Source organism: Taudactylus pleione, unplaced genomic scaffold (genome assembly GCF_031769625.1).
Source record: "Taudactylus pleione unplaced genomic scaffold, aTauple2 ptg001161l, whole genome shotgun sequence".
Taxonomy (NCBI): domain Eukaryota; kingdom Metazoa; phylum Chordata; class Amphibia; order Anura; family Myobatrachidae; genus Taudactylus; species Taudactylus pleione.
The window spans coordinates 1,036,239-1,108,327 of NW_028285562.1; the positions used below are offsets into that span (position 1 = coordinate 1,036,239).

At 46.7% G+C, this 72,089-nt stretch overlaps 3 protein-coding genes across 3 annotated transcripts; 2 read left to right on the forward strand and 1 right to left on the reverse strand.

The window, feature by feature from the left end:
• Positions 1 to 3,404: 3,404 nt before the first annotated feature.
• Positions 3,405 to 35,975, forward strand: LOC148453421 (tetratricopeptide repeat protein 39A-like). Its single transcript, XM_088462201.1, has 18 exons — positions 3,405 to 3,480; positions 7,822 to 7,923; positions 9,127 to 9,258; positions 18,609 to 18,664; positions 25,456 to 25,523; positions 25,795 to 25,859; positions 26,200 to 26,299; positions 27,839 to 27,904; positions 28,179 to 28,287; positions 28,531 to 28,598; positions 28,970 to 29,029; positions 29,872 to 30,033; positions 30,517 to 30,608; positions 30,698 to 30,818; positions 32,176 to 32,287; positions 32,548 to 32,662; positions 32,740 to 32,856; positions 35,119 to 35,975. Exons 1-18 carry the CDS (start codon positions 3,452 to 3,454, stop codon positions 35,237 to 35,239), a joined length of 1,695 nt encoding a protein of 564 aa, XP_088318327.1. The 5' UTR covers positions 3,405 to 3,451; the 3' UTR covers positions 35,240 to 35,975.
• Positions 35,976 to 44,608: 8,633 nt separating this feature from the next.
• GADD45GIP1 (GADD45G interacting protein 1) lies at positions 44,609 to 56,359 on the reverse strand. The gene is made up of 2 exons (XM_088462156.1): positions 55,907 to 56,359; positions 44,609 to 45,042 (listed from the first exon to the last, which is right to left on the reverse strand). The coding sequence occupies exons 1-2, from the start codon at positions 56,251 to 56,253 to the stop codon at positions 44,715 to 44,717; spliced, it is 675 nt and encodes a 224-aa protein (XP_088318282.1). The 5' UTR covers positions 56,254 to 56,359; the 3' UTR covers positions 44,609 to 44,714.
• A 157-nt stretch (positions 56,360 to 56,516) lies between these two features.
• On the forward strand, positions 56,517 to 68,736 carry DAND5 (DAN domain BMP antagonist family member 5). Its single transcript, XM_088462176.1, has 3 exons — positions 56,517 to 56,601; positions 64,989 to 65,583; positions 67,739 to 68,736. Exons 2-3 carry the CDS (start codon positions 65,191 to 65,193, stop codon positions 68,015 to 68,017), a joined length of 672 nt encoding a protein of 223 aa, XP_088318302.1. The 5' UTR covers positions 56,517 to 56,601; positions 64,989 to 65,190; the 3' UTR covers positions 68,018 to 68,736.
• Positions 68,737 to 72,089: the final 3,353 nt, after the last annotated feature.

Here is a 72,089-nt window from a genome sequence, read left to right on the forward strand (position 1 = left end):
ATATATCATGCCGTTTCCAAAAATCTTTTCATGCGAGGCCAGTACTGATACCATTGGAACCCCTGTACTTCCCAGCACGGACTATGGCCCTCATTCAGACCCACTCGCGAGCGGCTGTCCGCTCGCAAGTGGGTCGATGGTCCCCACTGCGCATGCGCACGACGGAGGGAGCTCCGTCGTGCGCATGCGCGAGACCCGACGAGCGAAGGACTTTCCTTCACTCAGAGTGTCTCATCAAAGGGGGCGTGCTGTCGATGGTGACTGACAGCACGCCCCCTTTGGTGGGCGTGCTGGGGGCGTGCCTGCCAGACGTAGGCGTTCCCAAGGGAACGCCTACCGTCTGAAGCCAGCCCCACTGACATCACTAGTGATGTCAGTGGGAGTGATTTTGGCTCTGATAGAGCCAAAATCACTCCTGGCCTTGCGGTTGAAAAACCCAACCGCAGGCTTTTGCTCGCAGTTTCGATGGTCGCGATGGTCAAGACCATCGCGACCATCATCCTGCACGCTCGTATATGCTGTGGGTGGTGACCCACAGCTATACGAGCGTCCAGGAGGACGCTCCATATTAATGGAGGTGGGCCCTGATTCAGAGCGAGCGCTCTGTTCAGAGCGTCCGGCTCTGAATCAGGGCCTATATACACAATAAAGGCTATAAACATTTTATACTAACCTTTTTTCCCTTTACAGGTAATATTATTAAGCCTCATTTTTTAATTTATATCCAATTCTTTTAATATTAATATTTATTTATTTTTTATTATTATTTTATTTGGTCTAATTTATAATCCTTTACATTTCCCATCATTTACCTGATGATGATGATTATCTGTTTAGTCGACATCGACTTTCGGACACTTTATGGATCAGTGAACGCCACGCTTCTCTTTCTCTGACCGCTTCCTTCAGGTCATTTATGGGCATGTTCGTGTCGGCCTTTATTGTGTCCAGCCAACGAGTTCTTTGGCATCCTCTTCTTCTGGACCAGCTGACGAATCCAAGCATTAGTGCTGCTACTAGGGAATTAGCCCGCATGACATGTCCAAAATACGAGAGTCGTTGTTTGCCTTCTAATGATATTTTTGGTTTGACCCGCTCTAGGACTGCCTTGTTCCTATTCATTGCTGTCCATGGTATGCGCAGCATTCGCCTCCAGCACCACAATTCAAAAGCGTTGATTCTCTTGCGATCTGCCTTCTTGAGTGTCCAGGTTTCGCATGCATACATAAAGATCGGAAAAACGATTGCATTGACCAACCGTGCTTTTGTTGCGCTGCTGATATGATTTACCTAGTTTTTTACAATGCCTTCATTTTTATTTCACACCAATACAAGCGCCCCTTTTTATATTATTATTTTTTTAAGTGCGTCCTGACACAGTGCCAGTTCTCCATCTCTGCATCCAGAAGAGATAATTCCTATAACATTGTGTTTGTGTGCCAGGGTGCCTGACCCAAGATGCAGTAATAGAAAAGCATTTGGCCGTGGGCAATTAGTGGGGAAATAGTGAGTGGGGTTATGGCTTAAGAGACATAGGGCCGTATTCAATTTGGAGCGAAAAGCCATTCTCAGCTAAACTATTCCCCGTATTCAATTTGTCCGACTTTTCGCCAGTGCGAAAAGTCAATGCATCAGACCTGGCGAAAAAGTATTACCTATGAATAGATGGCGAAAAAAAATGCAGAATTGAGGTCATGGGTTCGATTCCCACCACTGCTCTACCTGTGCGGAGTTTGTATATTCTCCCTGTGCTTGCGTGGGTTTCCTCCGGGTACTCTGGTTTCCTCCTACACTCCAAAAATATACTGGTAGGTTAATTGGCTCCCAACACAAATTAACCCTAGTGTGTATGTGTGTGTGCATGTGGTAGGGAATATAGATTGTAAGCTCCACTGGGGCAGGGACTGATGTGAATGGACAAATATTCTCTGTAAAGCGTTGCGGAATATGTGTGCACTATATAAATAACTGGTAATAAATAAATAATAAATAAACCCTTGGACAGGCCCCCAAAGGTAATCTGTGTCAAAACATTTTTAAAAAGTACCTTAGGACACCCCAAAAAAGTACTTTCGTTTTGGGGGCGAAAAAAAAAACAAAGTTGGGGGACAAACTTCTACTCTAGCGAAATAGACTCTGGGGGGGTCCCCAAGTATGCCCCAGGTGTTTTTTGATTGCAGGTAGTTGCGGCAGGTGGATTTTTCACGTTTTTTAAAACTTCATATTAGCAACTTTAAAATATGCTTGCACCCACTTTCATGTACCCCAAATTTGATCGAACCACTTATTTTGCAAAAAAAGAACTTCCTAAATGCTATTCTTCACCACCTTCTAAAAAACGCAAAACAGCACCTATTGAGACAATTTAAAGACCCCACATACCTTTAACATAGCTATTCGGGGGTACCCATAGTGAACGCCCATGTCAAAGTATCTTTTGGGGGTGTCAGGCTGATTTCCCCAAAAATGACAGGACTTTTCGCTGGATCCCGTTTTCGGCAATTTGAAATTGAATAAGGGGAATCGCGGGGACGAGCGTGATACTTTATTGCTGCCAAAACTTTCGATGATGGTGAAAAGTCCGGCAATGGGCTTATCGCTCCAAATTGAATATGCCCCTTAGGGCTCCATTACTAACGATACATAACCCTTTTAGAGATCAGTACAGGGGTTATGCCACCTTTCTGCATTTAATACACCACCTTTCAGGGGATACCTGCACATATTAATAATCCACGAAATGTATTATGGAGGGATCGCAGCAGATGTCTCCGATAGCTCAATTTCCCACAACAGTCACAGGCCCCATGTGGAGGATGGATACTGTTAAGATTTACCAAGCTCCGGAGATTGGCCCCCACAGAATATGCCACCTGAAAATGGCGTTGTGCTATTGTAGCCTATGGCCTACACTTTGCAATGTGATCATGGGGGCTAGTAGCGCGCCCAGATTGAATTGAGTTTCTGATTATTGATAAATGGGCCCCATAGAGAGAGCTGTATACACATTACATCCATCCCTGTATGTTATAGGGGGAGATGTACTAAGCTCTGGAAAGTGATACATTGAAAAGTGATAACTACCAGCCAATCAGCTCCTGTCATGTTACAGGCTGTTTAAAAAATTAGTTAGGAGCTAATTGGCTAGTAGTTATTACTTTCCAGAGCTTAATACACACATACACACATTGCTATAGAGAGAGCTGAGAGCTCCACGTTGCGGTGTCCTGGCAGCACTGCTGCCCGGCCACGCTACACACAGCAACCCATAAACTAATAGCCAACCTGAAGGAGTGAAATGGGCGGAGCTACCAGGCAATGCGCGTTCACGTCGCAGTGGGCGGGGTCTCGGGGGGTAACTCGTGGGTAGGGGCGTGGACTTTTATCGCTCCTCCCCAGTACAGGTGTCAGTGGGCGGGGACTCGCAGTCGGTGCAGGAGCCAGGAGCAGCATGAGCCGGGTGACGGATCCTCGGGACAGGTAATATATACATATATATATATATTGTGTGACGTGTACAGCAGCCGATCGGAACTCCCATATGGCTGTATTATCCTACTCACTTACCTGGACGATAACAGCTTGTGGATAGTGTAACACCCACCTGTGGCAGGTAGAAGCAACCTGCGACACCCAGAAGCAGCATCACCCACCACCCACCTGTGTCACACAGAAGCTGCATCACCCACCTGTGTCAGCCAGAAACCGAAGACTCCAACCTGGGTCTGGCAAAAGCCGCACACTGACCAGCATTAGAGAGAATATTCCACAACCTGCGCTAGGCAGAAGCAGCAGACTCCCCACCTGCATCAGGCAGAAGCTGCAGACCCCGTCACCTATGTCAGGCAGAAGCCGCAGACTTCCTCCACCTGCGTCAGGCAGAAGCCGCAGACCCCCCCTTCCACCTGCGTCAGGAAGAAGCCGCAGATCACCTACGTGAATCAGGCTGAAGCCGCAGACCCCTCACATGCGCCAGGCAGAAGCCGCATACCCTCCACCTGCGTCGGGCAGAAGCCGCAGACCCCCCCACCTGCGTGGGGCAGAAGCCGCAGGCCCCCCCCACCTGCGTCGGGCAGAAGCCGCAGGCCCCCCCCACCTGCGTCGGGCAGAAGCCGCAGGCCCCCCCCACCTGCGTCGGGCAGAAGCCGCAGGCCCCCCCCACCTGCGTCGGGCAGAAGCCGCAGGCCCCCCCCACCTGCGTCGGGCAGAAGCCGCAGGCCCCCCCCACCTGCGTCGGGCAGAAGCCGCAGACCCCCCCCACCTGCGTCGGGCAGAAGCCGCAGACCCCCCCCACCTGCGTCGGGCAGAAGCCGCAGACCCCCCCCACCTGCGTCGGGCAGAAGCCGCAGGCCCCCCCCACCTGCGTCGGGCAGAAGCCGCAGGCCCCCCCACCTGCGTCGGGCAGAAGCCGCAGGCCCCCCCCACCTGCGTCGGGCAGAAGCCGCAGGCCCCCCCCACCTGCGTCGGGCAGAAGCCGCAGACCCCCCCCCCCACCTGCGTCGGGCAGAAGCCGCAGACCCCCCCCACCTGCATCGGGCAGAAGCCGCAGACCCCCCCCACCTGCGTCGGGCAGATCTTGCCTACAGCAGGCAAGATCTGCCAATCTCGTACACGACACACTGGAAATCGTTAAGGATGCACGATAGATCGTTGGTCAGATTGGACACTTTTTGGCACCATATCGTGTCCTGGAGTTCAGGGGAGCTAACGGAGAGAGAGCAAGGGAAATCATTCACGATATCGCATCATGAGCACAATCATCTAGTCTATAGTGTGTAGGCACCATTAGAATTTGTCCTAATGTAGGGGTGACCATAAAACCACACACCCCATGTGTAAGGGGGCTATTTGTGGTTATTTCCTATGTTACTTCCTCTTCTATTACTCCTAAAGCTACCAAACTGTTTATTTTTCCTGCTTCTCCACTCTCATAACAGCCTGTTCCATTCACAGATAAACTGTGTAGATGGCAATTAACTCCCACACCCAGAACGTTGTATGTACAAAAGGGTGACACAGTAAAGACATGTGACACAAGATTAGATTGCCCATTTAAGAGCAGTGTGGACTTACTGTAAGAGACCTAATCAATATTGTGATAAATTCCCTGAAACCTATTGTTCCTGTAAAGATGGGTCTGCTACCTGAGAAAAGCTCACAATTTTAGTGTGTTTACATTGTATTGTGACCAGGGCCGTAGCTAGGGTAGTGTGGCCGGTGGAATCGCACAGGGCACCACAGGTCAGGGGGCGCTGTTTGGGCCTGTCAAATTTCTGTTTATTATCATTCTTGCTTGTAGATTCCTCTTATTTCATCCCCAGCATCTCCTGGCCTCTCCTATCTCTTCCCTGGCCCTTCCCCATGAAGCCATGGCCCATTTTTGGGTGCATTATGTCCCTTTGAAAAATGAGGGGGCACCACAGGGCACCAAAAAGTCTAGTTACGGCTCTGATTGTGACCGTGATGTGCTCCGCTATTGCCAGTAATGCAAGAGATGGGCTTGTTACTGTTTCTGCATGATTATTGGGGTCATAAGTTTTGATAAATAGACTGCAAAGAATATTTCTTTGCATACGTTACATGTAAGATGATATTTAGCAAACCCAACTCCTGTGTGCCTTATTACCCCTGTAACATCTTATTACAGTAACCCAGCTCCTGAGTGCCTTATTACCCCTGTAACATCTTATTACAGTAACCCAGCTCCTGAGTGTCTTATTACCCCTGTAACATCTTATTACAGTAACCCAGCTCCTGAGTGTCTTATTACCCCTGTAACATCTTTTTACAGTAACCCAGCTCCTGAGTGTCTTATTACCCCTGTAACATCTTATTACAGTAACCCAGCTCCTGAGTGTATTATTACTCCTGTAACATCTTATTACAGTAACCCAGCTCCTGAGTGTCTTATTACCCCTGTAACATCTTATTACAGTAACCCAGCTCCTGAGTGTTTTATTGCCCCTGTAACATCTTATTACAGTAACCCAGCTCCTGAGTGTCCTATTACCCCTGTAACATCATATTACAGTAACCCAGCTCCTGAGTGTCTTATTACCCCTGTAACATTTTATTACAGTAACCCAGCTCCTGAGTGTCCTATTACCCCTGTAACATCTTATTACAGTATCCCAGCTCCTGAATGTCCTATTACCCCTGTAACATCTTATTACAGTATCCCAGCTCCTGAGTGTCCTATTACCCATGTAACATCATATTACAGTAACCCAGCTCCTGAGTGTCTTATTACCCCTGTAACATCTTATTACAGTAACCCAGCTCCTGTGTGTCTTATTACCCCTGTAACATCTTATTACAGTAACCCAGCTCCTGAGTGTCCTATTACCCCTGTAACATCTTATTACAGTATCCCAGCTCCTGAGTGTCCTATTACCCCTGTAACATCTTATTACAGTATCCCAGCTCCTGAGTGTCCTATTACCCATGTAACATCATATTACAGTAACCCAGCTCCTGAGTGTATTATTACCCCTGTAACATCTTATTACAGTAACCCAGCTCCTGAGTGTCTTATTACCCCTGTACACATCTTATTACAGTAACCCAGCTCCTGAGTGTCTTATTACCTCTGTAACATCTTATTACAGTAACCCAGCTCCTGAGTGTCTTATTCCCCCTGTAACATCTTATTACAGTAACCCAGCTCCTGAGTGTCTTATTACCCCTGTAACGTCTTATTACAGTAACCCAGCTCCTGAGTGTCTTATTACCCCTGGAACATGTTATTATGTATAATCCATCTCCTGAGTGTCTTATTACCCCTGTAACATCTTATTACAGTAACCCAGCTCCTGAGTGTCTTATTGCCCCTGTAACATCTTATTACAGTAACCCAGCTCCTGAGCGTCTTATTACCCCTGTAACATCTTATTACAGTAACCCAGCTCCTGAGTGTCTTATTACCCCTGTAACATCTTATTACAGTAACCCAGCTCCTGAGTGTCTTATTACAGTAACCCAGCTCCTGTGAAATCTTATTTCAGAAATCTAATCTAAACTCTAAGGGCATACTTCTGCAGCCAGGTCTGCGAGTTGGAGAGTTTGGGGGCGTGTGGCTCAGATGGCATTATCGACACACCAGAGCCGTGTCCTCTGTACAATTCTGCATTTGCTGGCATTATAAAGCGAGGGCGGGCCATTGGCTGTCTGTACCGCCCACTTCACTCTGGACTTTCCAGGAGAGTAAGCAAGCATGCCTGGGGGTCTTATTACCCATGTAACAACATCTTACAGTAACTGAGCCTCTGAGTGTCTTATTACCCCAGTAACAGATTACTACAGTGACCCAGCTCCAGACTGTATTATTCCCCCTGTAATATGCTATCAGGGTAACTCGGGTCTTGAGTATCTTACAACTGAAGTTTAATGATGACCTTTCATTAATTATTTATGTTTCTCTAGCAAACATTTATAGTAGCCTGCTCCACCAATAGCAAATATTGCTGCTCCAAAGTACAGAGTGACACCCACCTCAGTCAGGGCTCCTAATGAATCACAGCGATGCAGGGGGGCAGAAGGTGTGCCATCAGGGAGTTTTCCCCTTAAATCGGATACATTTATGCAGTTAAAAAACTATAACCATTCAAATATAATAAAATATAGCAAGGTGCAATAAGGAATAATAAGTTCCAATTGTACATATGTCATAGTAGGTACAAGGCACCAAGCACTCATTTGTAGGATTGGATGTACAGTAGGATTGGCGTGTAATGGGTTTGGTAGGAGGGGAGGGGGGGAGGGGTCCCAAAATGTTTAATCATATGACTGACAATTGGTTTGGGAATGTGGTTTGTTTCATAGGTCTTACTCGGATCTGTCCCGGGATCTCAGTGACTGTATGGATGCACTTAATCTGTTTTTGGACAACCGGTTTAATGAAAGCCTGGATCTCTTGCAGCCGAGGTAAGAGACAACCCAGGAGCTTAAAGTGTGATTCCACCTTCAGCTGATCCTCTGGTTTGTGTATCACCCTCCTGCAACTTTTACAAAGAACAAAGCTTTAACCTTCAGCCATGTGTTTTGCAAAATACAGAAGAGCTGTTTATATAGTTGCTTTGGGATGTGACACAAGTCTTTCTGGATACAATAGTTTACCATTCAATAGAGTGTAGCAGAACACTGTCGTATCCAAGGGAAACGCACACAACCACTTCTGACTGATGCTATACATGCAGGACTGAGAAGCACAGAATAAGGCCAGAAAATTTAGTTTAGCAGGGTTTTTGTTTTGCTTTTATTAACTGAATCGCAATCTGATGTGAGTATTGCACTTCGCAGCTATTTTGTGGCTAGCTTTCCCTTTAATCAGTATTTAAACAAGGCAGATACATAATCTGTCGTTCAGGGCAGGAGGAAGCAGCAGTTTGCTCCATCCCACCCAGTATATCTGGTTCTTAAACTCGGGACCCCAAAAATATTACAGGTATTCATTACTCACTGACACATTTTAAAGCTAATTATTTCACTTGTGATTCTGGGCTATATTCATTATCACTAGTATGGGGACAGAAATTTAACAAGCTTGAAAATACAATATTTTCAGAGCTTGACTGTGGGAGCATTCGCCATCTTCAGATGGCGTTGGCGTCCGGACTCCTTCCTAAGGAGCCGGTGCTTTGGGCGTCTGCGTGAACTCTAGTTCACTCTAGTCCATGCAGGTGCTATAGCACTGCTGAGTCAGACTCTGCAGTGCTAAGTTTCACTGCTCCGAAAGGAGCAGGGAAGTTGCTTCAGGGAGACAGCTGATTTTAGGATCAGCTGTTTCCACACCGTAGCAATGATGAATTGCTGCGGCGTTCGCTTCGAGTTAGTATGTTAATTACCGGGGTCCACTCGGACCCTGATAATTAACATAATGAATGGACCCCTCTGTGAGGAGACCCGGGAAAGCATGCACTGTTTGGGGTCCTGAGGACCGAGTTTGAGAACCTGTGAGATAGCGGAACAGTGATGATCCTGGAAAGGGATAATTTTTAATTGGAATTATTTGAATATGTTTACTCAGAAAAAGGGTAAAAGTAAGTTCTAAAAGGACAGTAGACAGCCTTTCGGGGCAAATATTTATAATTGTATGGGGGTAACTGTTACGTCTTTCCTTACTTGCAGGGCTAAAGACAGTATGTACCATGGGCTTGTATATGGCACTATCCTGGAAATGCAGGCCATGATGACGTTTGAGCACGATGACATCATCAATGCTGGACAGATGATGAGGCAAGCACAAGAAACGTGTCAGAGGTAAGAAGCCAGAGCTCAATGTTTATAGGTATAACGCGTTCTCTCACACTTATATACAGACTCTCAAGTCCTTTCAGGGGATATGCTGGGTCTGCTGAATAAAACACCTCATTCCCAAGCACTGTACATGGCACAGAGCAGTGCAGCCTGAGGAAAACCTAAACAACTTAATCCCATCACATACAGTGCAGTGCCCAGTGTACCAACCTAATGCCCAACAAGTGCAGTGCTCAGTGTACCAACATAATGCCCAAGTGCAGTGCCCAGTGTACCAACCTAATGCCCAAAATGTGCAGTGCCCAGTGTACCAACCTAATGCCCAACATATACAGTGCAGTGCACAGTGTACAAACCTAATGCCCACCACATACAGTGCAGTGCCCAGTGTAATTACTTACTGCTCCTACATACAGGGCTACAGTGCAGTGCCCAGTGTGCCAACCTAGGGCCTGATTCAGACCCACTCGCAAGCGGCTGTCCGCTCGCATGATGGTCGATGTTGTGCACTGCGCATGCGCACGACGGCGGGAGCTCCGTCGTGCGCATGCACCAGACGCGACGAGCGAAGGACTTTCCTTCGCTCGTTGTGTCTGATCAAAGGGGGCGTGCTGTCGATGTTGATTGACAGCACGCCCCCTTTGGTGGGCGTGCCGGGGGCGTGCCTCCCTGACGGTAGGCGTTCCCAAGGGAACGCCTACCGTCAGAAGCTGGCCCACTGACATCACTAGTGATGTCAGTGGGAGTGATTTTGGCTCTAATAGAGCCAAAATCACTTCGGGCCTTGCGGTTGAAAAACCCAACCGCAGGCTCCGGCTAGCAGTGGCGATGGTCAAGACCATCGCGGCAATCAAACTGCACGCTCGTATAGGCTGTGGGAGGATGGCCCTCATTCAGAGCGTGCGCTCTGCTCAGAGCGTACGGCTCTGAATGAGGGCCCTAATGCTCAACATATACAGTTCAGTGTCCAGTGTATCAACCTAATGCCCACCACATACAGTACAGTGCCCAATGTAACAACCTAATGCCTACCACATACAGTGCAGTACTAATGCCCTCCACTAAACAATATTTTGAATAACTAGGTGCATAAATGTAAATAATTAATATTGACGGCTATGTTGAATGAATGCTGCTCCTAATAAAAATACTTGTATTAGATTGTGACAACAAATATATATAAAAAGGTGGCTTTATTCTAAACCACCACAGGGGCGCAAAAGTTATAAATTATGAAGTGCTGAGATCCTAAAAATAAAATGTACTAATAAAACAATCATACATATATAAAAATAAAACACTTCTTACTGACAATAATTTACATAACGTTCTCTATAAACATCACCAAAAAAATCCAATTGACAGAGAAAATTCCCAGTTATGTGGATAACAGAATATTCGTCACTTCTCCTATAAATGATTTATCCACCAGTAAAATAAGATGAATGATTTCTCCAGATGACACTAAAGGATTGTGTACTGTATTTATGTATTTATGGTACAGTGTCACTTCTTCACATGTCCTGCCTGACTTCCCAGATGGATTGGAAACGTGGGGTGGTTTGTCATATATTGGTAATATGTAGAATAACCCATAGAGAAGCCCCTCTCTGGTCAGGTGGAGTATTTTACAGCATTCGCAATATTCACTCCTGATGGGTACAATTGTGATAGCCAGCTGGGATTATAAGAAACCATTGCAGACACCTTAGTTACGGTTATTGGTGTGTATTGATCCTGGGACATTTTTAGGGGTGTCACTGTCTCAGCTGGTGATCCACAAGATTTTACGGTTTATGAACAGTCTAATCATAGGCGTCTTTATAATGGGTGCAAGGTGTGCGGTGCACACGGGCCCCTGGGTCCAGGCGGGCCCACACCGCACACCCTGCACCCATAGTTAATATACGTACCTCTCCGCAGATAACGATGTGCTGCTCCGCAGCGCCGGACCGGTAGATTGCCCAGTGTAATAACTTATTGCTCTATACATACAGTGCAGTGTACCAACCTAATGCCCACCACATATAGTGCATTGCCCAGTGTAATAACTTACTGCCCCTACATACAGTGCAGTGCCCAATGTAACAACCTAATGCCCACCACATATAGTGCATTGCCCAGTGTAATAACGTAATGCCCACCATATACAGTGCAATGCCCAGTGTAATAACTTACTGCTCTCTACATACAGTGCAGTGTACCAACCTAATGCCCACCACATATAGTGCATTGCCCAGTGTAATAACGTAATGCCCACCATATACAGTGCAATGCCCAGTGTAATAACTTACTGCTCTCTACATACAGTGCAGTGTACCAACCTAATGCCCGCCACATATAGTGCATTGCCTAGTGTAATAACTTACTGCCCCTACATACAGTGCAGTGACCAATGTACCAACCTAATGACCACCATATACAGTGCAGTGCCCAGTGTAGCTACCTACTGCTCCCTACATACTGTGCAGTGCCCAATGTAAAAACCTAATGCCCACCACATATAGTGCAGTGCCCAGTGTAACCTACTAACCAGTACATATAGTGCAGTGCCCAGTGTAACAACCTAATGCCCATACAGTGCCCAGCATAGCAACCTAATGACCAGCACATACAGTGCAGTGCCCAGTGTAACACTCTAGTGTTGTGTGTGCTGTCATGGACAAACTTGTTGCCTTCTGGACCTTCTATGCCCACAGCAGAAAGACAGGTGGTTCCCTCACACCAACCATTGTCCTTGCCACACCATTACAACTCTATACCCACTGGCTTTCTTACTGCATTTTGATACCCACCATGTACAAGGATCATAATCACTGCATATGTACGTATTTAGAAGTGGCATCCCCCCTAGATTAGCACAACACTTCAAGTGGAACCTGGCCAGTCCTGCTGCTGCAAGATGAAGTGGTCCCAGGCCTCTACATAAAAATAGGCCAAGCATCATAACAGCATGATGATAACCAGCCGTCCAGCTGGCCATATATTGTAAGCGTTAAAATTATATTTCTATGCACCCACCAATCAGCTCCTAACTATCACGTTACAGACTGTTGTGTTTGAAAAATTATCTCACAGCTGTATCTCTCTCCAAGCTTTATTAAATCTCTCCGTTAGGGTGACATTGGGGCTGATAGTGTATGGGGTGTACACGCCCACACAGCACTGGCCACACCTTCTCCACTTCTCACAATAGGCCCTTTGTCATTTCCAGCCACAAGCCCTTGTGTCCCCGCTCTTAGTGCATCTTTGTATCAGGCTGCACTTAATATCTATCTACTCATAGTGACTTCAGCTCTTCCAGAGACATATCACATGGTACATACATAGAATCATATATGCTATGCATAGAGGAATACATAAGTCGGGCTGCCTGGATATAACATTGGCCCTCATTCAGACCCACTCGCGAGCGGCTGTCCGCTCGCAAGTGGGTCGATGGTCACCACTGCGCATGCGCACGACGGAGGGAGCTCCGTCGTGCGCATGCGCGAGACCCGACGAGCGAAGGACTTTCCTTCGCTCGTAGTGTCTCATCAAAGGGGGCGTGCTGTCGATGGTGACTGACAGCACGCCCCCTTTGGTGGGCGTGCCGGGGGCATGCCTGCCAGACGGAGGCGTTCCCAAGGGAACGCCTACCGTCTGAAGCCGGCCCCACTGACATCACTAGTGATGTCAGTGGGAGTGATTTTGGCTCTGATAGAGCCAAAATCACTCCTGGCCTTGCGGTTGAAAAACCCAACCGCAGGCTTTTGCTCGCAGTCAAGACCATCGCGACCATCATCCTGCACGCTCGTATATGCTGTGGGTGGTGACCCACAGCTATACGAGCGTCCAGGAGGACGCTCCATATTAATGGAGGTGGGCCCTGATTCAGAGCGAGCGCTCTGGTCAGAGCGTCCGGCTCTGAATCAGGGCCATAGTCAGCACATTTTAGGACTCAACCTATTGCACCACTTTTATCTGTCACATTTACAAATGATGTAAAGTAATGAGGCCAGGTGGTTTATTTACTAAGCGGCAGCTTGCAAAAGCCACCACATTCTGGCTGTTTAAACCCGAAATTGAAAAGACTATGGGGTCTATTTATCAAACAGTGAAAAGTGTGGAGAAATGACAGTGGAGAAGTTGCCCATAGCTACCGATCAGCTTTGAAGTAGCATTTATCCAGTATAGTCTATAAAATAATAGGTAGGAGCTGATTGGTTGCTATGGGCAACTTCTCCACTGCTCAATTTCTCCACACTTTTCACTGCTTGATAAATAGACCCCATTGTCTTGCTATTAAAGGCATTGCCCTTTTAAATTTCAGGCTTAACCATGCTGCTGCTTAGTAAATAAACCCCCTAATGAATAATCTAACTCATACCACACATGGGCAGCACGGATGGAGTAATGCAGTAATTCCCAACCTCGGTCCTCAAGGCACACTAACTGTCCTGGTATTCGTGATATCCAGGCTTGAGCACAGGTGGTTAAATCAAAATAACCGAGGTACTAAGTCACCTGTGCTCCAGTATGGCTATCCTCAAAACCTGGACTGTTAGAGTGTCTTGAGGACCGTGGTTGGGAACCCCAGGAGTAATGGTTAGTATTACTGCCTCACAGCACTGAGGTAGTGGGCTTGATTCCCACTATGGCCCTAACTGTGTGAAGTTTTTATGTTTTATTTATTTAGTAACAGTTTCTTATATAGCACAATATATTCTGTTGCGCTTTACAATTGCAAACAAATAATAGAACAAAACTGGGTAATAACAGACAGATATATAGGTAGGAAGGCCCTGCTCGCAAGCTTACAATCTATAGGCAAATAGGCATTGATAAACAAGGATAGGTTCCATATATTGCATTTTGGTCCAGCCAGAATGCATAGTTTCTTGGTGGACAGCATGATCCAATCAAACAGGAATGTCGGCCAAATGTCAGGAGGATGTGAAAGAATGACAATGTGTGAGGTTATGAAGGGTATGTGGGCTGTTCTGGAATCTGATGAGCTTGCCTGAAGAGGTGAGTTTTCAGGGAACGCTTGAAGGTTTGGAGACTAGAGGAAAGTCTTATAGTGCGTGGTAGGGCATTCCACAGAGTGGGTGCAGCCTGAAAAAAGGCCTGTAACCGTGAATGGGAGCAAGTAAGGCGTGTGGATGAGAGACAGATCTTGTACTGAGCAGAGAGGTTGGGTTGGGAGATATTTTAAGATGAGTGAAGAGATGTATGTTGGTGTGGTTTGGTTAATAGCCTTATTTAAAAGTATTTTGTATTGAACACGGTAGAAAAAAGGCAGCCAATGGAGGGACTGACAGATCGGAGCATCAGACGATGAATGTTTGGCAAGGAAGATCAGCCTCGCAGCTGCATCCATAATGGATTGTAATGGCAAGAGCCTGTTTTTGGGAAGACCAGTAAGGAAACTATTGCAATAGTCAATGCGGGAAATAATGAGTGCATGGATTAGAGTTTTGCAGTGTCTTGTGTGAGATATGGTCGAATTTTGCCTATGTTTTTTAGATATACTGTATGTAACATGATTTTGAGACAGATTGAATGTGTGGAACAAAGGACAGTTCAGAGTCAAGGATGACACCTAGGCAGCGAGCTTGTGGGGTAGGGTGGATTGTCGAGTTATCAACAGTGATAGAGAGATCAGGTTGGTAACTGTTATTGGCCGGTGGAAATATAATTAATTCTGTTTCGAAATATTAAGTTTGAGTTGGCGAGATGACATCCAAGATGATATGACAGAAAGACATTCAGTGACACGGACCAATACAGATGGTGATAAATCTGGGGAGGATAGGTAGATTTGAGTATAATCTGCATACAGATGGTACTGAAATAAAAAAGAGATGATTAGTATGCCAAGAGAGGTGGTATGGATTGAGAATAGCAGAGGACAAGGCAGAGCCTTGCAGTACTCCAACTGATAGAGATAGCGAGGAGGAGGCAGAATCAGAAAAACAAACCGTAAAAGAGCAATTAGATAGGTAGGATGAAAACCAACAAAGGGCTGTGTCCTTAAGACCTAGGGATTGTAGTGTTTGTTTGAGAAGATAGTGGTCAACAGTGTCAAAGGCAGCAGAGCGATCTAGAAGAATTAGAAGCGAGTAATGGCCTCTAGCCTTGGCAGTGACCAGATCATTTACTACCTTAGTCAGTGCTGTCTCTGTGGAGTGTTGGGAATGAAAGCCGGACTGATGTGGGTCCAATAAGTTGTGTGAGTTAGTGTGTGAGCCAGGTGTAGACAAGTAGCTTGGAGGGATATGGGAGCTGGGAGATGGGATGGTAATTTGAGAGAGTGTTAGGGGCAGAATTCTTTTTTTTTTTTTCAGAATGGGAGTAATCACTGCATGCTTGAACAGTGATGGAAAGATGCCAATAGAGAGAGAGTTTACAGATTTTAGTTAGGGTTGGGATGAGCACAGGAGACAGAACTTTACTGTTTTGTGAGGGTATAGGATCAAGAGAAGAGGATGAGAAGAGTGTAGATACTTCATCTTTATTGTAGGGTCAAATGTTCTCCCCGTGCTTGCGTGGGTTTCCTCCGTGTGCTCCGGTTTCCTCCCATACTCCAAAAATAAATATACAGGTAGGTTAAATGGCTCCCAACAAAAATTACTACTAGTGTGTATGTGAGCATGTGGTAGGGAATGTAGAGTGTAAGCTCCACTGCGGCAGGGACAGATGTGAATGGTAAGATATTCTCTGTACAGCGCTGCGGAATATGTGTGCGCTATATAAATAACTGGTAATAAATAATATTAGCCAGGGCCACTCTGCAAACACACAATGGACAGCTCTGGTCCTGCCAGTAAGATCTGTATTGTTCCTTCAGCTAACGTATGCTAACATATCATGTAGATTCACCCCATTTAATAGTAGGTAGATTTACAGCAGGCATGTCCATATGTAGTGCTGCTACTCCTCTGTATCCCATCCCACACGCGTGTCTGTATGGAGCACTGCTACTCCTCTGTATCCCATCCCACACGCGTGTCTGTATGGAGCACTGCTACTCCTCTGTATCCCATCCCACACGTGTGTCTGTATGGAGCACTGCTACTCCTCTGTATCCCATCCCACACGCGTGTCTGTATGGAGCACTGCTACTCCTCTGTATCCCATCCCACATGCGTGTCTGTATGGAGCACTGCTACTCCTCTGTATCCCATCCCACACGTGTGTCTGTATGGAGCACTGCTACTCCTCTGTATCCCATCCCACACGCGTGTCTGTATGGAGCACTGCTACTCCTCTGTATCCCATCCCACACGCGTGTCTGTATGGAGCACTGCTACTCCTCTGTATACCATCCCACACGCGTGTTTGTATGGAGCACTGCTACTCCTCTGTATCCCATCCCACACGCCTGTCTGTATGGAGCACTGCTACTCCTCTGTATCCCATCCCACACGCGTGTCTGTATGGAGCACTGCTACTCCTCTGTATCCCATCCCACACGCGTGTCTGTATGGAGCACTGCTACTCCTCTGTATCCCATCCCACACACATGTTTGTATGGAGCTCTGCTACTAACCTGTGTTCCATTCCACACGCATGTCTGTATGGAGCTCTGCTACTAACCTGTGTTCCATTCCACACGCATGTCTGTATGGAGCTCTGCTACTAACCTGTGTGACATTTCACACGCATGTCTGTATGGAGCTCTGCTACTAACCTGTGTTCCATTCCACACGCATATCTGTATGGAGTGCTGTAACTCTGATGCTGTCTCTCCTGTCTGATGTCTCTCCTGTGTCACGCATGTCCATATGCAACACTACTATTCTGCTGCTACTCTCCTGTGTCCCACACACATGTCCATATGAAGCTCTGCTGCTCTCCTGTGACCCACACGCATGTCCATATGGAGCTCTGCTACTCTCCTGTGTCCCACACGCATGTCCATATGGAGGCTACTACTCTCCTGTGTTCCACACGTATGTCCATATGGAGCTCTGCTACTCTCCTGTGTCCCACACACATGTCCATATGGAGCTCTGCTACTCTCCTGTGTCCCACACACATGTCCATATGGAGTACTGCTAATCTCCTGTGTCCCACACACATGTCCATATGGAGGCCACTACTCTCCTGTGTCCCACACATATGTCCATATGGAGGCTACTCTCCTGTGTCCCACACACATGTCCATATGGAGCTCTGCTACTCTCCTCTGTCCCACACACATGTCCATATGGAGCTCTGCTACTCTCCTCTGTCCCACACACATGTCCATATGGAGTACTGCTACTCTCCTGTGTCCCACACACATGTCCATATGGAGCTCTGCTACTCTCCTGTGTCCCACACACATGTCCATATGGAGCTCTGCTACTCTCCTGTGTCCCACACACATGTCCATATGGAGTACTGCTACTCTCCTTTGTCCCACACGCATGTCCATATGGAGGCTACTACTCCTGTGTCCCACACGCATGTCCATATGGAGGCTACTACTCTCCTGTGTCCCACACGCATGTCCATATGGAGGCTACTACTCTCCTGTGTCCCACACGCATGTCCATATGGAGTCTGCTACTCTCCTGTGTCCCACACGCATGTCCATATGGAGGCTGCTACTCTCCTGTGTCCCACACGCATGTCCATATGGAGGCTACTACTCTCCTGTGTCCCACACGCATGTCCATATGGAGGCTACTACTCTCCTGTGTCCCACACGCATGTCCACATGGAGGCTACTACTCTCCCACAAGCGGTTATTTGACTTTATTCTCCATTTCTCTCTGCGTCTTTTTTCCCTATATATGTTCATTAGTTTCCTGCTCTTTATCCGTAATCTTCTCGTCTCCTCCTGTCCCTCCGGCAGCTCAGTGTAAACACACAGACAGCTGATCAATAATGGTGCCAGGACATCTGTGTTCAGGAATCCTGAGGTCTATGTACTGTACATGCTCCGGGTTGTTACATAGGTACCCGGTATAAGCAATGCTCTAGTTTTATTACACTGAGAACTTTTTGTGTCCATAGGTCACCTCTCCTGGCCTACAGACATACTGGTGACACGGCTTCTGACTAAACTGGACTCTGTTTGTGTGTTTGCCGGCTTGTGAAATTAGATTGCTAGCTCCTCAGGAGAAAGAACTGACGGGCTCTGGCACATAGTTACTAGTTTATGCCCTATTCCTCAGTCCATCCGTCAACAAAGACAAACGTAAAAACATGTATATTATTAAAATACTGATTATGCGATAGAACCCAAAGAGACGTAGGCTCAGGCTGGGCATGACCTCACCGGAGGGTCCACCTGTGGCTGCTGAGCTGTGAGATATAATGGTCTGTATTATATAATTGTACTACTTGCAAGCTGACTATTATCTGATATTCTTCCTCAGGATTAGGAAAAAGACATCCCTCATTAATAAGCCTGGAGCAGATTCCTTTACAGAAGGTGAGATTCCTGCGACACTCAGCATTTCAGCATTTGGATAAATAGAATGAAAAGTTGTTAATTTTCTAGAATTATCACATACATACACCGTAATGAGCATTTATACCTTAATAAAGCACAAATGATGTTACTATAGGTATATAGTCCAAGCGATTGCATACAGAGATTTATCATCGGACGCAGATCAGTAGATTATCGGACTCCTTAGTAATTCTATGGTCGCACAGAATGGCCTGCAGGTACTGAGATAGCGGAGCCATCTTTACTGCATACGAGATCACAGTGACAAAGCAGAGACACGCCCCGAAAATGGTCGCAACTTCCCTGCTACCACCCACAAATGGTCCTTGCCCGTCAATCACTTTGCGAATAAAACCTCACTGTGAGCGACAACGGTAATCCATCGGGACCACATGCGCAGTAATTAAAACGACCAACTGCAGAAATATCAGGTATACCACCTGGTGCGTCCTTACGCTGTAATGTCACCTGGTGCGTCCTTACACCCTGTAATACCGCCTGGTGCGTCCTTACACCCTGTAATACCGCCTGGTGCGTCCTTACACCCTGTAATACCGCCTGGTGCGTCCTTACACCCTGTAATACCGCCTGGTGCATCCTTATACGCTGTAATATCACCTGGTGTATCCTTACACGCTGTAATATCACCTAGTGCGTCCTTACATGCTGTAATATCACCTGGTGCGTCCTTACACGCTGTAATAACGTCTGGTGTCTCTATCCGCTGTAATAGTGCCTGGTGCGTCCTTACACGCTGTAATACCGCCTGGTGCATCCTTATACGCTGTAATATCACCTGGTGTATCCTTACACGCTGTAATATCACCTAGTGCGTCCTTACATGCTGTAATATCACCTGGTGCGTCCTTACATGCTGTAATATCACCTGGTGCGTCCTTACATGCTGTAATATCACTTGGTGCGTCCTTACACGCTGTAATATCACCTGGTGCGTCCTTACACGCTGTAATATCACCTAGTGCGTCTGTACACCCTGTAATACCGCCTGGTGCGTCCTTACACCCTGTAATACCGCCTGGTGCATCCTTACACGCTGTAATACCACCTGGTGCATCCTTACACGCTGTAATATCACCTGGTGCGTCCTTACACGCAGTAATATCACCTGGTGCGTCCTTACACGATGTAATATCACATGGTGCGTCCTTACACGCTGTAATATCGCCTGGTGCGTCCTTACACGCTGTAATACCGCCTGGTGCGTCCTTACACTCTGTAATACCGCCTGGTGCGTCCTTACACCCTGTAATACCGCCTGGTGCGTCCTTACACCCTGTAATACCGCCTGGTGCGTCCTTATACGCTGTAATATCGCCTGGTGCATCCTTACACGCTGTAATATCACCTGGTGCATCCTTACACGCAGTAATATCACCTGGTGCGTCCTTACACGATGTAATATCACCTGGTGCGTCCTTACACGATGTAATATCACCTGGTGCGTCCTTACACGCTGTAATATCACCTAGTACGTCTGTACACCCTGCAATAATGCCTGGTGCGTCCTTACACGCTGTAATATTACCTGGTGTGTCCTTACACGCTGTAATATCACCTAGTGCGTCCTTACACCCTGTAATACCGCCTGGTGCATCCTTACACGCTGTAATATCACCTGGTGCGTCCTTACACGCTGTAATACCACCTGGTGCGTCCTTACGCGCTGTGATACCGCCTGGTGCGTCCTTACGCGCTGTAATACCGCCTGGTGCGTCCTTACGCGCTGTAATACCGCCTGGTGCGTCCTTGCACGCTGTAATACCGCCTGGTGCGTCCTTACACGCTGTAATACCGCCTGGTGCGTCCTTACACGCTGTAATATCACCTCGTGCGTCCTTACACGCTGTAATACCGTCTGGTGCGTCTCTATCCGCTGTAATAGTGCCTGGTGCGTCCTTACACCCTGTAATACCGCCTGGTGCATCCTTACACGCTGTAATATCACCTGGTGCGTCCTTACGCTGTAATGTCACCTGGTGCGTCTGTACACCCTGTAATACCGCCTGGTGCGTCCTTACACGCTGTAATAACGTCTGGTGTCTCTATCCGCTGTAATAGTGCCTGGTGCGTCCTTACACGCTGTAATACCGCCTGGTGCATCCTTACACACTGTAATACCGCCTGGTGCATCCTTACACGCTGTAATATCACCTGGTGCGTCCTTACACGCTGTAATACCGCCTGGTGCGTCCTTACGCGCTGTGATACCGCCTGGTGCGTCCTTATGCGCTGTAATACCGCCTGGTGCGTCCTTGCACGCTGTAATACCGCCTGGTGCGTCCTTACACGCTGTAATACCGCCTGGTGCACCCTTACACGCTGTAATACCGCCTGGTGTGTCTCTACCCGCTGTAATACCGCCTGGTGCATCCTTACAGGCTGTAATACCGCGTGGTGCATCCTTACACGCTGTAATACCACCTTGGTTGTCATTACAACCTGTAATACCGCCTTCGGCTGGCGGTAATACCTACTACACCCGCGTGGTGGGACACAGGAGAGTAGCAGCGCTTTATATGGACGTGTGTGGGTCTGTTAAGCCGCCGCCCAGGAAAGCCCAAGACATCTCTGATACCGCGCACCTCATCGCAGCAGAGCCCTTGTGCGTAATCTCGGTGTAACGTCTGTGCCGGGGGAGTTTTAAGGGATTTTCATTCAAGCCCAGTAACAAAAAAATAAAACTGAACTCTGGACATCGGCCTCGTATGCGCCTCTGAATCCGGCCCCTGGTGTCATTGCTTATAATGTGTAATACCGCCACGCTGTAATACCGCCTGGTGCGCCCTTACACGCTGTAATACCGCCTGGTGCGCCCTTACACGCTGTAATACCGCCTGGTGTGTCTCTACCCGCTGTTATACCGCCTGGTGCATCCTTACACGCTGTAATACCACCTGGGTTGTCATTACAACCTGTAATACCGCCTGCGGCTGGCGGTAATACCTACTACACCCACGTGTGGGACACAGGAGAGTAGCAGCGCTTTATATGGACGTGTGTGGGTCTGTTAAGCCGCCGACCAGGAAAGCCCAAGACATCTCTGATACCGCGCACCTCATCGCAGCAGAGCCCTTGTGCGTAATCTCGGTGTAACGTCTGTGCCGGGGGAGTTTTAAGGGATTTTCATTCAAGCCCAGTAACAAAAAAATAAAACTGAACTCTGGACATCGGCCTCGTGTGCGCCTCTGAATCCGGCCCCTAGTGTCATTGCTTATAATGTGTAATACCGCCACGCTGTAATACCGCCTGGTGCGCCCTTACACGCTGTAATACCGCCTGGTGCGCCCTTACACGCTGTAATACCGCCTGGTGCGCCCTTACACGCTGTAATACCGCCTGGTGCGCCCTTACACGCTGTAATACCGCCTGGTGCGCCCTTACACGCTGTAATACCGCCTGGTGCGCCCTTACACGCTGTAATACCGCCTGGTGCTTCCTTACACGCTGTAATACCGCCTGGTGTGTGTCTACCCGCTGTTATACCGCCTGGTGCTTCCTTACACGCTGTAATACCGCCTGGTGTGCCCTTACACACTGTAATACCACCTGGTGCGCCCTTACACCCTGTAATACCGCCTGGTGCATCCTTACATGCTGTAATCCCGCCTGGTGGGTCCTTACACGCTGTAATCCCGCCTGGTGGGTCCTTACACGCTGTAATCCCGCCTGGTGGGTCCTTACCCGCTGTAATCCCGCCTGGTGGGTCCTTACCCGCTGTAATCCCGCCTGGTGGGTCCTTACCCACTGTAATCCCGCCTGGTGGGTCCTTACCCGCTGTAATCCCGCCTGGTGGGTCCTTACCCGCTGTAATCCCGCCTGGTGGGTCCTTACCCGCTGTAATCCCGCCTGGTGGGTCCTTACCCGCTGTAATCCCGCCTGGTGGGTCCTTACCCGCTGTAATCCCGCCTGGTGGGTCTTTACCCGCTGTAATCCCGCCGGGTGCGTCTTTACCCGCTGTAATACCGCCGGGTGTGTCTGTACACCCCGTAATACCGCCTGGTGTGTCTGTACACCCCGTAATACCGCCTGGTGTGTCTCTACCCGCTGTAATACCACCTGGTGCGTCCTTACACGCTGTAATACCACCTGGGTTGTCATTACAACCTGTAATACCGCCTGCGGCTGGCGGTAATACCTACTACACCCACGTGTGGGACACAGCAGAGTAGCAGCGCTTTATATGGACGTGTGTGGGTCTGTTAAGCCGCCGTCCAGGAAAGCCCAAGACATCTCTGATACCGCGCACCTCATCGCAGCAGAGCCCTTGTGCGTAATCTCGGTGTAACGTCTGTGCCGGGGGAGTTTTAAGGGATTTTCATTCAAGCCCAGTAACAAAAAATAAAACTGAACTCTGGACATCGGCCTCGTGTGCGCCTCTGAATCCGGCCCCTGGTGTCATTGCTTATAATGTGGGAGATCTGGTGTCATTGCTTATAATTAGAGATGTGCACCGCCCCCCGTGTTATGGTTTTGGATCTGGATCTACCCAGGTTTTGGATCTTGATTGGTTTTGCCAAAACCTCACCTCCGTGTTTTTTTTTCGTGTTTTGGTTTTGGATCTGGATTTTTTCTTAAAAAATCAAAAAAACAGCAAAAAATCACATAAAATGGGCCTGTTTTTGTTCCTACAGTATAATTAACCTCAATAACATTTATTTCCAGTAATTTCCAATCAGTTTTGACCACCTCACAATATTATTTGCTTCATCTAGTTAAGGCCAAAAGGTTGCATCCAGCTAGCTGGCTGACTAAGCTAAGTGACACAGTGGGCGGCACTAACATGTGGCAGTTCAGTTTCTAATTTCCAACACGGATACAGGGCCTGATTCAGAGCCGCTCGTAAGCGGCCGCTCGTTCGCTCCGAGCGATGTTCGCGCATTCATATGGGTCGTAATGCGCATGCGCCAACCAGTCATTGCGGTCGGAAATCGTGTGCTCGCAAAATAGCGAATGCCTGCTAATTTGAGTGACAGGATGAGGCGTTTGTGGGTGGTAACAGGGGAAGGTGCTTGAAAACGGGGAGTGGAGATCAGAACGCAGGCGTGCCAAACGGTCAAAACGGGCGTTTAATGGGTGTGCATAATTAACAAAGCAGCATCATCGACCACGTCACTTGGTTGTCTTTTAGCCTGAACTGCTCGCATGATTGCGGTAGGAAAATCCTACCACAAGCACTGCGAGCAGTTCATACGCCTTTCGATGTACTCGATTAATCTAATATATAGCGGAGATGACGTATAATGCGAGCGGCCAAGGGGCGGCTTTACAAAATAGCGAGCGCATGTTTCGTTCGCTCACTCAGACATAGAGGTGTCAACAGACCGCAAAGAGCGAGCGCTCTATTTAAATATCCGGCCCCTTTTTCTGAACGAGTGAGCGCAAATAGCGTACGGCTCTGAATCAGGCCGACAGTGTGTTATAGCGTGTGGGTTGGATACACCAATAGTGCACTTACTGTGACAGCAGTGTCGGCAGAGCGGGGTTGCTGACTGTGTCCACAGTACATGGAATGGCAGCGCTGCGGTGCTAACAGTGTCCTTAGTGAAGGGTACCGGTGATGTTGGCAGTGCGGGGATGACAGTGGTGTCTTTAGTGCAGGTTTGCTGGCAGTGCAGGGGTGCCAGCGGTGTCTTTAGTGCAGGTTTGCTGGCTGTGTCGGCAGTGCGGGGGTGCCAGCGGTGTCCTCATTGCAGGATTGCTGACTGCGTCGGCAGTGCAGGGGTGTTCTCAATGCAGGGTGCCGGGGGTGTCGGCAGAGCAGGGGTGCCAGCGGTGTCCTAAGTGCAGGTTTGCTGACTGCGTCGGCAGTGCAGGGGTGTTCTCAATGCAGGGTGCCGGGGGTGTCGGCAGAGCAGGGGTGCCAGCGGTGTCCTAAGTGCAGGTTTGCTGACTGTGTCGGCAGTGCAGGGGTGTTCTTAATGCAGGGTGTCGGCAGAGCGGGGGTGCCAGCGGTGTCCTCATTGCAGGTTTGCTGACTGTGTCGGCAGTGCAGGGGTGCTGGTGGTGTCCTCAGTGTGGGAGTGTCGGCAGTGTAGGGGTCGCTGACGGTGTCCTCAGTACGTTGGGCAGCAGTGCAGGAGTGTCGGTAGCGGTGGTGTCGGCTGTGGGGGATGCTGCCAGTGGGGGTGCCGTCGGTGTCAGGTGGCGGGGGATGGCGGGCGCCATCTTCTTTTCCCCGAATCCCCGAAATTCGGGTGGATTCGGATCTCTGAGATCCGAACCAGCTCATCTCTACTTATAATGTCTGAGATCTGGTGTCATTGCTTATAATAGGGGAGATCTGGTGTCATTGCTTATAATGGGGGAGATCTGGTGTCATTGCTTATAATGTGGGAGATCTGGTGTCATTGCTTATAATGTAGGAGATCTGGTGTCATTGCTTATAATGGGGGATATCTGGTGTCATTGCTTATAATGGGGGAGATCTGGTGTCATTGCTTTATAATGTGGGAGATCTGGTGTCATTGCTTTATAATGGGGGAGATCTGGTGTCATTGTTTATAATGGGGGAGATCTGGTGTCATTGTTTATAATGGGGGAGATCTGGTGTCATTGCTTATAATGAGGGAGTTCTGGTGTCATTGTCAACTTGTGGCTCACCTGCATTTGTGGAACTACAAGTTCCAGACCCTAGCAGGACATGCTGGTATTGTAGTACCAATATACTGTGTATATATATATATATATATATATATATATATGCACTTGATAGCAATGTGCTCATGCGTGATCTGTCTTTGATGTTGCAGTGGAATTACACGCCGAGGTTTGTTATGCGGAGTGTTTACTACAGAGAGCTGCTCTTATCTTCCTGCAGGTATTATTAACACTTTACTTATTTGTGTTTGGAAAAGTTCAATTAATACTGAATTGAAGAATAGTTTTATTGTATATTCACCAGCAGAATAATCTAATTTTACATGAAGACTTATGTTTGATAATGATTGCTGCGATGACTGGGGTGAAAGCCGCAGATTACATGTGTGACTGTAATGAGGATCTGTGGATTGCGTGGTCTATGTATATGAGCTTTGAGTCACTGATGAGGCAGCTGTGTACCCGAAACATCTCTTTCCTTATATACTCAGGACGAGAACATGATCAACTTTATCAAAGGCGGCATGAAGGTTCGGAGCAGCTATCTCATCTATAGGTGAGGCCTGTCTGTCTGTTTCGTGCCATATAACTACCAATTCACAATACAAATGTAATTCACCCATAAATAACACTGGCCAGCAAGACAGGTTGCCTCCTGAAATACTCTGTGTCACAGTTATCATTCTAATGCTCTGATTGGGTACAGTTTGTCCGAGCCTACTGTAAGAGTGGTTACACGCGGGCATGCGGGGGGGGGGGGGGGATGAATAATTAGTACAATACATGCTTTGGTCAAAATTATATCAAAGAAAGGACTTTTTCTTTCAGACGTTTCTATTCCTATTTCCATATGATCTAGGTAATAAAATGTAAAACTTATTTTGCTCTAATCCCAGACAGTTGAGTAATTTGATGCAATCTAATGGCTTCCAGAAGGGGGAGTGCCACGTCCACCTCCAGGGAGGCATTTCATTGGGTGTTGGAGCTTTCAACTTGGTGAGTTATCTCTGTATAATATGGGGGAGGTCTGTGTCACTGACTGTTTAGCTCTGCCCCGAACAGCAGGGGGCATATGTCATGATAATCGTTTTATAAATCCCTGTGTATTGTTTAGAATACAGCTCAGATCACACTATAATTACTCTATAATTACTTCATGGGGCTGATTCAGGGCTGCACGTAGGTCCGTTTTGTGGCTGGATATTGCGTTTTCTTTTTTTCTTTGCACTGTGCATGTATCCAAGCCAAGAATACGCAACCACGGGCGATTCAGGGATGTACACGTCTCGGCCGCACCTCCGCTAACGGTAAAGCAACTGCGCATTCACAGATAGGATAAGTGTCCTTTGGGCGTGTTGGCAGAATTGCGCCTATGCAGAGACGTGGCTGATTTCTGACCGATGTCTTACACCAGGTACAGGCTGGTGTAAATGCGCGCTGGTAGCGATGAGGGCCACATTCGCAAGCTGATGAATGGGGGCGGCCAACGATGACTATTTGTATTTATTCCTGAGTATGCCGAGCACCCGCATACAGTGCTGCAATTCTGAATCAGGCCCTATGGGGTATATTTACTAAAGTGTGGGTTTTTAGAAGTGGAGTTGTTGCCCATAGCAACCAGTCAGATTCTACAAATCCATTTATCTAGTGCAGGGGTGGGCAATAAGTAGCTCTCCAGCTGTTGTTGAACTACACATCCCAGCATGCCTTTCAATAGTTTTAGTATGGTCAAATAGTAAAACTGTGGCAGGGTATGCTGGGATTTGTAGTTCTACAACAGCTGGGGGGCTGCCTATTGTCGACCCCTAATCTAGCACCTTGAAGAAGATAATATCTAGAATCTGATTGGCTGCAATAACACCCTATATCTTTCTGGAGGCCAGAAGCCCCTCAGAAACATAGCCCTTGCCATTTTTGCACAAATAGCCCTCTGTATGTGTCTTTACACAATGTATTATTATTGAAGCATCCTCGCTGTGCACCTCTCTGCTCTTTTATGATGCTATGATGTTATCAGTTCTCTTTGCTGCCTGTGGAGTGACATCTCAAGGTAAATGGTTTCTTATCTCATTTATATTACAATATTTCAGTATTATTAGAGAATATTACTTTACTTAGTGATGCTGTTCATTCACCTGACACGAACCTCCCTTCCCCAGCCCATCGCTAGGCTAATCTGTGTCTCATTAGCTGGTAAGGTAGGGTACACGTACTTGCTAAGGTGACTGACACAACCTGTTACTATAATACCTGTTATGCCTGTAAGGGTCAGTGCACGTAACAGTAAGAGCCACAAGGCATGTTCATGGCTGTAAAACAGCTCCCTCTACTGGTGATAACGTTATACAACGTAGTACTGTAATTGCTTCTGAACCACAAAACTTTAAGAAAAGTAGGTCCTCTATAAGGATCAATGAGCCCCAGCTCCAGCACAGTTTACGTTCTCTAGTGCAGAGCGGACATGGAAGACGCCCGTGTGTATGAGAATGTGATGTAACGCCAGGTAGATTACACGCCATCCTTTCTCTCCCGCAGACGTTGTCTCTCTTCCCCCCACGGATACTGAAGCTACTGGAATTCGCTGGCTTCTCCGGAGATAAGGTCTTCTCATCCCTTTGTGTTCTTTGCTTCCTCTACTCACCCATTGTATATCTTCAAACCATGACATATGTAATATAAACACTTACACAAGGGGGTGGAATATATGTAACATATATCACAGTGATGATGGCACATTCCGTTATGGGATGGAATGGATTTCACGATAGATGGTAAAACCTCACCACGTTTCATGAGCCAATAAGAGCAGTAGATGATGTTCTCCCAAATCACTGCTTGTCCCTGTTATGCTATAACCCTCTCCTTCTCTCCATAGGAATATGGGCTGAGCCAGCTGCATGAAGGGGCCTCATCCTACAACCTGCGTTCCCTGCTGTGCACGATGCTGCTGCTTTGTTATTATACCTTCCTGAGCTTCATCCTCGGTGAGTACCCCTAGAATTGTAGGTCCCATGTCTTCTTTATGCTGGGCTGCTGGTTGTGCCGCACTGTAAAATCCTTGTGAGCTGTCTACTCTCGGTCCCTAGAGGCCAAACCGCAATACAACTATGTGTGTGTAAAGATGAATCACCTAAGAAAGATGTAGAGCACTATAGCATTCTCTAGTATATGTCACCCTGTGCTTCTGATACATACATTCTGTATCTTCTCAATGTCATTGGCTGCAGGGATTGGTGAGGAAGATGTCACAGAAGCTGATGACCTTCTTCAGCCCTATCTCAGCCGCTATCCTAAGGTGAGTAATGCTTGCCTAAGCTTGTCTGCTCATAAATGGTCATCACTAGCTCAGCTATGGTCTGTGCAGAGTCTGTGTGGTGGCATTATCCTACTAGACCAAGCCTGTTTCTTGCAGGCATATCGCACCTGGCCATGCGGCACAGTCAGTTAGCCACCAGAAATGTGACCTCTTATGCCCCACCTAACATGGCTATCTGGTTTCCAGACTGGGCCAAATGCCCAGATCTCACAGTATGGTTACTCTTATATGCAGCCAATCACCGATGGGGCATGTGACTGATTAGATGACATCGGCATTAGCATGGTCTGATTGGCATACATCCCCTCCCCATCCTCCCTTTCTAATAGATGATGTTTCCTTCTCCTCAGAGTGCCATATTTTTGTTCTTTGCTGGAAGGATCGAGGAGATTAAAGGCAACATTGATGAGGTGAGAATCTGGAGGTCCCAGCCATTCACTCTGTATCCCCTTCCAGTCCCATTATAGTGCTTCTGTAGGACCATGTTACACAACGCATGAGGACTCCAACTCTGGTTCCAGGACAAAATGTTGCTCCCTCTCCCGGGTGATGGATGCGCTCTGCGTTGTGTTCGCAGCAGGACCTGGGGGATAATCTGTTACATGGGGCTGGAAAGTGGAGTTGTAAAACTGTATGGCAGCATTAGACTGTATTGTGGCGTGGGCTTGTATGGTTTGTATTTGGCTGTTTTGCTGGCATCGCCCTGTATCAGTGGGCATTGGGGTAAAATGTGCCGGAAATAGGTATATAAAATATGCTGTACAGTTTGGTCTGATATGCGCAGTATTTATTTGCTATACTGAGTGTAGTATTTGCTAATATATTTTGTTGCAAATCTTTCTACGCTTGGTATAGTGAGTACAGGCCACAGCTACCTGCTGTTTCTCTGGCAAGTTTGTCAGCACTATGCAGGGAGTATAGGCAATATTCCTGCTACTCTATGGGGTCCGTGATGTTCGGCTGCTCACATATATGCCTATAACTGTAGGCACAACATTGCGCACAAAGAAAAACTAACGTATCAAGTCATTAGTAACCAGAACGTCCTATTGGTCAGGCCTCATGAATATTAGCCCTGCAGTGCCCCCCAGGGTTGTCTACTAGTACACTGATAGGCTGCATACTGGTACGGCCCTCAAAATGACAGCTGCCACTGTGTGCAGGTGACGGGTCCACTTTTTATTATAATGGCTGTAACCCCTCCTTGCACTTTCACCCTGCCTTAATTCTTGTGCTGTTGTCCCCCTGACAGGCCATCCGCTGGTTCGAGGTTGGTTGCTCGGCTCAGCAGTCGTGGAAGCAGTTCCACCATATGTGTTACTGGGAGCTCATGTGGTGCTTTGCCTATAAGGGGATGTGGAAGGTGGCATATTTCTATGCAGATCTCCTGAGTAAAGAAAACCGCTGGTCAAAGGTGACATCAGTGTCTCGGCTTCCTCTCTTCCAGCTAATGTTCCAGGCCCATGTCTCCTCCTCACTACAAAACATAACCCTTTGAATGTACTAATCTCTCGGTTTCTATGCGTGCTGCTATAAACTTTGCTTGTCGGCCATGTCTTTCAGTGCAGAGAGCACAACCAGAGCCTTGTAGGTAACAAATATAAACAACGTTGCCTGATTGTATAAATACATGTCTGAAGTGCACCGCAAAAGTTGTAGCAGGGTGTGTATGAACCAATAAGTGAAAGCTATTTGGTGGTGGAAAACTTTTAACTCCCTTTTATCTCTTTTTAGGCCTCTTCTCCCATCCAATGCCCTTTCCTTCAATCCCTACAGTGCTTCTCTCATTTATCAGCCATACTTCTCTCAGGTTTCCTGCAACCATAACCTTAGACACATTCATGGCCCTCCGTCTGCCGATTTAATGCTCACCCCCCCTTCTCCTTCTTTGCCCCAGGCTATGTATGTGTACATGAAAGCAGCTTTCCTCAGTATGATGCCCATTGAGGAACCTCGTCCATTCGGTGAGAGTGAGGTGGAATTGTTCAGGTACTGACTTGGCATCAGTGGGTTCCACCGGTGAGATGTGGTGTGAGGAATAGCTGTCAGAGGTGCCACTAACTATCTCTTCTCTGCAGACTTGTGCCCACCTTAAAACAGAAAATAGCTGGAAAATCTCCACCCACTGAAAAATTTGCCATCAGGAAGGCGAAGAGATATCGGGCCAAGGACCCCGTCAGTTTACCCGTTCCTGCCCTGGTGCGTGAGTACGACTTATGGAAAAGTTGCCTTTTTTTTTGTGTGTGTGCCATATTGATTAAAATGAAGCTGAAGCTGCACATTGTACACTATATTTACCTTATACACGCCATCCATATGTAACAATCACCTAGCACTGAGAACCTGGTTTTCGACTATTGTCGCTGCTTTATAGTGACCCTTATAACCTGGTCTTACTTATTAATTAGTGATCAGCATTTGTTTGAGAATAAACAACACTTTCATGTTTTGTGACATGCAGGCTGGGTGTTTCTATTTTTACAATGGTGGTTTGTTGTTATACTGTCTTTTGTGGACTATAATACACTATAAGAGTGTCACACTGTCCCTGAGGATGAGTGAGAAGTGTCTGCTGCCGTTGGGACTTATGCTCAGGAGTCCTTGAGGGAGTGAAACCACTTCTCTACATTTACTGACTAGTGTATACCCAATCCAGACAGCCGGCGGGTATTGCAAGAAACCACTGCATAATTACTAAGGGGGATGTATCAAACCTTCTGAAGAGGACATGTTCCCCCTAATAAATTGCTGCTTTGCTAATGGTAGCTTCATTATTTGCGAGGATCGCACTAGACTGCGAGAAGTCGTCCCTTTGCCTTATGCTGATTGAAGAATAAGGCAGATGCTGCATAGTTACTATACTGTGAGTTTCTTGCTTTTTCTGCCTATAGTCTGTTTCCCTTGCCTCATGATTGGTTCTTAGGTCTTCTTTCTTTAAGCAAAGGAACCAATAGAAAGTCATAGATAGCCCAATTTGGACTTAATCTCACTTCACTCTTGGTATGGGAGATTTTTATAGAAAGTCATGGACTTAAGCTGGCCACACATCTAAAGATCATCTGTCCAACCAGCCAACTAGTAGATTGGTTGGAATGAAAATCTGGTAACGTATGGGAGTAAATGATGATCAGCAATTTGCTCCTAAATGCCAGAAAACAGATGAAAATGGTCGTCAGACAAGTTTGTTAAATGTTTGATCTAAACAATTTGTTCAAACAACAGTTTTTGTCCATTTTCCGGCGTTTGGGAGCTAATTGCAGATTGTCATTTGCTTTCATACCTTACCAGATTTTCATTCCAACCAATCAACTAGTTGGCTGGTTGGACAGATAATCTTTTGATGTGTGGCCAGCTTTAGGATGTGGGACAGACATTTGCGGAAATATAGCAGCATTCAATAAGCAACTTTGGAATAACTCTCTGAAGCCACAGATCTGTTCTGAAAAAAAAAAAATGTCCCCACGTTAGAGAAAGGTAAATGGTAACAATTGTATTTGTTCTATTCTTGTCCTCATTTGTAATGTTCCTGTCCCCTGTGCTTGCTCTCTCCCCGCAGGAGATGATGTATTTGTGGAATGGGTTCTCTGTACTGGGTAAAGACGCCCAATTGACAGAAAACACCCTGAACATACTTTGTGTGTCTGAGAGCCGCCTGCTTCAAGAGCCAGGTAATTATTATCTCTCCAGCTAAGTCATCCACCATTTCCAGAATGAAGGGACATAATGATAATTTCATTAAAGCACAAACGGTGGCAAAGTGCCGTCGCAACGGCGCAGAGACGCTGGCAAATGCCCGTCATCTCGCAGATTTGTATATGCGTATAGGATTGTGCTGGCTATACTCTGAGGGTGACAACCGTATTGGGAGATAAAACGAATGCATCTATATTTATATGTAGATACTATATATAGCCGTCTCTCTTTGCAGCCAATGAGTACCAGGATGATGACCACTGCGCCGTCCTCCTCCTGAAAGGACTGTGTCTAAAACACATGGGGTGCTTGGCACAAGCTGAGCAATGCTTCACCCACATATACCAGAGGTAAGTGCCCCGTGCTAGGTCACCCATGATTGTCTGCAAGGTGAGCTTGCGCTGACTTCAAGGCTCTCTCTCCGCAGTGAGAAGAAGATAAAATTCGATCACCATTTGGTACCCAACTCACTGTTAGAGCTGAGTCTCCTGTACATGCAGCAACGCAGGGCGGAGGACGCCATCCTGCTGCTTCGACGTGCCAAGTATGTAGCTCTTCAGCAGTGATAATTGTGCCATCGGCTTTTTGGTGGCCAGCCCTAGTTTTACTGAAATGCCTGCCTCCTCTGAGCGACACGGCGAGGCCCTCCTCAGCAGTCTTCTTCAGCAGCACAGAGTTAAGATGGCAGCCTGTCATGTTGTCATGCACACTCCTGAATCCCATCCACTGTGACCAAAAGCCTCATTTATCAACGAGTTTATAACTCAAAACTAGTGATAAGTATCACTGTGTATGATAAATGGTGCTCCAGCCAATCGGCTCCCAACTGTCATTTTTCTAACAGTTGACAGCTGGGAGCTGATTGGCTGGAGCATCATTTATCATACACAGTGATATTTATCACTAGTTTTGAGTTATAAACTCGTTGATAAATGAGGCTGCAAGTGAGCTGTAGAGGATGGCTGAGGAGCCTCCACCATCCCTCACCCATAAACAAGTGGGTGAGGGATATGACTAAACTATGTAATTACTAGAATTCTGAATTATCCAGGATGTGTCTATGGTATTACTGTATCTGGCTCTGGAGTCTCAGGGATGTGTCTGTAGTATTTCTGTATCTGGCTCTGGAGTCTCCGGGATGTGTCTGTAGTATTTCTGTATCTGGCTCTGGAGTCTCCGGGATGTGCCTGTAGTATTTCTGTATCTGGCTCTGGAGTCTCCGGGATGTGTCTGTAGTATTTCTGTATCTGGCTCTGGAGTCTCCGGGATGTGTGTGTAGTATTACTGTATCTGGCTCTGGAGTCTCAGGGATGTGTCTGTAGTATTTCTGTATCTGGCTCTGGAGTCTCCGGGATGTGTCTGTAGTATTTCTGTATGTGACTCTGGAGTCTCAGGGATGTGTCTGTAGTATTACTGTATCTGGCTCTGGAGTCTCCGGGATGTGTGTGTAGTATTTCTGTATCTGGCTCTGGAGTCTCCGGGATGTGCCTGTAGTATTTCTGTAACTGGCTCTGGAGTCTCCGGGATGTGCCTGTAGTATTTCTGTATCTGGCTCTGGAGTCTCCGGGATGTGTCTGTAGTATTTCTGTATCTGGCTCTGGAATCTCCGGGATGTGTCTGTGGTATTACTGTATCTGGAGTCTCCGGGATGTGCCTGTAGTATTTCTGTATCTGACTCTGGAGTCTCCGGGATGTGTCTGTAGTATTTCTGTATGTGACTCTGGAGTCTCCGGGATGTGTCTGTAGTATTTCTGTATCTGGCTCTGGAGTCTCCGGGATGTGTCTGTAGTATTTCTGTATCTGGCTCTGGAGTCTCCGGGATGTGTGTGTAGTATTTCTGTATCTGGCTCTGGAGTCTCCGGGATGTGTCTGTAGTATTTCTGTAACTGGCTCTGGAGTCTCCGGGATGTGCCTGTAGTATTTCTGTATCTGGCTCTGGAGTCTCCGGGATGTGTCTGTAGTATTTCTGTATCTGGCTCTGGAGTCTCCGGGATGTGTCTGTAGGATTTCTGTATCTGGCTCTGGAGTCTCCGGGATGTGTCTGTAGGATTTCTGTATCTGGCTCTGGAGTCTCCGGGATGTGTCTGTAGTATTTCTGTATCTGGCTCTGGGGTACCAGGGATGTGTCTGTAGTATTTCTGTATCTGGCTCTGGAGTCTCCGGGATGTGTGTGTATTATTACTGTATCTGGCTCTGGAGTCTCCGGGATGTGTGTGTAGTATTTCTGTATCTGGCTCTGGAGTCTCCGGTATGTGTCTGTAGTATTTCTGTATCTGGCTCTGGAGTCTCCGGGATGTGTCTGTAGTATTTCTGTATGTGACTCTGGAGTCTCAGGGATGTGTCTGTAGTATTACTGTATCTGGCTCTGGAGTCTCAGGGATGTGTCTGTAGTATTACTGTATCTGGCTCTGGAGTCTCCGGGATGTGTCTGTAGTATTTCTGTATCTGGCTCTGGAATCTCCGGGATGTGTCTGTGGTATTACTGTATCTGGAGTCTCTGGGATGTGCCTGTAGTATTTCTGTATCTGACTCTGGAGTCTCCGGGATGTGTCTGTAGTATTTCTGTATGTGACTCTGGAGTCTCCGGGATGTGTCTGTAGTATTTTTGTATCTGGCTGTGGAGTCTCCGGGATGTGTCTGTAGTATTTCTGTAACTGGCTCTGGAGTCTCCGGGATGTGCCTGTAGTATTTCTGTATCTGGCTCTGGAGTCTCCGGGATGTGTCTGTAGTATTTCTGTATCTGGCTCTGGAATCGCTACCTGTAATTAAATGTCATTACCTGACTCTCTTCCTCTCTCCCCTTCAGGAACAATTACAAGAATTACTCCATGGAATCACGCACCCTCTTCAGGGTACACGCTGCTCTCTCTAAGCTCAAAGCCCCAGACTCAGAGGAAAACAGCACGGATGGCGCCAGCCTCTCCTGACCTTATTTATGTGTAACTTTTAACTTGAGACCATAGTGTGATACATTTTTGAAAACACTTAAGCTGGGGTACACACTATAGAATATATTGTACGATACATCATTCCGACGCAGATCAGAACGCTACATCGTATAGTGTGTACGTCCGATCCGTCGTTAACGGCGGTCGTTCATCGCATCTGCTGATCTGCGGTGTTACATGCAGCATGTAACATCACATTGCGCCATCATAAACCGCATCGTGCAGTGTGTACGGAGCGTGCAATGATCGTTACATCGCATCACACCATTGCTCATTGCTGGGTGTATATCGCACCACATAGTGGGTGTACCTAGCTTTACATGGGAAAACGACAGGAAGAGATGGTGTCGTAGCAGCCAATCAGATTATCTGTAATTGGTTGCTGTGGTTTACAGTACCATTTTTTTTTACAGTTACCTGTATAATAGCTTTCATAAATATTTCCTAATGATTTCAATGCACTTTATAAGCAAAGTGACCTGTATAATTACTTTTTATACCCATTAATTGGTAAGGAAGACCATTGCACACACATACAGTATATAATGAACACCAAACCACCGTCATTTCCACATTTGAGTGTACAATGTCTGAGCCATATATGTTGTAGTTTCCAATTACCCAGAATATCCCGGTGCAGTCTGATTATTGACTGCAGATATTAATTAATAGTGTTGTTGGTTGTAAACTCAATAAATTGTATAGTTTTTGGATACACTTTGTACTATATTTATTTTGTCAGCATTATTTCTGCCTACTTCCAGGCTTGTAACACAAATTTTATTGTACCTCTAGTATTAATAAAACATCTGTCCCTCCCACCACAGGGTGACACAGACAGGAGGGAGCTATGTGACATAGAGTCTGTCCCTCCCACCACAGGGTGACACAGACAGGAGGGAGCTATGTGACATGGGGTCTGTCCCTCCCACCACAGGGTGACACAGACAGGAGGAAGCTATCTGACATGGGGTCTGTCCTCTCACCACAGGGTGACACAGACAGGAGGGAGCTATGTGACATGGGGTCTGTCCCTCCCACCACAGGGTGACACAGACAGGAGGAAGCTATGTGACATGGGGTCTGTCCCTCCCACCACAGGGTGACACAGACAGGAGGAAGCTATCTGACATGGGGTCTGTCCTCTCACCACAGGGTGACACAGACAGGAGGGAGCTATGTGACATGGGGTCTGTCCTCTCACCACAGGGTGACACAGACAGGAGGGAGCTATGTGACATGGGGTCTGTCCCTCCCACCACAGGGTGACACAGACAGGAGGAAGCTATGTGACATGGGGTCTGTCCTCTCACCACAGGGTGACACAGATAGGAGGGAGATATGTGACATGGGGTTTGTCCCTCCCAGAGCCGTAACTAGACTTTTTAGTGCCCTGTGCCAGAAAGAGCATTGGCGCCCCCCTCATTTTTCAAAGGGACATAGTGCACCCAAAAAAGGGCCATGGCTTCATGGGGAAGGGCCAGGGAAGAGATAGGGGAGACCAGGAGATGCTGGGGATGAAATAAGAGGAAGCTACAAGCAAGAATGATAATAAACAGAAATTTGACAGACCCAAACAGTGCCCCCTGACCTGTGGTACCCTGTGCGATTGCACCGGCCGCACTACCCTAGCTACGGCCCTGGTCCCTCCCACCTCAGGGTGACACAGACAGGAGGGAGCTATGTGACATGGGGTCTGTCCTCTCACCACAGGGTGACACAGACAGGAAGGAGCTATGTGATATGGAGTCTGTTCCTCCCACCACAGGGTGACACAGACAGGAGAGAGCTATGTGACATGGAGTTTGTCCCTCCTACCACAGGGTGACACAGACAGGAGGGAGCTATGTGACATGGAGTCTATCCCTCCCACCACAGGGTGACACAGACAGGAGGGAGCTATGTAACATGGGGTCTGTCCCTACCACCACAGGGTGACACAGACAGGAGGGAGCTATGTAACATGGGGTCTGTCCCTCCCACCACAGGGTGACACAGACAGGAGGGAGCTATGTGACATGGGGTCTGTCCCTCCCACCACAGGGTGACACAGACAGGAGGGAGCTATGTGACATGGAGTTTGTCCCTCCTACCACAGGGTGACACAGACAGGAGTGAGCTATGTGACATGGAGTCTATCCCTCCCACCACAGGGTGACATAGACAGGAGGGAGCTATGTAACATGGGCCTCCCACCACAGGGTGACACAGACAGGAGGGAGCTATGTGACATGGAGTTTGTCCCTCCTACCACAGGGTGACACAGACAGGAGGGAGCTATGTGACATGGAGTTTGTCCCTCCTACCACAGGGTGACACAGACAGGAGTGAGCTATGTGACATGGAGTCTATCCCTCCCACCACAGGGTGACATAGACAGGAGGGAGCTATGTAACATGGGGTCTGTCCCTCCCACCACAGGGTGACACAGACAGGAGGGAGCTGTGTGACATGGAGTTTGTCCCTCCTACCACAGGGTGACACAGACAGGAGGGAGCTATGTGACATGGAGTTTGTCCCTCCTACCACAGGGTGACACAGACAGGAGGGAGCTATGTGACATGGAGTTTGTCCCTCCTACCACAGGGTGACACAGACAGGAGGGAGCTATGTAACATGGGGTCTGTCCCTCCCACCACAGGGTGACACAGACAGGAGGGAGCTATGTGACATGGGGTCTGTCCCTCCCACCACAGGGTGACACAGACAGGAGGGAGCTATGTGACATGGGGTCTGTCCCTACCACCACAGGGTGACACAGACAGGAGGGAGCTATGTGACATGGAGTCTATCCCTCCCACCACAGGGTGACACAGACAGGAGTGAGCCATGTGACAAAGTCTGTCCATCCCACAACAGGGTGACACATACATGAACAAGCCGTATATAGGATTCCAATGTTATTGGCTTCACTAGGGGGATGCAGACTGCACCAGGTATCACCATCCAAGGGGGTGACACCAAAATGCTGGCTCCTGCGGAGGAGCCGACCGTGCAAGGAGTCCAGCATTTCTGGAAGTGCTGGACACGCCCCCAGAGTGATGTAAACGGTGGCGTGCTGTGAGGTCACACCACACCCAGAAGGCCCAATCCCTTTTTGGGGAGCAATTTTGGCACCATGGGTGTCACTTACTCCAGTGCCACCACTGGCAATGTGTCTTAAGGGGTCTTGGTACATGCTATAAAAGTTTTGCCTTGAGAAATCTCATTTTCAGCGACATGTTAGACAACTGAATGCACAGACAGGGATTGTAGCAGATTGTTACAAATTGTCACAATATTTTCTTTCCAAGCATTCTGATAATATTGCAGCTACTGCAGGGAGCATATGCAGAATGAGCTGATGCTGTAAGGATAGTATTACAATCGAATAGGAGATCAACCCTTTTGACATTGATGAGCCCTCTTATAGTATCCTCATTGTCTTATATAGTAACACATATCCCGTCTGGATTGTTTAGACAAAGGGTAATGGAATTGAAACAGTATGCGTAATGAGATACAATATTACTGCATACTATCTCAGGAGTATACAGATCCTGGACTGTAAAAACTATATATATATATATATATACACACACACACACACACCATCAGAGGTAAAGACAGGATAGGAGATCCTGAATATAAAATAAAACCTGAGGTATATATAATAACAGTACAGGGCCAATAGGAGGATTAATGAATCCACTGAACGCTAATAAACGCTAAATTTAATAAGCGAAATCTTTAATAAGTGGAATAAATATCCTTACTCCTTCCATTACCTGTGTAACTCAAAGTCTAATTTTCATATATCTCCTTATATACCACATAGCGAGAATAAAACGCAGACACACAGCAGGGATAATAATTTTATTACAGTTTTCATTATATTTGTTATCACTGTATTTCTATCTTTTAACCATTATTTCGCTGGCTCTTGTCCTAAACATAAAAAGGACAGTTTTAAAGCATATCTAATAAATGTTAAGTTTTTATTATATTTAATATGATATTTTCTATGTGCGCCATGCAAAGGACATAGGGCTTCATTCAGAGGCGGCCGTACGGTCTACGACCGCCTCGATGTTTTTCCAGTGCGCATGCGCACGAGGGAGCCGACTCCTTCGTGCGCATGCGTGAGACCGACAGTGCCGGTTGTAGCGGGTCTCTTTCCAAAGGGGGCGAGCTGTCGATGTTGATTGACAGCTCACCCCGTTTGGAAGGCGGGCCGGGGGGTGGCAGCTCAAACGGAGGCGTTCCCATGGGAACGCCTGCCGTTTGGGGGAGGCCCCACTGACATCACTAGTGATGTCAGTGGAGAGGTTCCGGCTCTGACAGAGCCAGAAGCTCTCTGGGGCTTACGACAAGTGAGACCCTACCCTAGGGTCTCGTCGTAAGCCCCGATGGTCATAGACCATCGCGACCATCACCCTAGCGGTCGTTAGGCTGTGGGTTTACACCCACAGCTCTAACGACCGAAACAGAGGCGGCCGGTCAGGATGCAAGCGGCCGCCCAGTTTCTGAGCGACCGCTTGCATCCTCCGACCGCCTCTGAATGAGGGATATAATCTTTCTCTGTCCCTGCATCCTTGCTATATTACTATGTTTGTCCTTGGTAGCTCCCCTGAATGAAAATACATTTGATCTGTTATAACAAAACAGGGTTCTTTTCAATTGATATTACAGGTGTGTGCAGGTGTATGCTTTTCCTTTGTACCTATCATATGACCATTAAAAGGAAATCTATATTATTTTAGGTAATTTTTTAACATCGTTTTGTTGCCCACAGCAAAAAACCCATCAGATTCTCTCATTGTGTTGTACAGATTAGGAAGATGGAAACAGATATCAAGAAATACAAACGTGCAAATAATATTTTACTGCAAATCTGTTAATAATGGAAACATTTGCACACACAACAGATCTTCATGTTGAATGTTACAAGGTCTTCTCTCAGGTCCTAGATAGTTTTATATGAAATGGGTTTATCCACCTTCCCATGACCTATATCACCGTGTTCCTCCAGTGCTTCTCAGCCATGTATTTATATACGTCAGGGGCCCTAGTGCTTCTCAGTCATGTATTTATATACATCAGGGGCCCTAGTGCTTCTCAGCCATGTATTTATATACATCAGGGGCCCTAGTGCTTCTCAGCCATGTATTTATATACAGCAGGGGCCCTAGTGCTTCTCAGCCATGTATTTATATACAGCAGGGGCCCTAGTGCTTCTCAGCCATGTATTTATATACAGCAGGGGCCCTAGTGCTTCTCAGCCATGTATTTATATACAGCAGGGGCCCTAGTGCTTCTCAGCCATGTATTTATATACAGCAGGGGCCCTAGTGCTTCTCAGCCATGTATTTATATACATCAGGGGCCCTAGTGCTTCTCAGCCATGTATTTATATACATCAGGGGCCCTAGTGGTTCTCAGCCATGTATTTATATACATCAGGGGCCCTACTGCTTCTAAGCCATGTATGTATATAAATCAGAGTCCCCCTCAGCCATGTATTTATATACAGCAGGGGCCCTAGTGCTTCTCAGCCATGTATTTATATACAGCAGGGGCCCTAGTGCTTCTCAGCCATGTATTTATATGTATGTATATATATTTATATAAATCAGAACCTTCCAATGCTTCTCAGCCATGTATTTACAGTGCATCCGGAAAGTACGTGTAAAGAGTGTTTTTGAGATTTTTGCAAATTTAATAAAAAAAAAAAGCCTAAGAAATCACATGTACATAAGTATTCACAGCCTTTGCCATGAAGCTCAAAATTGTGGATACAAGCTTATGTATCCACATTGCTTCCTTGTGTAAAAGAGCTTTCGCCCTATCACCTCCCCTCTGTAGTGGTGGTATTCGATCTATCACCATACACCGCAGGGAGGACAGCTGATGCTTGTAACGTGCAAAGTGACAGGCAACAGGTTTCTCAGAGTCTCCCGTGTTCAAACCCAGCCTTATAGTTGAACGGTGGTTGGCAATCCGTTCTCGAAATGGGCGAATGGTTTTGCCTACATAGAGCAGTGAACACAGGCAGATAAATATATACACCACGAAATCAGATGTGCAGGTCAGTCGGTTTAATCATGATTTTTTGGCCACTATGTGGATGTGAATTTAAAAATAATCTTGACACTGTATTGGATGGAGCATTGAAACAAGGTTGGATCGCTGAGAGTGTTAGTGATTATTTACATACTGGGTTTCCAGTCTGTCCAATAGTATACACATTGCAGAAGGTACATAAATGTGTACAGAAACCCCCAGGGCGACCTATCATCTCGGCCCGGGATCCTGTGTTCCAACCACTGGCTCGTTTTTGGATACCTTCTTCCAGACGTGTGTGAGGTATATACAGAGTTATATCAAGGGGATGGGTGATTTCATTAAAGATCTTAGGGCCTGATTCAGACCCACTCGCAAGCGGCTGTCCGCTCGCAAGTGGGTCGATGTTGTGCACTGCGCATGCGCACGACGGCGGGAGCTCCGTCGTGCACATGCGCCAGACGCGACGAGCGAAGGACTTTCCTTCGCTCGTTGTGTCTGATCAAAGGGGGCGTGCTGTCTATGTTGATTGACAGCACGCCCCCTTTGGTGGGCGTGCCGGGGGCGTGCCTCCCAGACGGGGGCATTCCCAAGGGAACGCCTACCGTCAGAAGCCGGCCCACTGACAGTGGGAGTGATTTTGGCTCTGATAGAGCCAAAATCACTCCGGGCCTTGCGGTTGAAAACTCAACCGCAGGCTCCGGCTCGCAGTGGCGATGGTCAAGACCATCGCGGCCATCAAACTGCACGCTCGTATAGGCTGTGGGTGGTGACCCACAGCTATACAAGCGTCCAGGAGGACGCTCCATAATTATGGAGGACGGCCCTCATTCAGAGCGTGCGGCTCTGAATGAGGGCCTTAGATCCCTGACAGTGGACACGGATACACATCTATTGGTAACAATGGATGTGTCATCCTTGTACACTGTTATACTGCACACACAAGGCATTCAAGCTGTCAGGAATGCCTTGGAACTTTATCACCATGGTTTAACAACTATTGAGTTTTTGCTGGAACTCTTAGAATTGACACTTACATGCAATTATTTAAAATTTGGTGATCGATGCTACCTCCAGACCTCTGGTACCGCGATGGGGAGTAACATCGCTCCGGCATATGCTAACATCTGTATAAATGATTATGAGAAGCGGTATATATACCCGAGGTAGCATCGATTATTATAAACACTTTATAGATGATGTATTCCTCTTATGGCGAGGTGATGAAACTTCTGCCAAAGATATGCTTACGGTACTGAATAGTTTAGAGACACCGATTCGGTTCACTATGTTATGCAATAAATACCATATCGATTATCTAGATGTGACTGTGTTTATCACTAGTTCAGGTTATGGACACCGACTTTTCAGGAAGATCACAGATCAGAACACGCTCCTTGATTATAACAGCTACCATACGCAGCCTCTCAAGGAGAGTCTACCAATCTCACAGTTCATCAGAGTTATGCAAAATACCTCTGATGTTGATGTAATGGAAAGTCAACTATCTGAGATGCAACAGAGATTCTTAGATAGAGGATACCATCTGGTAATAATTGAAAAATGTCTCTTTAGGGCCCGCAATCTCTTTAGAGACGGTAACCCACGTAAAATCACTAATGATGAGAGGAACTTTGTGTTTCTTACGACCTTTGACACTGGAGGCCATGCCACTAGGACGGCGATCCAAAATAATTGAAAGTTGGTGAAAACTGATCCGGTATTGAGTAAAATTTTACCGAAGAAACCATTGATTGCCTATCGGAGAGGGCCGAATTTGAGGGATTTGCTGATGTGCCCCAATATGGAGATGGGAAGTGCCAAGGAAGGGTGGTTATCCACTTTAAAACAGGCTGCTTTCGATGTCTAAACTGCACTACGTGCAGGAGCATGAATACAGGAAAATTTTTCTCACATCCACATAGTGGACAAAAAAATCAGCATTTAATTCAGTCGATGTTTAATCATATGTCACTTTATCACGCCTAAAGTGTTTACTTAATACTGATAGTGGCCATTTGGCCTCTTTTTGGGTGTATTTTTGGTGTAAGGTATTTTTCTACATAAACCACAAGGAACTATCGCATATCCTGAAAACTGTGCTGCTGTTACCATAAAAATAATCCAAGGTGCAATACGAACTCAACTCCATTATCTCCCTGAGAAGGAAAGGAAGTACATTCTCTACGTCGCCATTTAGGACTGATCATTGGAGCAGCGCTATTGCTGCCAATATTGACTCTATTATATTTGGAGGATTTTGTTGTCTTTTATCATTGACTTTATTGTATTTGCTCTTATAAAACTTCCATACTGTATTTATTTACAAGAGCGCCCCTTCTCTTCTTTCTTGGTTTTTGTCTATCTTGTATCTATCTAACAGAGGTACAAAGAGAAAGGTGCTGCCACATATTATTTGATCTTTAAGTGTTTGGATTCTCATTATTACCCTAATAAGAAATAGCACATAAATTGCATTTGTTTATATATATATTATATATAATCAGTCGCCCAGGCACTTCTCAGCCATGTATTTATGTAAATCAAAGTACTCCAGTGCTTCTCAGCCACTTATTTATAAAAATCAACCCCCCCAAGGACCTCTCAGCCATGTATTTATTTATATCAGCGTCCCCAAAGTGCTTCTCAGCCATGTATTTATATACAGCAGGGGCCCTAGTGCTTCTCAGCCATGTATTTATATACGTCAGGGGCCCTAGTGCTTCTCAGCCATGTATTTATATACAGCAGGGGCCCTAGTGCTCCTCAGCCATGTATTTATATACAGCAGGGCCCTAGTGCTCCTCAGCCATGTATTTATATACAGCAGGGGCCCTAATGCTCCTCAGCCATGTATTTATATACAGCAGGGGCCCTAGTGCTTCTCAGCCATGTATTTATATACAGCAGGGGCCCTAGTGCTTCTCAGCCATGTATTTATATACAGCAGGGGCCCTAGTGCTTCTCAGCCATGTATTTATATACAGCAGGGGCCCTAGTGCTTCTCAGCCATGTATTTATATACAGCAGGGGCCCTAGTGCTTCTCAGCCATGTATTTATATACAGCAGGGGCCCTAGTGCTTCTCAGCCATGTATTTATATACAGCAGGGGCCCTAGTGCTTCTCAGCCATGTATTTATATACAGCAGGGGCCCTAGTGCTTCTCAGCCATGTATTTATATTAATGAGTTGTTTCTTGCTTTGGGACGAGTTCCACCTCTACCTTCTCTCCCCACTGGTAACAGTTGTATATAAGCACAATGGAAATAAATGCAGCATCATTATATAAAGACAAGACTGAGACACACAGAAAATAAATTATTTAATAAGTTGCAGGAAGGGGATGTACAAAACAAGTGACATGAAGGTGGAAAATCCCTTAGAATTGAAAACAACGTATGTAACAATACATCAGACAGACTGGCCGCCGACTGGGGCCGGTGGCTGCGCAGGCAGGGTATTCAGGACAGCCGCCATGGCCGCCCTTTCCTCTTCTTTTTGTTTTCTCTTACTGGCCTTCATTTTCTTTTTCTCTTGCTTCTCCAGCTCTTTCACCAGTTCCAGGAACTTGGGGCTGCGGTAGTCGACATTGGTACCGAACTTCTCACGGGCTTGAGCCAGGAGACGCTCCTTGCGGGCTTTGTCTTCTCGCTCCTTCTGCTTCGCCTCACGCTTTGCCCTCCGCCAGTCCGCCACCATTTGGGGCATCTTCGCCATGTTGGCTGCAATCAGCTTCTCCCTTGAAAAAAAAAAAATTAAATGTAATGTTAAAGGAGACAGACGTACAGTTTACATTTCTGCTGCACAATCAACGTATGAACGCCAATAAACTTTGCATGTGTTCATTAATATAGGTCTGACCAGAAGGGGAAGGCTTTGGCGTGAGGTTGTCAGATGAACATGTACTACAATAAGTAGAAATGGGTTGGGTACGGGATGCCAGTGGCCAGAATCCCCACAGGGTTTGGATACCAACACTTGTCGCTCTGTATCCTAACCCTCCCCGATGTCTGAACCGAACCTCCTCCCACCCTAGTGCCTAAACCTAACCCTCCCTCCTTAGTACCTATCCTCAATCCTACCCCTAATCTCAATATTTACCGTCAGGTGTCGGGATTACGGCGCCATCATTCTAAGCGCAACCATCCTGTCTGTCAGGATATTGACCGGATCCCGAGGAAATAACTCTCCCTGATTTTAATACCATATGAAGTAGCTGGATCATCAGTAACAATGCATGTTGTGTGTGAGCATGTGTGTATGTATATCACACACAAACAAGCACAGTTACGTTGCCCTTATAAGTGTTATAACATTAACTCCTTCTGGATGTCATTGAGTTGTACAATATGTAACCCCCCTTTACTCTCTAACAGGGACACCAGGTTACTTACTCGTCTAGTCTACTGTACCCACCCATTACCTCCCCGTAAGTGGTGTAACTCATTTTTAAATCTGTGCCTTCACCCAAGTATCCGTAGTAGATATGGGCCTACTTACCCTAATTTAAGTGTGAGACTAAGGGCCGCATTAAATTAGCAGCGAAATTGCACCCACGATAGTCGCAGATTTTTCATGTAAAAATGGAGAAAACTTTTCCCCATTTCTAAAAATGGTAAAATGTGCAAAATCCCTATTTTTGGGTAAAAATGTGGGGATTTCTTTTAGAACCCTTTGGACAGCCCCCTAATTTTCGTAAGTTGCATACTTTGGCGAAAAACGACCGCTGAAATTTCGGGCGCAATTATTTATTTTTTCCATGAAAAAATGCGTTTAACTTATTGGGTCTGGTATTTCGAAGGGCCTTTTCGCCTGCCCTAGGCTGGAAAAAAGTTTTCTCCAGTTTTTAGGCGAAAGGCGACCGCTTTTTCGCAGTCGTTGGCGAAATCGTCCGCAAAATCGTCCAATCGCGGTCGATATCGCCAACAACGGCGAAATCGACCGATTTCACCTCTAATTGAATACCGCCCTAAGTAGTAATGGATTGAATAAGTCAGGTAATTAGACTTACAATTTAAAATAGGTTATCCTATCCTTAAAACTTTTACAATATATAACAATTAATAGTTACATACATTACCATTTACATATTAGCTGAACAAGAGAATAACACAATTTATAATGCAGATTGTATTTAGAGAATAAATATTAATCTATACTTCTAAAATACAAGGACCCAGTTAATTGAGCCCATCTTTTGCAGAATACCAGTCCTTTTTGAATGCTTAGTTCTTTTTAATAGAACAGCCTTATAATATTGAAGTCTCTTTATAGCTTTGATGCTATAAGCGGTCACTTGGTATAATATAAATGGTCTGCTGATGTTAAGGCCCCCATACATCAGAGATGGATTGCAGCAATCGTGCAATTAGCAATCGATTGTGTATAAAAATCTGCAATGTATGGGCTTCACAGATCGCAGATTGCAACCAAAAAGTGATTGGAATTGTTTAATCAGATTGTCCAACATGTCGGATTTCACAGATGGATTGTGGCTGTAGATTGCTAGTGTATGGCCATGATCAGCAGATTTGCAGACCGTTACCATGAAAATGATGGGCCTTTCAAGATTGCCAGATCTGTATTTGCTGCAATCGATCTGCAAATCACTGAAAAAGATCTGTAGTGTATGGGCGAAGATTGCTCGATTGGGAAATCCTAAGATCGGGCAATAAATCTTCAAATTGTTCAATTGTGGTTTTCAGATTGCTGATGTATGGAGGCCTTTAGAGTATCCTGTATTTTTCCTAAATGCTTCCAACAGGTATGTAGGAAAGTTGAATTATTTTGCAGTAAACATACTGTATACTTTCCAGACCCTTGCTGCATATATGGAATAGCATTATATAACAGTTTGTATAGCGATTTTGCAGATGTAAACACCTGTGAGCTGTACTGTGATGTTAGGAGCCTCCAATTAATTGGCTACAGCTACAATACATGACTTTAGTCTGCCTCTGCTGCTGAGACGTATGATACTAAGGGGTCTATTTACTAAGCTGTGTTAGGAGATAAAGTGAACGGTGATAAGGTACCAGCCAATCAGCTCCTAACTGCCATGGCACAGGCTGTGTTTGAAAAATGGCAGTTAGGAGCCGATTGGCTGGTGCCTTATCACTGTTCACTATGGGGTCTATTTACTAAGCAGTGTTAGGAGAAGTGATAAGTGATAAGGTGCCAGCCAATCAGTTCCTAACTGCCATCTCACAGGCTGTTTTTGAAAAATTACAGTTGGGAGCTGATTGGCTGGCACCTTATCACTTTACCTAACGCTGCTTAGTAAATAACAAGAGATATGGTAAGAACTTACCTTTGTTATCTCTGTTTCTACGAAGTCCATAGGGTCCACAGGGTTGACCTTGGGGTATAGGTTTGGAACCAAATCCGGGCACCACGCAGTTAAAGCTTTTAGCTCCCAGGATGCACTTGGGTCCACTCTCCGTATAACCCCACCCCCAAGCCAGAGGCACCTCAGTTTGTAAGTAGCCAAAGGCCGGAGGAGGAGAAAAAAAGAGAGAGAAAACTGGAACACACGATAACCATACTCACAGAAATGGGAGACGGAAAACCGGTGACCAGCCACACAGCCCATTTGAAGCCAGGTGCGTCAGGGCGGGCGCCCTGTGGACCCTATGGACTTCGTAGAAACAGATAACAAAGGTAAGTTCTTACCATATCTCTTGTTTTCTACTTCAGGGTCCATAGGGGGTCCACAGGGTTGACCTTGGGGATGTCCCAAAGCAGTTCAACCAAGGGAGGGGACGCTCCTGTGCTGAGAGGAGAATCCGCCGCCAAAAAGGAAGCATCCGGAGAGGCAAAGGAAACCAATGCCTAGAACCTTAAAAAGGTGTGGGCAGAAGACCACGTGGCCATCTAGCAAGGCAAAACAGCCAAGGCGCCACAGCGAGCCACCCACGAGGGTTACATGGCCCGAGAAAAAACAAGCATCAACAACAGAAAGGCCTACCCATGGGTAGGCCCCTGAAGAAGACATACGAGGCCGTCCAGCCAACATTTGGCCATAGGCCTGCCATCCTTTCTTGTTAAAACCAGAAATCTCAGACCACCAATAAGGAGTCCGATTTCCGTCAGGAACTTGAACGGATCACATAAATCCACAGAGGCCGGACCACAGTCAATGGGGCCACACCAGCCAATAAGACCGGGGACTGAATGGCCTCACCATAAGTTCCAGAATAATATGGAACCTAAAAATCACTAAGAAGAAACACAGGGTGAGAGCAACTCACACCCTGACAAGATGCCCTCCAGAAGAGGAAGCCACATGAGAACGCTCCCAATTCCGACACTCACCTGGGTGATATAAACTCCCTGAGAGAAAGAGAGAAAGCCAAAGCAATAGACCATGTAATGGCAATCACAACCAGCGGTTCCATTAACTTTCCCCGGAGTCAACGAAGAACCACTACTAACTCCCAAGGAGTCCCTAGGGAGGACAAATGGAGGCATAATCCAGAAAACACTCCAAAGGATGAACTGGATACCAGAGCGGAGCAATTCCATATCTTAATCATACTGACAGTGTAGAGATCCGCACTGTCAGGAAGGCCAGGCCGAGGGTGAAACCCAAGCCAGCCGGAAGGAATGCCAGAATATCTGGAAATCCTGGACACCAGAGGATCATATCGACAGGTATAATACCATAAGAATTATGGCTGCCACAGTTTGTGGTAGGTCCCAGCAAAAACTGATCCATGTGCTCTAATCATTCCAACGATGACAAAGCCAGGGAAGCCGTAAGACCACTGTAGGGACGCAGTCAAAGACAAATGACCCAGGTCCAAGACAAACCCCAGGACCCTGAGACAACAGGTCTGGGCAGTGAAGCATCAGGAATGGAGTATCGATGGAGAGACTCCGAAAAACCAAGTACCCCTGACATCTGGGGCAATCAGGAGCCACCAGCAGGAAAGCATCTCCGTCTCGATTGAAACACTTCCCTCGAGGAAGAATGGAGACCGGAGAACACAGGTACGCAAATTGGAAGAACTACTTCACCGACAAAGAGTCACTGAAGGTTGCTTCAGAATCCCCAGAGTTGGACTGTAACACCATAGTGTGATAGAGTCAGAAGGCCATGAGGGTCACCTCAGGAGGACTTCCCCCCCCCTGCTCACCAGGAGATGAAACCTCTCTTGGGGAAGAGACTAGTCCCCTGGATGCATGTCGTGACGGCTGAGGACTCCCGCTTACCAATGGAGAGCACCTGAAATGAACACTGTCGAGATGGTCGGGAGGAGACCCTCAGACAATGTCCGAATGTATGACATACCTGACATTGCCACCCAACGAACAGTATTGCTAAAAAGGAAGCCACTGTTCTGACCCTGTCGGACTGAACTTTTTCAGGTTCACCGGGAAACAAGGGTTATGCCAGAGTGAAGGCCCAAGACAGGCTAAAGTTCCAACCAGTTAATTGACAGGGTGGAATCGACAGACATCCAACTGCACTGAAATGGATGCGAACCAGACACTGTCCTTAGCAAAGAATACCCTGGACGAGATGGCCATAGTCACCCGAAAAGGGACCGACTTGCCTCCGGGGAGAGCATCATCGTTTGAACAGTGATCAGACAGAAAAAACTTGTTCCATCTGGAGATAAGCCAATTATGGAAAGGCCTGGAATGGAACTAAGCCCATTCCACCCTTCCAAAGGCAGACACTGAATAGTGGACCATGTATCCCAGAGTGTAAAGACATATGTCGACTGCGCAGACATCCATGTACTCCTAATGGAAGAGTGGAGATGCCGTCTTATGCCAGAAGAATTCTCAGATTCTGACAATCCAGCAGGGCTCCTAGGTGAAGAATACCCAGAGAGGGATGCAGGGAGGACTTTTTCCCCATTGATTAAACGTCTGCAGTCAACCCCCCTGTCAGTCAGTCAGACCCGGCTGTAAAGTACCCCGGTGATCCTGCTAAGAGCAGGAGGCCATCCAGGTACAGGAGCATTGGGATATACTGAACAGAAGAACTGTCAGAAAATCCAAAACGCTGGTAAACCCCTGTGGGGCTGAGAGCAGTCCCAACAGGCAGAGCCCGAAAAATCGTAAGTGCTGTGATACAGCAAACCTCAGTCCATGCTGAGGTAAGGTCTCTGTAAGTACCCGTAGGCACGCGTCCTGTATATCCAGTGATACCATAAAGTCCCCAGGTTCCAAACATAGTATGATGGAGCATAGGGATTGCTTCCTGAGCCCAGGTAGCTTTAGGAACTGGTTCGGGGAATTGAGACAGAGAATAGGCCAAAGAGGACCATTCAGCCACCGCACCAGAAAGAAAGCAGAACAACCAGTCCCTCGCTGAGAAAGTGGGGATGGCCCAATTAGCTCCGCTTACCGCAACAACTGTATAGCTTTCTGGATTTGTAAGGCCCTGTTCCGAATAAGGGCCTGCGTACCATCACATGGAAATAGGCCGCCTGAGCAAAGAGAGTGCGTACCCTCCTACCCACGTAGCTGCGGCAACTAGACACTAGTACCGGGCAAACTGAGAAATCGCCATCTCCCAGTGGTAGGCCTGTCTCGTCAGGCTGACGATATATCCGTAGGTTCAGAAGCAGGATCGGCTGGCAGTCCAGGCCTGCTCGGAACTGGATATGTCGGCCCTTGTAAAGGCCGACAGTCTATGAAGAAACAGACCTTTAGGCTGACCCAGAGGACAAAAAGACTTAATAGTCTGAGGCCCCGTAGTGAGCATAGCTGACGGCGGGAAATTTGTACTGCCACTGTCAAGGTCAGGACCCAACAAGATATACCCTATAGATGGTATCTGCACCTCTGCATTCCCAGAGCGCAGCCATAGGGTATTACGGAGGATACCGTTGCAGCCGGAACTCTGAAAGTTAGGAGCTGGTATCCAATATAGGCATGTCCACCTATGACAACTGCATATATTACGTGAGCGACCAAATACATTTGAACCCCAGACGTGTTGGAGGGGAAAAAACATTACAAATGCATCAGCTCAGTATGCAATAGTATTAACCAACCATGCTATCGCCATGGTAGGATGGGTAACAACCCCTGAAAGCGAGTATACTGATTTCAGGCAGAGTTACCACCTACGGATCAGAAGAATCCGACCACGCAGGAATGGGATGCGTAGTAACGTCTGTAATCCGACGAGTAACACGCCCATCCACGCCAGGAGGGGCTCATGATGACCCTCAGGGAATTTGGGACAGGAGACCAAACACTGTTGTAATACCTCATATCTGGCAACAGCCAGAGTCCCGCCATGCGATCCACCCGCTAGTCAGCAACAGGGACCCAAAAGGCACGTAATACTGAGGGTGTATGATACAGGTGCAGAATGGACCTGCTACCAGCCCTAAAACAGGGATAATAATACTTGAGATAGGCTTCCCCCCGTGTAAGAGGGAAAGAGCCCAAAACAGTATCCAGTTCACGGTAGAGCCAAGTGGGAAGTAAGCACAGGGCGTCAACCACGCCAATTTGCGTTTCATAGAAAAACGACATCCACCCAGGGTGGCTGTTGTGGTAATCCCTGCAATGGGCATGACAGACTATGGTGGCACCAGGGGGAATTCATATACTCGAAAAACCCCTGTAGGGAGCGGTAGTCTGTGTCACAGGCGAAGAGTGCAAGAAACTGCGAGATACCCTGAGATGAAAAAGGGCAGTATGGTGAAGTAACCCCAAGGGAGGTACAACAATGGGGCCCGCCCGGCGATCCGCAATTAAGAGGATCCCGAGAAAACAAACCGCCCAAGGGGGTCGTGAAAGGGGCCGGCACCCGATGACGCCACATACAGAACCTTTAAGAGTTAAATCCTCCGCACTAACACCTGCAGCACATGGCTTGCAGGATAGTAAAAATGGGTACAGTATAACGCTCTATCTCCTGGTCAGACATATCTGACCAAGCCTTGTGATCAAGCAGCGCTATACTGGTCCTGACTGAAACTAAAAATTAGCTGCAGGGACCCATTTTCAGCGTATGCAACACACAGTTCCACTCAAAATATGGCAACGTGCAGCACGCAACAGTATGTGACAAACCTCACAAATATTAACAAGTATATAAATGTGAGGTCTCAGAACCACCCCAAGTACAGCTGTATTAGGGCAGATAAGGAAAGGGATAGATATACACTGACAGGTGAGAGAATAAAGTACAGTCAGCACTAGCATAAGTCACATACAATGCAGATATATACATATATACATAAACATGTCATATAATATACTGCACTATTACACTGCATGCAACTTACCCAGATTCAGTGTCTGGGAAGGCTACAGCGCTGTGTACACTGACCTGATGGTGAGGTACGCAGGGGGACTGGACCAACTGCCATCTCCAGAGATTTCTGCTGCACCACAGAGAAAATGGCCGCTGGAGACCTCAGAAGAAGCGTGGCCCGCGGAGGAAGCAGCTCAGCGACGCCAGACTATAGATACTGAAAGGCTCGCTGAGCTGAGGGGAGGAGCCGCTGTAACAGGGAAGGCTGTCTCCCCTGGCCGGCTATTAACCCCCGGGACGCCGGCTCCCTGCACCGAACACTAAGTCCCTGGTGGTCTAGTGGACACACGGGGTATGGGGGGCCCGCCGCCACTGCCGGCGCCTCCGGTCTGTCCCCAGAGACCGGAGGCACAGGACTGCATTTCAAATGCGCGGATCACCGCAAGCGGTGACCCGCGCCTTACCTGCTCCCCGTGGATCCGGCAGCAGTCCTGGGCGCCCGCAGAGTCCGGCTAGTACAGACTCTGGGGTCCCGCTGAGATCCCCAGATCTGTACTGGCGTCTCAGCGCCAGCGGGGTGACGGAGCGGCAGCTTAGACGTCCTATGGACAGTCTGACGCTGCCGCTCTGAAGAATCCAAAGGAAAAATAAAAAACTCTGTACTTAGAAAAAATAAAGCTTAGGGGCTGCTAATCAGCTCCCCACTGCACTAAACGGTGACCCGACTCCGGCCGGGCACCAACTTAAACTGAGGTGCCTCTGGCTTGGGGGTGGGGTTATAGGGAGAGTGGACCCAAGTGCATCCTGGGAGCTAAAAGCTTTAACTGCGTGGTGCCCGGATTTGGTTCCCAACCTATACCCCAAGGTCAACCCTGTGGACCCCCTATGGACCCTGAAGTAGAAAGACCCCTTTATCTCCTAACACAGCTTAGTAAATAGACCCCTAGAGTTTCAACCTAGAACTGTAGTAAAAAGCTGTAGCGCTGTGCAGCAGAATAAATAATATGGCCGTCCATTTAATGCTTTTCTGGAATGGCTAAATACCTTTATGCCCTGCACCAAATAATCATTTCTTCCAGTCACTATAATGCCTTAGGCCGGGTCTATGATTTAAGTACTGGGTCACGCGATTCAGTCTCTACCTTCACTACATAACCTCGCCCCAAAAGGGAGTGTTGTGAAATGACAACACGAGTTCCCAGAGTCTGGTCCCCTGTATCCGGCCACATGCTCTCCTGCTCTCACTGACAGTGCTGCTGCTGCTGCTGGTACGGATGTAATATTCTATGCACTCTGTGGAGCCATTATAGTCTGTGAGTGCAGTGTAATTACACTCACTGCTGCTACTGATGCACAGGCTGAGTCTGTAGTGTCACTGGCCGGTCCCCTTCTCCCTGTGTCAGCCAGTAAGCTGACTGGCTAGGAGCTGCTGGGCTGCCCACCACTGCCTCTGCTCCACTCCCCGAGGACCTGCTGTCACCATTACCCGGGGACCTGCTGGCATCCGTTGCTGCTCCTTCTCTACACCGATCAGCTGCTTGCTGATGCCTGCCCCTCTATGAGCTGGGTACAACTACCCCTGCCCACTACAAGGCTCCCTCTCCGACCACACTCCCCAGCACCTGGCAGCCCATCCATAGCTCAGCTGCTACTGCTCAGGACGCAGGGTGGTGAGCATTTGAGGGAGAGATTAGCAGACTCCCTGTCAGTTTACTGGCAGCACCTTTTATACCTCTCACTGTACCCTGCCCTTCTTTTCCTGGCAGGAACCCAACCACTCCCAGCCACATCACTCCGCCCCTTTTCTCCTGTGCATGTGCATCACACACTAGGGATGGCCATCGGTATGGTTACTATCGATGGCAAATTATAAAGTGGCCATCGATGGTAATCAACTTTGCAATGGATGACCATCAATGGCTTCACCAAACGATGGCTATCCCTATTCCATGACTGACTGGCTCGTGGGCCAATCAGAACCGAGGGGCGTGGCTTTGTGGGTGTCGGAGCTATGCTTAGTGTCCCATCACCTTTAAAATAAAAAAAAATAAAAAAACTATTCAGTTATGTTCTTCCATCGATGGAGGGAGTCCATCTGGTTCTCCCCCATCGATGGGAAAAAATTTGAAATCAGCCATAAACCACCGATTATGAATCATCGATCGTCGATGGCCATCCCTATCCCACACACTGTGGCATATCCCCACCAAAGATAGAAGTGCCACACAAGCTGTCATATAAATACATGAAACATATATACTTTTTTTTATTCTCATAAATTGTACATACATATCCTTTACCAAAGGCTATTTCTTAATGAATAAATTAGGCATGTTTACCTCTCATTCATATATAATGTCATATATAACATTTGTCAACCCATGTACACATATTACACTAGAATATGTATATTTATTAATATTATATTTACGATAACCCTTAACCAGGGTTACATATATTCATTACATACAGCAGGTGACAAGCCTGTCGTATGAAGGTAATCTGCAGTGTGGGGACTAGCAACCTGTTGTCGAACTACAAACAAGGAGGATGGGTAATCTGATGTCAGCTGCTCTTATTTGAGTTTCAAGATCATTCAACTTGGAGAAATGTTAGCATAGAGCAGGGATGGGGAACCACAGGCCCGGGGGCCGTATAAGGCCCGTGGAGTCATTTGGTCTGGCCCTCTGAGCTTTTTTCTGCCAGGGTGCCTAGATTGGCACCCTGCAGCCAGAATCTGTGCAGCAGAGCTACCTGAAGTGTCTTAGGACGCTTCAGATGGTCACACTGCTGCACTTACAGCTCCCTGGAGCATCCTCAGGATGCTCCGGGCATTGCTGTAATCACCAGCTATTGTGACCCACCCCGTGTGAGGTCACATGGAGGGGGCATGACCTGCACCGGGCCCGCAAATAATGTTATATATATCAAAATGGCCCTCGGCAGATAAAAGGTTCCCCACCCCTGGCATATAGAATGAACACGATGATGGCGATGGCACGGGCAGGACATGTCACCTGCACCTTTTTGGTCCACCCACACTTTTTGCTGTTACATTATTATTTTTTTTGCAACAATGGTTTTGTCGGAGTAAGAGGGCATCTGGTTACTGACGGGAAGTCTGATGGGCACAAGGAGAAACAATGCCACCCCCATTGCAAATACAGTTTGTAGTTGTAATAAGCACCTGAAACTTCAGGATATATCCGTGGATGCTACTGATAGAAGTGTTGGGGCCTGGCTAATCCAATAGGGATCCACTTACTGACTGTCAGTGACCTTACAGCGGGTTCAGGGGAAGAGTGAGCGCCCTCCTGACAGGGCATGCTGAGACTTATAGTTCTACAGCAGCTAGAGGCCAATGAGCACCGACCTTTCCTGCTGCTGCCGCAGCTCCTCCCTCTCTTTGGCCTCCACCCGGTCCAGCATCTCCCTCAAGCTGGGGAACCATTCCTTCTCCTCCGCCTCTATGGCTTGGAGCTGTTGCCGGCTCGGCCACAGAGTCTCAGGCATCACCCCACTGGCGCTCCCATGCCGGGCATACAGCTTGGCATCAAACGTCGGCCCCTTGTGCCACTCCTTCGTCTCTGGGTCTGTTGGATCAGGCTTGTATATTCTGTCCAGGCCCCATTGCCTCGGCCTGGCGTGGTAACCTGCAGCCGGCCAGGGAAAGGTTAAAACCCGCAACCTAGCCCAGCATCTCTGCATGGGCAGCGCCATCTTGGAGGCCCGCTTCTTCCCAATCAATTCAGGACGGGGTCCTTAGAGTGTGGCGGAAGCGGCCTTCTGTACTGAGTCTATGTGGGTCCTTCACAGACAACGAGGGTGACCCAAGCATTGCCTGTGCAAATTATAATTTTTTTTTATTATGTTATAAGGGTGCCCTTAGCAGCGCCTGTTTTGTTAATCTCTGATTGGTTCTTCTTAATTTGATTGCCTATATTAGACAGGACTTGAGTTGTTTAGGCTAGTAATTGGTTCCATGTGTGAAAAGGTGGGTCAAAAGGCAATGCTCTATGGCAGCTTGCAGTTAAGGGTTTGAGTTCAGGTTGGAAACGTCCAAAAAAGGTGATTATAATGTAGCCATTGTTTATTATAAGTTTTGTTTTGGTAGATGTGTGTTTTAAGTAGATGATATGACCAATATAGATCAATATCCTATTTTAGTAGTTTGTCATGCATCCCAAAGCTAATTAAATATTGGTTTGTAAGAGGTTTATGCCTAAACCTGACAACTGTATTTCCTAGTATAAGATAAAGATGATGGTAGAGTACAGTTAAATAGTATGAGATGATACTCATAATACATGGGCTTGGTTCACTACTAGTGGATAAGGTTTCTAGTAGGCTGCCTGTTGCATAGCTGTTCTGTACACTTCCATTATTCTCCTGGTGCAGCGGGCCACTGGGAACCTCTAGTAGACACTAGCAGCTGGAGTCGGGTGAAGGTTTTGTGGTCCCATCTTGCATGGTTTTCAGATAATGGCATATAAATATTATTGGCTTCCATATATCTGCAGGTAGCTAGTAGACCTGTAGTGTTGTTTTTCACCTAACAATGTACATAGCATGCCAACACACTGGGTTGCACATCTGTAATACTCCCTTTTGGACTGACAACCTGGGAAATATATGGGTTTATCAATCTGAATTTCCTGTGTCTCAGTCCCCGACACTGGTAGACAGCAGTCTCAAACCTGAGTCGTTTGCATACACACTTAGCAAAAGCCTGTGAAAGGGGGTATTAGAGTGCTGTATATAAACATGTGCCAGTGATAACCTTACTACCAGCGCTATTTGATCTGAGGTCTGACTTAAGGTCAGTACACATTAGACTATAGCTGGCCACACACTAGACCAACTTGCATTCAACCAACCAACTTGTTGATTGGTTGGAATGAAAATCTGGTAATGTATGGGAGTAACTGATGATCAGCAATTTGCTCCTAAATGCCAGAAAACAGATGAAAATGGTCGTCGGACAAGTTTGTTAAAAGTTTGATCTAAACTATTTGTTCAAACAGTTTTGGTCCATTTTCCAGCGTTTGGGAGCAAATTGCTGATGGTATACCTTACCAGATTTTCATTCCAATCAACTAGTTGGCTGGTTGGACAGATAATCTTTAGATGTGTGGCCAGCTTATGGCTAGTGTGCATGATCTCGTTAGCGAAGGGACCCGGTAGGGGCTGTTGGCATCGGCAAGTGCATGCACACTTGCCGATACCGGGGGAGTGCCAGCGGGGGCCATGCTGCTGAATGCAGCCAACGATCTCGCCTGTCAGACCTGCATGTCAGATCGGAGTGCGCATAGTCAGCGACATGGCAGGTACACACTTGATCAGGGGTAGACAACCTCTGTCCTCAATAGCTACTAACATTTCACGTTTTTCAGACCACCTAGCTGGTGCTCAGGTGTAGTCATTACTCGCTAACACACTTTAAAAGATCCACAGGTGGAGCTAATTATATCACTTGTGATTCTGTGTGGAGACCTGGAAAACACACACTGTTGGTAGCTCTCGAGGACCAGGGTTGACTTCCCCTGCACTAGACTGTCGCTCCAGGGGTGGCTTCCCCTGCCCGATATGTTGCTCCAGTCAGATGACATTGTCTAGTGCACAGGTTCTTAAACTCTGTCCTCGGGACCCCAAACAGTGCATGTTTTCCAGGTCTCCTCACAGAAGGGGAGATGCACTAAGCCTTGAAAAGTGATAAAGTGGAGAGAGATAGTACCAACCAATCGGCTCTTAACTCACTTTTCACAGGCTGTTTGGAAAATGACAGGAGATGGTTGGTTGGTACTTTGATATCTCCACTTTATCACTTTTCAAGGCTTTGTACATTCCCCCCCCCCCAAATCACAAGTTATATAATTGGCTCCACCTGTGAATTATTTAAAATGTCAGTGAGTAATGAGTACACCTGTGCACACGCTGGGTGACCTGGAAAACATGGACTGTGTGGGGGACTGAGTTTGAGAACCACTGGTCTAGTGTGTGCCCAGCTTAATGGCTGAGTGAGGGTGGAGAGTAGGGGTATACCGTACTTCATAACATGACCCTTTCCCTAAAGGCCCCCATACATCAGCAATCGTGCAATTTGCAATCGATTGTGTATAAAAATCTTTCCCTTTTTCAATCGATTGCACGAATGCTGCAATCAATTGCTGATGTATGGGGGCCTTAATGTACAAAATGCTGTTCCTGGACTTCCCTCTTAATTTACGATTGCAATCACCTGTGGTGAACTAGGCAATTGATAAGATTGATGTTTCACCACAGATGACGGCAATCCTAAATTAATAGGGAAGTCCAGGGGCAGAGCGTTTTGTCCCTTCTGGAATAGGTCATGTTGGTAGGTATGGTGTAGGCTATACTATCTGTGGCTCTGGTTGGAAGGGGGAGGGATTGAGTGTTGCAGGATCAGTAAGATGTGTGATTCTACTTGTGGTAAAATAACCACATGTAAGTAAATGAAGCCCTGTATCGGCGGTGTATCACATTTTCTTCAGGCCTCATAATGACTCTCATATGCACACAACAGTGAAACTGGAATGTATCACACAACAGCCTGGTTACTGGTATGAGCACTGGCTGGCAACCCTGCCATATCCACTCATGGACTAATGGTGTGTATCCACTAGGCCTGGCCTGGCCAACCTGTGGCTCTACAGCTGTTGTGAAACTACACATCCCAGCATGCCCTGCCACAGTTTTAGCATTCCCTAATAGCAAAACCTTAGCAGGGTATGCTGGGACTGCAGAGCCACAGGTTGGCCAGGCCTGCAGTAGGCGATTAAAATGAGCGATTGAAGGATTACGTTATCGTTCAATCGATCATTAATCGTTCACAAATCAGGCATCGAAATGTCAAAAACGACCAGCGATGCGCGCTCCTGCTGGTTGTTTTCGACATTAATCATCTGAACATGCTGGTCAATCTGCTGATAACGACAGGTTGTGCATGTTTGGGGATGAGGGAGGGTGTCTGCACTGAACGACATATCGCTCAGTGTAGGCACTATACAGGATGAGGAACGGCAGTGAATTGTAATCATACAGTCGTTCCTTTAATGGCAAGTGGATACACACCTTTATGATGTGATTGCCTTTTACTAGGACAATTTGGTCAGGAGGGCTGCCATAAGCAATGCCTTATACCTACCCATCATCTGCCTTAAATTGGACTTATCAGCATTGTATGTACCTGTACATATAACTCATCAGTTAGCTGTGCAAGATGCTTAATTCTCATAAGTTATACTGGTTAACTTGACTCCTTTTTAAGAATATGGGAACTTGGCCCCTGCTTTTCCCACTTATTTTCCAGCTGTAATATTAAACCCTAAAGTATTTATTTCCTGACTAGAAAAGAGGAAAAAAAAAAAATGTACCTCTTTATAAGACCAATCCCATTACCTAGTGATGGCGTGTTGGGAAGTTGCAGGCTGATGCTCTAGATTGACACTTTTTGGGGCAGCTGTCATGGGGGCTCTCGGCTCTGACTTAGGATGAAACTGCCACCTACTTGTGTGAGGGCTGTGTATACAGTGCAGACACTGGTTTTGTTGACCAAGCCTTGTATCGAATGTGCGGTAACTAAACTCTCCAACTGCTGAACCCCATTATGTTACATGTTGCTTCCACAGTGTTCTACACCTGATAACAAACTGCAATGGTCCAGTAAAACGTGCTGAATGGCACTTGGTTAATGCATGTTTTGTTTTCTGGTTTAGACTGGCAGAACTGGCTATCTTGTCCTCGTGTCCCTGGACACATGTAATTGTTGTGATCTCCATATTAGCTTGTGCAGTTTGCTCCTTCCAATGCAATGACTTGTGTCGTGTTTACTTCAATGTATTTCAGAGTTTAGTTGTGTCTGCCAGTTACATTACACATTGTTTTGTTTCTGTTCTGTCTATATTTTTGTTAGAAATATAATAATTTTCAGCATTAATTAGATTTACAGTTATGGACTAATGAAAAGCAGAAAAACCTGCAATGTTTATAAAAAAGAGAAACTATTTATTTTAATCTCCTTGTGGAATTGTACAGTTCCTCTCTATTACACTATACACAGCGCAGACACTGCTGGGGGGAGATCCCAGTAATATCTGTATTATACATCTCCTCTATATTACACTATACACAGCACAGACACCGCTGGGGGAAGATCCCAGTAATATCTGTTATACATCTCCTCTCTATTACACTATACACAGCACAGACACCTCTGGGGGGGGAGATCCCGGTAATATCTGTGTATTATACAGCTCCTCTCTTACACTATACACAGCGCAGACACCTCTGGGGGGAGATCCCGGTAATATCTGTGTATTATACATCTCCTCTCTATTACACTATACACAGACACCTCTGGGGGGAGATCCCGGTAATATCTGTGTATTATACATCTCCTCTCTATTACACTATACACAGACACCTCTGGGGGGAGATCCCGGTAATATCTGTGTATTATACATCTCCTCTCTATTACACTATACACAGACACCTCTGGGGGGAGATCCCGGTAATATCTGTGTATTATACATCTCCTCTCTATTACACTATACACAGACACCTCTGGGGGGAGATCCCGGTAATATCTGTGTATTATACATCTCCTCTCTATTACACTATACACAGACACCTCTGGGGGGAGATCCCGGTAATATCTGTGTATTATACATCGCCTCTCTATTACACTATACACAGCGTAGGCACCTCTGGGGGGAGATCCCTGTAATACACCGCTCATGCGCCCAAACTATTAGAGCACAGTCGCAGCACTGTTTCAGATGTGCGGTGTCTGCAATGTATTGGGTGGTGGCTGATAAGATGCAGAATGCCGGGACATCTAATGGGAGTGTTATGGGTATGTCGCTCTTATGGGGGCGATCTACACCTAGCATAGTGCAGGTAGAAGTCTTGATGGTGGGGTCTAGACGCTCAGTGGATTTCAGTCCTGGCACATTCGGGCTGTACACCAGGGAAGGGCTCAGAAGCAGCATTAGCATAAAGTTTAGTTTTCATTCTAGCACCCTGCACCTGCCAACACTTGCAGTTCCTCTTTCCTGCCTGAAGTGTCACTCTATTCTCTGTTGCCTCTTGCACACTTTGGTTCGTATCTCAGCTGCGTGTGCTAGAAGCACCAGAACAGAGCAACATCCCAGGCAGGAAAGAGGAACCACAAGGCTTGTGATGGGTACAGGGTGCTAGAATGAAGACTAAAGTCCAACACCACTGCGCCCGTCTCAGAATGACTCTTCCCCATCCCCCCCGGCCAAATGTGTAATGATTGGACAGGCCACACTCTCGTGCTGCCTCCGCTATGAAGGTGCACTTGTCAGGTAGCTTTAAAAATAACTAGGATAGCCTGAATAAAACTTATATTGCAATGTAAAATTGTACGGGATTACCATTCTTCAAGGGGGAAAGAAAACCCAGAACTGTGCTCCCCTCTATTAGTACTAATTCCTTCAGTATAGCCCAATGTGAGGAAAGGGGAGTGTAGGGGAGCAGTGTATCTTGAAGGACCCTGTTGGTACCGCTCTATACACTGCTTAACCCAGTATATAAAGCTGTAGGTTTCTCTAGTCCTCATCTGAGTGTCAACCAGCTAATACATAAAAAACGCGTTCTTCCCAAACAGGCAGATTTGGGGACAGTTCCCCCAGATCTGCTGAAACACTTCCACATCTACAAAGTATACGTCCACTTACTTGTAGACCTCATGCTTTTCTGAGAATCCCAATTATCCTGTTGGCACTGGGATTATTGGGAAACCTATATAAAGTACTCGCTAGCATCTTATGCCATGGAACGTTTTTGCTATATAGTGCAGCATATTCCATTGCACATTACAATTGGGAACAAAACAGAACTAAAACAAGGCTGGGTAATAGGCATTCTATAGGGAAATAGGAATGTGGTGCACAAGGATAGGTGCTACTTATTGCATAATGGTCCACCAGATTGCTGATTCTTTTTGGTGTGCTGTATGATTCAGTCACACAGCAATGCTGGCCTGGGGTATAGAAGATGTGAAAGTGCATATGCTTTGTAAAATTGTGTGTGGACTGTATAGTGGGGATGTAATTGGGTAGGAAAGCTTACGGAGGTTGTGTGTGTGGTTCTAGGGTAAAAGCTTCTGGAAGAGATGGGGTTTTAGGGAACGCTGGAAGGTTTGGAGACTAGAGGAAAGTCTTATTGTGCGTGGGAGGGCATTCCACAGAGTGGGTGTAGCCTGGAAAAAGTTCTGTAACCATGAATGGGAGCAGGTAATGTGTGAGGCTGACTGATGCAGAGCTGGGAGATGCGTATATTGAGATGTGAAGAGATGTTGTCTGTGTAGTTTGGTCAATATCCTTGTGTTAAGGAGTGTTTTATATTGAATTTGGTGAGATTCAGGCAGCCAATATAAGGTCAGACAGAGGAGGAGCAGGAGATAGACTTTTCTTGCTTGCAAAATGTTTATCTACTACATTCATTGAGTAGGGGTCTGTTTCCTGGAAGGAGGCAATTGCACTAATCGAAAACACGCACTGCACTCCTGCCAGTCCATAGGATGTTCTGTCATGATCGAAGCTTAGCAGGAGATTACCTCTTATGCAAGTAAGTGTATCTTGCTTCTCCTAAGGTCTAACATTAAGTCTGTCATTCATGAGTTGTAATTGGGTGGGAAAAGGCTAAAGAGGCAGCCAAACCAATTCAGTGTTAAAAGGAATATTTAACATCTATTCAAATATAATAATGCAAAAGTAAATTTGTTAAGCCCCTGCAGACACAATAGCCCCTGCAGACCCCGTGGTGGCTTGGGGCAGTGTTTATATGCAGATTCCATGCCGTCTAACAGTCCGCATGGAATCTACTAAATGTCCCTTTGAAAATGGCGGCGGATGCTAGAGGTCCTACTTGATCTCTAACGTCTGTCAGGGAAGTATAGGGCGCATAGGAAGAGTACAGAAACAGATGGGGATGTAACTCTTCCCAGGGCGCATAGCGTTACCTGGAAGTGCCAGGAATAGGCGGGGAGGCGACGCCAGAAAACACATTGATTTACATTGACCTTTAATAAAGATGCCCCTAGGAATGTCCCGAAGTTATTGCTGAGTTTTTAAATTTTATGTCCAAAATAGCGCGGCCAACTGCTATTGGGGGAAATAAATGGCATTTCATAAGCTGGGTACACACTATACGATATATCTTGGTGTGTACAACCGATCGTGCGTACTTGGCGGTCGTTCATTTCCTCGTCCCTTCTGCTGTTCTGCACAACAATTGGGACGATGCAATGAAGGACGCCAGTGATATATCGCACAGGATTGTGTAGTGCGATATCTTTCCATCATGTTGTACCGTCGGCTGGGTACACATTGGGCGGAATTTAATTGATTCCTGCCCCCATCGCGCCGACTGAGCTATTCAATTCTTGCTCCTGTCGGGCACGATCAGCTGCCTGCGCTACATTTCAGCTCGCAGCCCCAGGGGGGTGAGAGCTGAAATGTGCGAAAAGTGACATGTTTGGGCACCCAAACATCACTTTTCGCGATCGCGCCCAGCACTTTGGTTGGTTTAGCTGCTTTACGTGGCTAAACCCGACCACTTTAGGCGCGATCAGCACGAAAATCTGTAACAATTGCATAGCGGCCCGCAAACTCCTGTCACTTTAGACGGGAGATGCGGGCCGCAAAAACAAATTAATTCCGCCCAATGTGTAGTGCTGCTGGTCAATTCCCCCTCAGTGTTAGTTCTGTGATATAATTGTAGCCGTGTGCTTACTTGTTACAATTTCTTGGCGACTTATTAATGTATATTACAGCTAGATGTGTATTGCCAATGTTCTAGAAGTTAAAGAACTTTATACATGTATTAAGACAAGTGATATTAATATAATGCATATCAACCGGTCTCTGTGCAGTATCTCCTACATTACATTTCTTAAAACTATTGTTAGTCCCATTTGGTTCCTGCCACGTAACTCCTTAGTGACCTGTAATACCCTTATCCCCAGTAGGGGGTGCACTAATCTCTGTGGAATAAATGTTTTTTTTCCAGGTCTTGTAATGGAACATCTGCAGTATAAATGATTGTTGCGCGTTATGCACAAGGTATAAACCAGCAATGTAGGATTGTAAGCTAGCTGGACACTATTGTGCTTTGCAGGGCCTTGTAAGAAGCACTCTGGTTAGATCTTATTGTGCCTTATTCATATTACATTATGCAGAGTGTAGATGGCTCTTGGCTCAGTTCTTAATACCCCGCATGTGTCTCCTCTTATAACATCATAGGCAGAGCTGGTGTTTAGGTGCAGTGTCTCTGTTCTCTGTTTATGGACAGACACTGCATCACCTGTCTTCATATGAAACTCAAACACTTCTCTCTGACTGAAACCGACCAGCAGATCTGTGCTCATAGTAAAAACAGAACTGATCATCTTCTTTGCTCTCTGACAGGTGCGAGTGTGGCAGATTTCTCTCCGCTAAAGTTTCCTCACTAAAGCCTGTGGTTCCGTATTCCTCCTCTGGGTATATAAGTCCGTGCTTCTACACTGTCTGAGCAAGTAACTCTACGTACGACATTGGGTCTCCTGAGGCCCTCCACCCAGTAAGACGAAAGGGGATCGATCCCCAGACTGTACAACCCTAGACTTATCCAATGACCAAAAAAATGCTGTGCACCCATTTCCTGCTTCTCCTGTGTTCCTTGGTGGTGAGTTCTGCTCCTTTTGGTGAGGAGGACGGATCGGCCTTCAGAAGCCTGGAGGCTCCTAATGGGAGAGCCCTGGCTCCCTTGGGTGGTCCTCATAGAGTGCCCCCTCTATCTTTCCTGAACTCCCCTTTCTTCAGAAGGAGACAAGTGGAGACCCCCAAGCCAGACATCCCCAGCGTCGGCCACAGGGACAGAATGGACGAGGAAGCCTTGCGCAGGAAGATGGTGTGGGAGAATGCCATGCGGCAGGATAAGGCCAGGTCCCGTCCTGACCAAGTGCTGCCGATTGGACAGGATGCCTTAAAGAGATCGCGGTGCAACGCTCTGCCTTTTGTGCAGGTAAACCTTTTGCTTGTTGAACTATATATGTGACTTAGCATGAAGGGGTGTGTGACTGTCCCCCTGACAGTAGGCTACATGGACCTCTTGTCTAGTCCTGGGGAATTGGGAGGAAGGCAAGGGGAATATCCGAACACTGTCAGATAATTAGCTTATATCTAAAATGTTTTGCTACGAAGGTCTTGATCAAATGGAAGTGCTGCCCAGTCCATGGTTTGTCCCCATTGGAGGGGAGGGGGGGTGCACAGTATTCATGGTAGATTAATGTTCCACTATTCCAGTACCTTACATACAGTTCTGCCAAGCATTGCCTGTGTAGTCTCATCTCAGCCATGACATGTACTCTTCCCATGATCTGGCACTAAACTGCTTCCCACGTTGTGGTATGTCTGACGTGTGTGTGCGTTGGGTTTGCAACAGTCTCTCCTACCCTCAGCCCCCTGACTTCCCTCCTGTTCCACAGTCTTCATTAGGTCGCTGACCATTCCCCATCACAGTAGCTTATCCAAGGTCCTCCTAAGCTTCCTACTTACACTAATGCAATTTCCAACACTGTCCTGCTCCCACCTAAGGGCCCATGAACGCTGCATTTATGTGCAAAGTGTAGTGATCCACAGCAACCAATTAACAGTTCTCTATTGATATGGTATAATGGGGTGCTGGTAAGTAAACCATAGTGTTAGTCTTGCTTGTGTACCCTCTTTGCCTTGAGCCGACTTCTGTTTGCCCCCTTTGGTTTCAGCTTGTGCTCATGTTATGTACCTTCCTGCATGAAATGAGGACGCTCTATAGGGATGTATGTGTGTGGCACTCCCTTGCTAAAATGTCAATCGCCAATGATGACTAGTGGTTCAGGACCATTTCTTCCTGTAGTAGCTCCTTTGGCCTTTCCTGGCAGAGAGGTGAAGGTACAGCACTTGCCCAGACAGACAAATATGGTTTATCCTTTAAATATATTTATTCTTTAAATTCAATAGAATTTGGGGGTTGGAGAAGAAATAAGTATATATTCAACCACAATCTTTCCTCCAATGCACCAACAATCAATTGTTTCTGATAAACACTTTGCGCACATGATATATTGAACAGGAACATTCTCTTTGCTTGTGCTGTAGGATTAAATATAGTTAACGTTTGACATTAAAAATGCAAGCACAAAAATAATACTCCTTTCCGACAAGGATCTATAGGCCGCTGACTGGTGCATTCCGTCTAAAGGAATGACTTTATCACCCTGTCCTAAACCAATCCCATCACACCATTACAACACTAGAGATTAAAAGTATAAGGTAACTACTATACTACATCCTTTTTAAAGTAACCCAGTCCTCTGTCGACTGTGCCAATAGGCTTATGAATTGTCCCTTTTTCATGAACACTCCAAATGGCTAACTGACCTTGGCAGTCTAATAAATGGGGAAATGGTATTTATGGTGGTGGCTGTGTAGTTGCCAATAGTGAGCACAATAACTGCTGTCACTTAGCTGGGGCTATATGGAAGCAAGCTGTTGGCAGTAGCTGAGGGATGCTGCTGACACTTAGCTGGGGGCTACTTGGTAAAAATGAGCACTCTAATGGTGCAAACCCAGGTTTGTTAGTAGCTCCTGTCATCCTTGTATACTGGCTAAGGTCTTATATAAGCTCCAAGCAGAGGTGAGGAGAATATAACTGCTGTTTTATTGATCTGACAGGGATTATCTCTTAGAGGGTTATTCATGAAAGCATGGAGAGTGATAAAGCACCAACCACACTGCTCCCAAATATCACTTTACAGGCTGTTTGAAAAATGACAGGGGCTGATCGGTACTTTATTTCATCACCCTCCAGGCTCTCATCAATAACCAACACCCCCCGCCCCCCCCCAAAAAAAATCTGCTACCCTCACTTACTCCCCTCATGGTTTAGGTGCAGCTCAGCACCTAACTCAGGTTGGCAGCTCCTGCTGCCAGGGTATGGCGGCTGAGCCCCTCACTAATCACTCGCCGGCTGGGAGCAGTCACCTCAGCAGAGCAGAAATTGTGGTCTGTCTGTGTAATGAGGTACACATGCGGTGTACAGTGTCTCACATAGCAGGGCCTTACATATGCATTAGAGGAGGTGATGTAATGGTCTGTGTATAGGTGAGAGTAACATGCCTGGTTTGTTTCTGTTCTAGATTGTCTTCAGGAAAAACTGCGCTCCACTGCGGGTTCCAAACAAGTTCTGTTTTGGCCAGTGCAACTCGTTCTACGTTCCAGGCTGGCCTTCTGGCCTATCGCAGCCCTGCACCTCTTGTGCCCCCACCCGCTCCAAACGCATATCTGTCCCCCTGTTCTGTCATGGTGGGTCGCTGTCATGGGAGGAGGTGGTTCTGGTGGAAGAATGTGGCTGTGAGACCCGGTATGATCGCGAGATGGCAGAAGTCAGCGGAGACGGCTTCCTGCCAGTGTCCTAACTACAGATGAGACTAAAAAAAAAAAAATCAGACTCTGTCCGACTGTGGGGCTTTTAATAATGGCCTCTGTGCTATGATTCCTTTGCCACAGGAAAAGTGGAACCACTTAACGAGCCATGTAAAACGGTGACCTTTCTACAATGTGTCTGACACAGCCCAACTTTTTTTTTTTTTTCTTAATCTAGATTTTAACATTGCATTTGACGACCATCCCTCTCTAGAATGGGGGGCGAAACTAGCTTAAACTCTGGATTTTATTCGGTCCTCAATCTAGTCTTTTTATTTTTTTTTTACTTTTTTTAAACTTTTTGCACATTCCTTGTTGCCTTCTGTAACTGTACTTCACAAGTGGGACAGCTCCCTCTTGTGCCAAGTATGGGTTATGCACTTTCAGAGGCTGTTATGTAAAGAACTGTAAGGTAATTTACAATGCAAATTTGGGTTTTCAGTCTGTTTCATTTGTCTTGTATTCTGTTTGGACTTGTCCTAACTGGGCTAGTGCATGATTTTAAACCAGGAACCCAATTTCTGCTTTTATCTCGTTAACCTCTGTTATCGTATTAGCTTTTAGATCCTGTGGCGCTGGTTGCCAGGGCATGCTGTGAAGTATTGACTGTACACAGTAACTAACATTAGGAGTGACACCTTTAAATTAGGGATGTGCAGGCTCGGTTCTACTCTGTTCCGTTCGGTTCTTTTTACCGAATCTTATTGGCTATCCAAAACTCGTGACAGCTGAAACCCAATAAGATCCGGTAAAAAGAACCGAACGGAACTGAGTAGAACCGAGCCTGCACATCCCTACTTTAAATGTGTGCTTCATGAAGTCTAACTTTTTTGGGGGGGCAGGAGGATTTGTTAATAAATGGTTATCAATTTACCGGCCAATGTGTTGTCTAATGTCCAGAATTCTGATCAGGTATTCAATGTGTGTTGTACTCCTCCCACTCCCCTGCCCCTCCAACTAGGCCCTAAACGTGACCTGTATATCTGATCTGGCTCTGTAGAATTCTGCAGAATCACTCTATGCCGGGTGGTCATTCAGTTGATCTGGATTAGTTTAACTTTTTTTATTTTTTGGCAAAACTTCAGTCTTACAAAGCAAATTGCTACAATAACCAATTTAATGTTGCAGAACAGTAGATGGTTGAGGTAGTTAGGGGGCACTTCCTCTGTACCCATTCTGCACTTCCCCTAAGGAGGTGATTGTGTAGGATAGGAGCAGTACAAGGGAAAACCTCCTTCTAACAAATACATTTTGCTTTGTCCTTTTAAACTTTCCTTGCCATACTGTGTGGGGTGGAGGAAGTGACTGTTGTGTGACCTGAGATTTTGTATTCTACAATTAAATTAACAAATGCTGATTTTAATTTTTTAATCTAAACTGTAAATACTTTTTTTTTTTTTTTTTTTTTTTTATATCAGGATTAAAGATTTTATTTACATGTTTCAATCTTTCATTGTGTTAAATGTAATGCCTACACACAACCTGAGGCTGCTGTATCCTCCAGCTAGGCTTTGTGGGTCGCAAAATGGAGTTAATTAAGAAACAAATTGGATCTGCTGACCAGTTATTACCAACAGTTGTACTTTAGACTTTTTAAAACTAAATCTTTATTGACCACATGGGGGCACTATAGGGCTAGTGAGCAGGAACCTAGTCTCTTTGTATGATGTGTCCTAATTTTTTCAAATTTCCTGGTCTCTGCAAAAAAAATGGTCTTCCTAGGTATAATGTTCTCGGCAGGTTTCGAACAGAATTTTATGTCTGCTCCAATCCTCTGGGACCTAACGGCACATGTTTTCCAGATCTCATAGTTGGTGCACAGGTGTGTTCATTACTGGCTGATGCACCCACGTGTGGTGCAAAGTTCACTTGTGATACGAAGATCTGTAAAACTTCCCGTAATCCCCCCCCACCCCTAAAGACTGGTTCCAGAGGATTGATTACTACCTGTCCATGGAAGACCTCTTCTACCAAAAGGCGTATGAACACATTCTTGCAGAGGCTGCACCACTACAGTGGGGCATTTCTTCTTTAGGATCCACAGGGGTTATGTCAGTGGCGTAACTATACATTTTGCTCCGCCATGCCAAAAAAGTTTCAGGGGCCCAAAATACAAACACACCCAAAGATGACGTTTATGGTGTTGGTTTCAAGATACAGTAATGTGCCTTACATAAGAGGTTCTCAAACACTGTTCTCAAGGCTCCCCAACAGTTCAGGTTTTAGTGATATCCATGGTTAAGCACAGGGGGTTAAATCAAATTGAATGAGGTACTAATGAAGTCACCTGTGCTCAGCCATGGATATCACTAAAACATGAACTGTTGGGGAGCCTTGAGTACCGTAATTGGGAACCTCTGCCTCACACATTATGACACACTATAATGCCACTATATAACACATTATGCCACACCGGAATGCTGCTTACGTGTTATGCCACACCACAATGCCCTTTACACATGCCACACAATAATGCCATATATAACAATGACACATAGTAATGCACTTATAACAAATTATGCCAAGCTGTAATGCCCCTATTTCGCATATGCCACAACGTAATGCCTCTTACACATTATTTTCCTTATAATAACAATGACACACAGTGTGTACACAGTAATGCACATCATGCCACACAGTAATACCCATTACATCCCACCCTGACAGATCTACTTCACCAATCCTTCTCTCTGCTTCTGTCACCTCAGCTCAAGACAGGTAGCACACTTTGTCTGTGCAGAACCAGATTATTGGGAACATAGTTTATAACCTGTAAACTGCGTATATCAAGTTAGTGCCCCTTATGCAGGGCCCCCCTGGGGTCGGGCCCTCTCCTCTTCCCAGTTCTTATCTGACTCCGTGTGTCGTCCGGGCTGTCACTTCTGCTGCCATGCTGACTCGATCTAAATTGATCCAGCAGACATGGCCGTGCAGGTTCCCCAGGTTGTGGATGATGTCACCCGCGTACTGCACTACTGGGAACTCTGGTCTCTGAAGTGATTGGAGACTTCCTTAGCGGCTGCTGCAACACCACTAACCTGTGTGGTTTTGGTGATTTCGGCAGGGTTGCGGCGGAGCTTGCTAGCCACGATGCTGTGGCCTGGACTGCATCTGGAGGTCACAGGAAAGTCTGGTAAGAGCGAGACAGTCATTGCTTCCATCATGAGAGATGCTGGAAGTGTGGCACCCCAGTATAGGTTAATGGGATGATTGGAAAATGATATTCAAGACTGAATAATCACCCTGCTATATGTATGAAATGTCATGTATTTATATAGGAAAAATAAATATATGTACATGTAGGATGTGGTGAGTCAGCAGCAGGTCACATGACGCAGAACCGGCTTGAACCATCTGCAGGTAGGAGCTGCCTCTGTTACGGACAGCTCAGTAGGGGCGGCCATTTGTTTAGGGGGCGGAGCTTCTCCCTGACAAAAAAGCGCGTTACAGCTCCGGTGTTCTCTCACCACTGGCCGCCATTACAGCACAGTTACAGACACTCTGACAGCAGCTCCTTCTGACAGCTCAACAATACAGCATCCTCCCAGGGGACAGTGAGTTGTGACACTCCTCCCTCTCTATTGCTTTGCATTTTCCTTTCTATATATATTTTCCCACTCTTTTACTGGGTCTGACTGTAAGGAAATACTGATCTCTGTACAAGTATGACAGGCAGAAATAATGCTTCTCAGGTGTCTTACGCCTGTAAGAAGTGTAATGCTAAATTCACACAGGCTCAAGAAGGGGCTCTTTTATGTGAGTCACGCGACTCTGGGAAATCCACTCCAGGGGTCTTCCCAGGTCCAGGAACCTTCCCCGGTTCATGCTAGCAAGGGTCATGGCAAATCTTTCTACGGAACTAGCAGTCCCGCAAGAAATGGGATGCTTCTCGAGAAATTGCTGAACTGGCCTGGGCTCAGGCCTTAGCGCGTTCTATGGAAAGTTTAGTTCAGGGGGTGGGTTCTGGTTCACAAGTCCTGGAGGCGTTACCACAACCTGTGACCAGGAAGAGCTGTACCGGCGATACTACAATCGGACGAGTCTGAGGACGAGCAAAGGTCTCTA

Bases quoted from the DNA above. Each gene is read 5' to 3' on its own strand.
- LOC148453421 (XM_088462201.1), top strand. From the start codon at position 3,452: ATGAGCCGGGTGACGGATCCTCGGGACAG. The intron at 28,599-28,969 runs GTGAGTAATGCT...CCTTCTCCTCAG, and splicing joins ATCTCAGCCGCTATCCTAAG to AGTGCCATATTTTTGTTCTT. The intron at 32,857-35,118 runs GTATGTAGCTCT...TCTCCCCTTCAG, and splicing joins CTGCTGCTTCGACGTGCCAA to GAACAATTACAAGAATTACT.
- GADD45GIP1 (XM_088462156.1), bottom strand. From the start codon at position 56,253: ATGGCGCTGCCCATGCAGAGATGCTGGGCTAGGTTGCGGGTTTTAACC. The intron at 45,043-55,906 runs GTCGGTGCTCAT...TTTTTTTTCAAG, and splicing joins CTGCGGCAGCAGCAGGAAAG to GGAGAAGCTGATTGCAGCCA.
- DAND5 (XM_088462176.1), top strand. From the start codon at position 65,191: ATGACCAAAAAAATGCTGTGCACCCATTTCCTGCTTCTCCTGTGTTCC. The intron at 65,584-67,738 runs GTAAACCTTTTG...TTTCTGTTCTAG, and splicing joins ACGCTCTGCCTTTTGTGCAG to ATTGTCTTCAGGAAAAACTG.